The following is a 72,089-nucleotide window of genomic DNA, read 5'->3' as shown; positions in this document are numbered from 1 at the left end:
ACACATATCCCTTACCGTCAAGTAACAATCACTGTGGGGGTAAGAACAACCTACCCATCATAGTTCAGGAGATACGACATCGTAAACACTGAGATGCGAGAAAATGTGCCTCATTGAGCTTGACGTTTTAATTTGTTACCTCCTTCCTATTAATTGCATTCGCAACACTGTTGCTGACGTTATCGCCACGTTTCGCCGAATGTGTCTACAAAATTAAATGTCTGAGTGACATATAGATCAAGAGATACAACGTTGTTAACAGTTAGATACTGGAAAACCATCGCGTCATGCATGACGTTTAAATTTATTACTTCGTTGCTACTACCACTATTCGCTACGTATTTCGCAGACAGTATCCACATATGCTGCTGAATGTACCTGCACGAATATACCGGTATACTAAAAATAGTTGTAGAAATATGACGTCATAGACGGTGATAAACGTCCAGAAATGCTTCATCATGCATGTAGTTTTAATACAATTATTCTTTACTGGTAAGACACTCATATAGTCGAGTCAACTTAAAGAAATCCGTGACACCTGGCAGCGCCTTTGACAGCTTTCAACTGCGAAGTGCAAACGGCTGTAGGCGAAAACAATAGCCGTCTATAGAGCTATGTAGAGGCGTTACCATAGAGACGTTTACAAATTTGTGTTGTGGGTACGAGAGGCTGGGGCGACCAACGTACGGAAACGTTACAGTAACGTCTCACAGCGAGTTTGCTGCAGGAGTACATATAAGGTTTCTAACAGAAAATTTGGAAAAATGAATACCAAGCCAATGCAGCGTTTTTCAGATAACATGATTTCAATTTACTCGTTTTGCTGCCCTAATTATCCTTGTTTCTGCGAAAATACCTTCGAGCATGACTGCAGACCTTTATATGCGAAAAACAAAGCAATCATTACAGAACTTTAATATTTCGATGCGATTAATAACTATCTCCGTCTCGTGAAGCAACTCCATGCAGTTGAGAGTAGTTGAAGAAAAGATCGCAGAAAAGGTAATGGATACGTCGAAGATGACTTGGAAAACTGGATGACGGTCTCTAAAAAATGTAAACATTTTAAACACCGTAAGCTATCACTTTTATTCCTTCAATGCACCATGAATATGAGCTACATTACTAGTTAGTAATCAGTATCAGATGTCTGATACTGGCGTGTTATGTGGGGAGAGACACACGGATTTTTTTTTTTAAATTGAAACGTATATCACCATATGGTATATTTAATAATGGCCTGAGGCAAAAAGTGGACAATAATGTAATTTATATGCATGGTGCATTAAGGAAATAAAAAATCTCACGCTGGTTAAAATGGTTCCATCATTTAGACGGTACACTGAGGCTATGGACTCATACATAAAGAAATTAATGGATGGCATAAAAAAAGATTCGCCGACCGGGGTGGCCGAGCGGTTCCAGGCGCTACAGTGTGGAGTCGCATGACCGCTACGGTCGCAGGTTCGTATCCTGCCTCGGGCATGGATGTGTGTGATGTCCTTAGGTTAGTTAGGTTTAAGTAGTTCTAAGTTCTAGGGGACTGATGACCTAGGAAGTTCAGTCCCATAGTGCTCAGAGCCAAAAAACAGATTAAGGAAGAGAAACTGGACAAGGGATACTAAAGCACGTCCGGTATATATCGACCATAAAAACGAAAAAATGCTCAAATGGCTCTGAGCATTATGGGCCCGAGGCAGGATTCGAACCTGCGACCGTAGCGCCTACAACCGCTCGGCCACCCCGGCCAGCCCGTAAAAACAGGGTGACTATATGACCGAAGATGAAGCGTTCAGTTCCTTTGCTGCATTAATGTCAGTCAGGCAATGTATGATTTATTTTTGTTTTTTCTTTGTCTCTTATTTCTGCAGAGACTGGCAAATTTCAAACCCAGTAGTGCGTTTGAGCTGGACGGCCTTTGCAGTCACTTTGGGCAGTGTGGCGCCTCTGCGAGGTCGGCCGAGATCGCCTTCCGCCTGGCGACAGCCGGTGGGTGCGGCTGGAGCTGCGGCCTGGGACCGCTTTAGGGCGGAGCGCGCTTTTTACGGGCGGCGCGTAACTCGGGATTTGTCCGAATTTGCATGTTATCTGCGTGTCCCAGGCGCGCCGTCTTACGGCCGGCGCTGAGCTACAGCAGTTGCTGGGAGCAAGGCGGCGGCTGGAACAAGCCCTGACCCCTCACTGTGCGTCTGTACGACCACTTGACACCTCTCCTCCTGAGCGTGCCCACCACCTAGGTTCTTTTGGCAATAAACCTTTTACTCCAGTCACAACTAGCGTAAATATTTCTTCGGGTATATCAGTTCCGGTTGGGTAATAATTTTCTAAAGCCAGTTGAATGATGGCTGACCTAAAGCTGCGTCGTAATACGTCGATCGTGACATGTTTACGATGCTTGCGTCAGTGTTAAGAAACGAACTATCATGGCGAGATTGGTATAGCCATGCAAATAACTACGCGAGTTGTGACTGTAATAAACCTTACTCTCAAGTATGAGTCATGTTTAGAAAGTAAATGTACAGGGTGGGCGGGAAGTCCTCGTGTGATCTGGTATCGAGTAGTAATTGATTTGATTTGTTTTAGCACAAGGACTTACGTATTAAGTGTCCAATATGTCGTTATCTTTCGCATTTCCAGACGTCTTCATGTCCTTCTTGGCAGATTTTTGAGTATGTTTGTTGTTATAGTACGAACAGCATTGCGCAGTTCTTCGTTTTTATCTTAAAAAATTGCAATTTTTTGTTTTGTTTTTAATCGTCAGTCTCATGACTGGTTTGATGGATCCCGCCACGAATTCTCCTCCTGTGACAACCTCTATATCTCAGAATAGAACTTAATACTCTCTCTCTCTCTCTCTCTCTCTCTCTCTCTCTCTCTCTCTGTGTGTGTGTGTGTGTGTGTGTGTGTGTGTGTGTGTGTGTGTTTGTATGTGCGTGCTTTTTATGAAAGGTACCGGTCTATTATGTTTGTAATCGTGCATGAAAATATTTATAGGTCGTTACATCGTGTATATTTCCCAAACTCGTAGTAGCATCTAAAATATGCACCAACAATAATGAGCGTTGCTACATAAGCAAACAATTCTGACTAAGGGTGGTAGGTTGTGCTCTAATAATTTATATATATTGTCAACACACACGACTAGGTCGAAAGTACGCTGGTTTATTTAAAACTATTGTAGTTAATGCCCGATAAATAAATATTGTTGCAGAGCGAGACGCTGTGTAATCACCTACGTAGCTGCCTACTATTCTCTATATTACGTAAATCCTTTGTTAAACACTGACCTTTTATACTGTTAATTATGATGTGAATAATTCAGGGTGTTTCAATAAGGACTTCATAACTTTGAAAATTCATATAAGTTAATTCAACTACGTACAGAGGTGACTGTAGTATCAACTTGTAGGGAAATACATCATATTTCTCTCGCGTAGTTTGCTAGTGCCGAATGGCACCGTAAGGAGCTCTAGCGGGAGTTACGTTAAATATGGTTGCCTTCACTTTTTATTTATATTTTATTTATTTATTGTTCCCTGGGACCAAATTAAGGAGAAGTCTCCATGGTCATGGAACGAGTCTATACATGAAATTATAACACGATATTAGAAACAGATAAAATGAAATATAAAAAAAAAACATTCAGGTGAGAAGTCGTAAGTTTAAATAAAGAAAATCAACAATGTAACACTGGAATTTGCTTAAATTTTTAGCTCTTACAGGAACTCCTCGACAGAATAGAATGAGTGAGCCATGAGGAAACTCTTCAGTTTAGACTTAAAAGAGTTTGGGCTACTGCTAAAATTTTTGAGTTCTTGTGGTAGCTTATTGAAAATGGATGCAGCAGAGTACTGCACTCCTTTCTGCACAAGAGTCAAGGAAGTGCATTCCACATGCAGATTGGATTTCTGCCTAGTATTAACTGAGTGAAAGCTGCTAACTCTTGGGAATAGACTAATATTGCTAACAACAAACGACATTAAAGAAAATATGTACTGTGAGGGCAATGTCAGAATTGCCAGACTATTGAATAGGGGTCGGCAAGAGGTTCTCGAACTTACACCACCTATGGTTCGAACAGCCAATTTTTGAGCCAAAAATACCCTTTTTGAATCAGAAGAGTTACCCCAAAAAATAATACCATACGACATAAACGTATGAAAATATGCGAAGTAGACTACTTTTCGTGTTGAAGTGTCACTTATTTCAGATACTGTTCTAATGGTAAATAAAGCAGCATTTAGTTGCTGAACAAGAGCCTGGACATGGGCTTTCCACAACAGCTTACTATCTATCCGAACGCCTAGGAACTTGAACTGTTCCGTCTCACTTATAATATGCCCATTCTGTCTGATCAAAATATCGGTTCTTGTTGAATTGTGAGTTAGAAACTGTAAAAACTGAGTCTTACTGTGATTTAGCATCAAATTATTTTCCACAGACCACGAACTTATTTCATGAACTACATTATTTGGTAGTGTTTCAATATTACACACAAGATCCTTCACTACCAAGCTGGTGTCATCAGCAAACAGAAATATTTTTGAATCACCTGTAATACTAGAAGGCATATCATTTGTACAAATAAGAAACAGCAGTGGCCCCAGCAGCGACCCTTGGGGAACGCCCCACTTAACAGTGCCCCATTGGGACTGAACATCACTACCACTCTCAATACTGCTTTCTGTTCTTAAAGTAAGAGGCAAACCAATAGCAAGCTACTCCCCTTACTCCATAATGGTCCAACTTCTGCAGTAATATTTTGTGGTCAACACAGTCAAAGCCTTCGTTAAATCAAAGTAAACACCTAGCGTTCGCTATCTTTTATTTAATCCGTCCAAAACCTCACAGAGAAAAGAGAATATAGCATTTTCAGTTGTTAAACCATTTCTAAAATAAAACTGAACATTTGACAGCAAATTATGTGAATTTAAATGCTCCAGTAACCTTGTATAAACAACCTTCTCGATAACTTTAGCAAACACCGATGGCATAGAAATAAGTCTATAATTGTCAATATTATCCCTGTCTCCCTTTTTATAAAGTGGCTTCACTACCGAGAACTTTAATCGGTCAGGAAACCGACCACTCCTAAAGGAAAAGTTACAGATATGGCTAAGTACTGGGCTAACATACATAGAACAATACTTCAGTATTCTGCTAGATACCCCGTCATATCCATGACAGTTCTTGGTCTTTAGTGATTTAATTATTAACTCAATCTCCCTCTTGTCAGTCTCATGGAGGAGCATTTCAGGTAACAGTCTTGGAACACTTTTTTCTAAGAGCGCTATATGATTCCCTGTTGGGACTAGGTTTCTATTTAGTTCACCTGCTACATTCAGAAAGTGATTATCAAATACTGTACATATATGCGACTTATCAGTAACACGGACATTCCCACTACGCACTGATTCTATATGCTCGACCTGTCTCTGCAGACCAGCCACTTCCTTTACGACTGACCATCTGGTTTTAATTTTATGCTGAGACTTAGCTATTCTATCTGCATACCACAAACTTTTTGATTTCCTAATAACATTTTTAAGCACCTTACAATACTGTTTGTGATGGGCTGCTGCATTTAGATTCTGACTGTTTCTAACGTTCTGATATAATTGCCACTTTGATCTACAAGATATTCTTATCCCTCTAGTCGGCCACCCAGGCTGCCTGTTTGTGCTAGTACCCTGTTTTGAACGTTCTAACGGAGAGCAACTTTCAAAGAGCACGAGAGAAGTCTTGAGAAAAGCATTATAATTATCATCTACTGTATCAGCGCTATAAACATCTTGCCACTCTTGTTCCTTGATAAGGTTTACAAAGGTCTCTACAGCAAATGGATCAGCTTTCCTAAACAGCTGATGACTATATTTAACACGTGTTGCAGCACAAAAATCTTTTAGAGTTAAAATTTGTGCATCATGATCTGAAAGGCCATTCACCTTTTTGCTAACAGAATGCCCTTCTAGTAATGAGGAATGAACAAAAATGTTGTCTATGGTTGTTCTACTGTTCCCTTGCACTCTCGTTGGAAAGAATACGGTTTGGATAAGATTATATGAATTAGGGAGGTCTACCAGCATCCTCTTCCTTGCACAATCGCTTATTCAATTAATATTGAAGTCACCACATACAACTAACTTTTTGTATTTCCTATAAAGTGAACCAAGAAACTCCTCTAGTTTTAGCAAAAATGTTGTGAAATCGGAGTCTGGGGATCTATAAATAACAACAGTTAGAAGTTTAGCTTCATTAAATTTAACCACACCTGCACAACATTCAAACACCTTTTCGGTGCAGTACTTTGAAACATCAATTGAGTCAAATGGGATGCCGTTTTTCACATACATGGCTACTCCCCCACACTGCAAAGAGCTCCTCGAAAAGCTGCCAGCCAACCTGTATCCTGGTAAAGGAAGCCTCTGAATTATCTCCTTATTTAAGAAGTGTTCAGATATACCAATAATTTTAGAGTCAACATCTATAAGCAATTCACTAACTTTATCTCTAATACCTTGTATATTTTGATGAAATATACTAATTCCCTCATTACTCGGATACCTAAGCTTTGTCAAAAGTGGTTCCTTTGTTAGAGAGACTTCCCTTAAGTAGGAATACCTATCAGCTGACTTCAATCTAAAAAAGGTGCAGCTCTAACACCCACTACTGCAGGAATTTTCCCATAAGTGATCCCACCAACCCCACCTATGCTGTCACCTATAAGCTTTGCTAACCTCCCCTTCCCATACCTGTTGAGGTGCAGGCCATGTCTAGTGAAACTCGTCCTGCTGATAGACTCCACCGACACCACTGAAATGTGACCCATGCTTTCTGTCATCAGCGCACCCCCAAGTCTCATGTTATTACGCCTGACGGCTGTATTAAGATGAGGCCGATCGTGATGCTGAAACAGTTCCACGAAATGCACATTCGTGTTGCCAGTCTGAGTGGCTATCTTTTCCAGGTCACCATCTACGTCATACTCCCCATCCCTATCAATACTATTACCAGCCCCACCCACAATCACTACCTGATCCTCTTTAGTAAAATCCCTACATAACCCCCCCCCCCCCATGTTAACAGTCACCTGAGCCAATCCTGCATTAGGCTTCACTTTGCTGGTGACCTGGTACTCACTTCCCAGCACTTCCTGCACCTCTGCCATGAGAACTACCTAACAGCAGAACCTTCTTTTTCCTCTTCGACTTTGCAACTGTTCTAGCTACCGTAACTACCGAGGTCTGCTGCATACTTCCTACATCTACAGCTACTAGAGATTCCTCTCCACTAGACTCTGACAGTTCGTCATATCTATTGTAAACACCAATAGTAAGACTATCTGATAATCTTCTTCTCCTAGCAGATCTCTTTCCAACAGCCAGCTCCCATTTCCCAACCCCCTTCTCCCTCCTCATCCTATCTAGCTCCTCCTGTGCGTTTTTCAACTGCACCTGAAGGGCACAGATCTTACGCTCCTGCTCCTCTATGAACTTACTCTTGCTACATAACCTGCAGTTCCAGGAGAGGATCTCACCAGAATGCCCACTGGCTTCCCCACTGCATTCCCCCCAGTGAAAATACTTCGAACAAGTCTCACACCGCAATCCACTACTCATGAACCTACGCCAAAGCCCACACTTCACACTTGTGGGAAAATTTTACTTTTTCTAAGTTCCGCTACTACAATAAGAAGATGTTAAAAACCTGACTACAATAATCACAAACTTACTCTACAAGGGAAGTAACTACTATTATTAACAGTATTAATAAACAACAAATGTGTATATAACAAAAGACTAATACAAAAAGAGAATCAAACATCTAATGACACAGTAACGAAGCTGAAAACAGTTCCCAAAAAATTCTTCTGAAATTATTTCACCAGAAAACACAAAAAACACCGGTTGAAGACTACTGAAGTTCCTAAATAAACCACTATACACAAACAATTAATTAGTACTTAGCTTTCGAGGCGCCGCTACAGCTGCAACTGGTCAGCGCGGAATGTAAACACAGGTAAGAGGTTACGTTGCTCGAGGTTAAGCTGGACCTGAGCATGCTAGCTGCGTGTTCTGGTTTGAAGAGTCGAAGTCGGTGACAACAGTTCAGCGTAATTTCCGTACCAAGTACGCTAAAGAGCCTCCTAGTAGGCTTAAAATTTATGAGTGGCATATATGTTTTGTAGAAACAGGGGGCTCGGTAAGACATGGGAGATCATCAGGTCGTCCAAGCAAATCTGACGACGTCGTTGAGCGAGGGAGACAACGTTTTGTCAACAGCCCTACGAAATCTCCCTGGCATGCATCTCCCGAACTGCAAATCCCACATTCGAGTGTTGAGAAACCATTACCATTTGAAATCGTACGGATTGACGATCGTAGAAGCAATAAAAGATACTGATAAAATTGCTGGCAAAAACTTCCATGCGGATATGTTAAATCGATTGCATGACGATGAACAAGTCTTGGACAAAATAGTTTTTTCTGACGAGTCGTCTTTTCACTTAGGTTAACACACATAATTGTAGGATTTTGCGCAGTGAAAACCCACATCAAATATTCGAATAAGTTCGCGATGGCCCTAAATTATATGTTTTTTGTGCATTGACCATGAACAATGTTTACGGCCCCTTTTTTTCCCGTAAGAGAACCATCAACGGGATACTGTACCTGGATATGTTAGAACAATTCTTGATACCGCAGATAGACGAAGATGACCAAGAACGGAATGTTTACTTCGTGCAAGAAGGTGCACCACCTCACCACCTGGCTGAGGTCCAGGATTTTATTGGTGACCGCTTTCAAGGTCAATGGGTTGGCTGTGATGCGCCAATTGCATGGCCCCCACATTCCCCAGACCTAACACCACTGGATTTTTTTTTAATGGCGATTCATCAAGGTTGTCGTGTTTGTACCTCCCGTGCCAGCTTCTCTACTTCAACTTAGAGCAAGAATTTACGTCACTGCTGAGAAAATTACACCTGCAATGCTGTGACTTCCGATGGGATGTGTGCGGAATAACTAACGGAAGCGACGTACAACATCTTTAGTTTCAGGTAAAAAAACTTGATTTGCTTCCCAACGAAATAACACTCCTTTTGCTTTGAATACATCTTTTTAGTGTTTTTACGGACTCACAATATAGTTGCCCATTTACGGTCTTCCCCTGAGGTAGAAATTAGATCAAAATGATTCCTTTTCGGTACGTAACCACAGAGGCCATTATTTTCTTGCTCGAAATTGCGATTTCCAATGTTTTGGCAAATGGAGAATTGGTGTGTTTCTACTGCGACGACAGTCTTTTACCGTCAGACGTGCAATGAGACACCCATGTTTAATCTTGTTCCAACAGAGCTCATAAAATCCTCATTTTCCAGTACAAGTCGTTCAAGAAACACACGGACGCTACTGATCCGAAGCTGCTCTGTCAGCTCTGTCATCTGTTTTAGGACCCATCTTCTACATCTACATCTACATACATATCCCGCAATGCACCATACGGTGCGTGGCGCAGGGTACCTCGTACACAACTAGCATCTTCTCTCCCTGTTCACTCCCAAACAGAAATACGGAAAAATGACTGCGTATAAGCCTCTGTACGAGCCCTAATCTCTCTTATCTTATCTTTGTGGACTTTCCGCGAAATGTAAGTTGGCGGCAGTAAAATTGTACTGCAGTCAGCCTCAAATGTTGGTTCTCTAAATCTCCTCAGTATCGATTCACGAAAAGAACACCTCCTTTCCTCTAGAGATTCCCACCCGAGTTCCTGAAGCATTTTCGTAACACTCGCGTGATGATCAAACCTACCAGTAACAAATCTAGCAGCCCGCCTCTGAATTGTGTCTATGTCCTCCCTCAATCCGACCTGATAGGGATCCCAAACGCTCGATCAGCACTCAAGAATAGGTCTTATTAGTGTCTTATAAGCGGTCTCCTTTACAGATGAACCACATCTCCCCAAAATTCTACCAATGAACTGAAGGCGACTATCCGCCTTCCCCACAACTGCCATTACATGCTTCTCCCACTTCATATCGCTCTGCAATGTTACGCCCAAATATTTAATCGACGTGACAGTCTCAAGCGCTACACCACTAACGGAGCATTCAAACATCACGGGATTCTTTTACCTATTTATCTGCATTAACTTACATTTATCTATATTTAGAGTTAGCTGCCATTCTTTACACCAATCACAAATCCTGTCCAAGTCATTTTGTATCCTCCTACAGTCACTCAACGACGACACCTTCCCGTACACCACAGCATCATCAGCAAACAGCCGCACATTGCTATCCACCCTATTCAAAAGATCATTTAAGTATATGGAAAACAACAGCGGACCTATCACACTTCCCTGGGGCACTCCAGATGATACCCTCTTGCCCACAGTTTCCGGTATCTCAGAGTTTCTGTGAGTGTCTCGTATAAGAGAATTCCTGAGAGTTGTGGAAATATAGCAGAAATTTCATCTGCTGTCAACTGACGATCTTCACGAAGAGTTTCCTAGATATTTTACACTAACTCGTGGCTCAAAACGGAAGGTCTCCTCTATTCGTCATGAATATTTGTTCTAGTTCCACTGAACTTCCTACGCCACTTCAACACACTCGTTCTCTTGATAACGCCTTCACCGTAAAACTTTTTATTCACGAAATAAACTGGGTAGGTATTTTTCCTTCGGCTAGAAGGAAACGGATCGAAGCACGTGGCTCGCGCTTGACGGCATTTCTTAGCGACATGTTTCACGCAACTGGGCAGCTTGCGTTCCTGCGATGCTCGCTCTGGCCAGCGGATCTCCCTCTACCACCGCCAACCCTCAAGAAACAAAAAACGACAGTCCGTTCAAAATGGCTCTGAGCACTATGGGACTCAACTGCTGAGGTCATTAGTCCCCTAGAACTTAGAACTAGTTAAACCTAACTAACCTAAGGACATCACAAACATCCATGCCCGAGGCAGGATTCGAACCTGCGACCGTAGCGGCCTTGCGGTTCCAGACTGCAGCGCCTTTAACCGCACGGCCACTTCGGCCGGCGACAGTCCGTTAGCGTTACAGTAGTGACACTTTCTGAACATGCTTCGTAAGTAAAACGTTGGAGCTTCCGGCTTAAAATTGTGAAAGTTGTGTATGTGTGTGTGCGTTTTTGTAAAAAGTGAACTAAAATGAATAGTTAATTAAAGCAGTAAACTACACTGCACAAAATAAGTGTCGTTTCCTCAAAACATACTAATTGTCTCTGATTGCACCACGTAAGTTTGAAATGTAGCTCAAAGATACCTGCAACCTTCCTGCAGTGGCGCAAAAGCTATGTGTCCTGCGAGATGGACTCAGGCTCAGCGATGCTTCAAACAGCTAGGTGTCGACATACGAGAAGAATAGGCCAGAGTAAAGAGGTTCGTGGGAAGTGTTAAGGTGGGTTAAATGTGATACATTGGCACCAGATTTCACCACAATTCTGCCCAACGCCATCGGGGACGTGTCACTCGATGGGAAGGTTGTTACACTACAATTTACCCCTTACTTTGATGCCTCTGCGACGGTAGTCAGAACCGCAACACTCACAGTCAAAATCACGCCGGTTTCTTCTAGGTGGCCACCATTTTCGACAAACCGCCGATCCGAATAAAGACGAACAAGCATTACAGGTTGACATAAAATGCTTAAATGCAACCATCCGTTTTCCTGGGGCCTTGATTGACACACATTTCGCCATCGAAAACGGTAGATGACAGTGCGATGAGCAACACGACGACTTTCTTGACAATCTTTGACACTGAGACACTCCCTGATGTTTCAACCTTTCTCTAAGCACATCAAGAGCCAGCAACCAAACTGATAGTGACCGCACCACTTCGAAGTGCAGCGCAACCGCAGTTGTTGCTCCCGTGTATAGTCTGGTACACCATGTGTGTGAAATATTATGGGACTTAGCTGCTAAGATCATCAGTCCCTAAGCTTACACACTACTTAACCTAAATTATCCAAAGGACAAACACACCCATGCCCGAGGGAGGACTCGAACCTCCGCCGGGATCAGCAGCACAGTCCATGACTGCAGCGCCTCTAACCGCTCGGCTAATCCCGCGCGGCTAGGCTGGTGCACCATGAGCCGTTCAAAACCATTCGGCAACGTCGGGACCTGATCCGTAGCAGTAAAGGGTGTTTTTGCAACATTTTCAACAAACGTAAATTCGAAACCATTACTTTTAAGCATGCAATCGTACTTCTGAGTATAGTCGGATCCTCCAGTCGCTTGCCGACCTACATTTCTCAGTACATTATTTTTTCCAAGTAACGAATCAAAAGTCTAAGAATGCACAAAGGCTACAAAATAGTGAACGTCAGTAAAGAATTCATCAAATTTTCATTGCGTCAGATAAATACTTCACAAAATAAACATTTCATACGTGATCGAGATTGAACATACATTTTGCCAGACACATATCTTCTTTCCCTGTTTGCTCTGAAAGTGATTAAATGAACGCGTTTATTTTCTAACCGTACATCGATCGGGACTAATTTACCTTCACTTTGCCTGTATTCCCTTTGGTCAGAACTTGTCTTCAGCTCTGGGACTGATGTGCCTGCATGCATATCAATCCTTCAGTCCCTGAGAAATATTTCACATGAGCTACATAAATAAAACCATTCCAGCCAGCTCACAGTATAGTTCATAACCACTTTTTTAATCTTCTTCCCAGCCCATAAGCAGATGTAGCCCTGCGGTTTCGTTCACACCTTCCATATTGCAACTACAGCCCGTTACAGGATAAGGGCACTGAAGTTTCTTTTTAACGCTATTCCCCTGGTTTTTGGACATAGAAATTATTTCTGTCCCATGGTAGTTGGAAGCCAGATCCACTGTTTTGTAGTATTTTCACTAAAGTACCCAATCCCACAGCATAACATTCTATAATCAAAATCACCTTTCTCCACTTCCTTAGAAGGTGAAAGTTTAGATGGGGAACTTTCCCTGTTAATCCTCATTGTGCTAGAAGTCCAAGTATTTTCTGTTTTAAGCCTTCGAAGGAAGAGCAAAGTAAGTAAAGAAGATATCAAAAACCAGTCTCCCGTATTTGCCACAAAACTTCTTCGGCAAACCGAAAACTACCCTTCCTCATAACGCATAACTTACTAATTCTCTCTCCAGAGCTTGATTTCTCCCTTGACAAACTGCAGTGGGCCGGCCGCTGCGACCGAGCTGTTCTAGGCGCTTCAGTTCGGAACCGCGCTGCTGCTACGGTCGCAGGTTCGAATCCTGCCTCGGGCATGGATGTGTGTGATGTCCTTAGGTTAGTTAAGTTTAAGTAGTTCTAAGTTCTGGGGGACTGATGACCTCAGATGTTAAGTCCCATAGTGCTCAGAGCAATTTTTACATTCATTTGAACCATTTTTGAAACAACAGTGGCAAGCATAAAGCATTTCTGGTGTGTAATCTTCCAGTTTGGAACCGCGTCTTAAAGTCTTCATTGGATTGTGATACTCCACTGACTGTTTCCCACTGAAGAAAATGAGTAAGTCGTATACGTTTCCTCCAAGTTCTGTCAATTTCTGTGCCAGGCACCTTTCTACTTTGGCAGGGTATGAGTAAGCAACCATTTATTTATTGCTTATCGCATTTCCATATAGTTTTAGTAAACCGATTTGGAGCTCTACTGGTGCACATTTTATCAAACTTTTACCAAAATTTCCATAAGAATCTAAAGCTTTTTCTAAAATTGAGTAACAACCTTAAGCTGCAGGATTATTATTGGCGTCGGTTGCGAAACTGTTTTTCGTTTACATCCTCTTCTACTTCCAGTACATCACAGTCATCTGCAAAATCTTCTACAGGAGCTAAGTACGTTTCGCGTTCTCGACGTACGAAAAGTGGTTCATTTCTGAGAAACAACATTTACAGTAACAAGAAACGTGCTAACACTAAATAAAATGAGCGTGACCTTTCCGCAACTGGATCTACGCAATTGGATCGACAAAGTTACCGAAACACAACAAAAAATCTATTAAATTGCGCTGTTGCAGCAGTAGACGTGTAGCAGTGGACCCTCGAGATATTATGAGTTGCCGCTACAGTCATTGCTCTGAAGCTAGAGCCGCCATGTCAGTAAGACCCAGACATAAGCAAACCGATGCTTGAGTTGCTTCTCGTTCTTAATTTCTGACGTATCGACTCAACACTTGTTTTTAATAAAACACAGTATCAGGAAAGAATTTTAGACGTTTTTCTAAAGGCATATTTGATACACTAATACGACGCATTCGGCCTCTTTAATGCAAATTTCTTTTCGTTACGCTTTTCGAATAAAAAAGGAGCGAAGTATGTGAGATGAAAAGGCTGCTTTCGCAATCAAACATTTTCCTTAATACGGAATAACGAATCCATCTACATCGTTTTCCCGAAAATGCTGACAACATATTTCGCTGCTTCTGGACGAATGCAGTAACTCCTTCTCATAGCGTCCCACCAGAGCACTTTTCGATTTGTACTGATAGGAAACCTAAAGCCAAAGCACAGAACTAGAACAACTTCAGTAAAATTAACTAGCGGAACTTTAATTCACATAAATAAAGGAAAATATCGACTGAACGCGACCACTTACGAATGAAACGTAATTTCTTCACACTATAATCAGAACGACCAGTACACTTGTAAATTATGCAAGCTTGCATTTTTGTTGAAACACTTCCACCGTAGGCAATGTTGGGCCCTACTAACACGGCGGACTTCGGCTTGAAATTTGCAACGTCAGGCCCAGTTCTCTTATACTTCCATGCAGTAGACGAAAAATGCATGCTCCGCCAGACGGTACTGCAAAGTAACACACCCTTTGCGCTTTATTTCGTGAATAATAACTACAGATTTAACCACGCAAGTGCGACGCAACTTTTATCACAACTACTTCAGTAGACACAAAAATTGCTAACAAAATTAATTAGATCTCTCCAAAGTCAACTTTCAGTCACCAATGACTATCGAAATAGCAAAAAGAACTACAACGCAGTGAAGTGCTAAAAATTCGAGATAAACACGCATTTAAACGTACCACCACTCCAGAGTGTGTGTAATATGTGTGCTAACGGAATAAACAACGATCGAAAAGGGTGGTTATTAGAAGTACCAACAGGCCAAAAAGGGTCAAGGTGATCTGGACGTCATAGCCTGTAGATTTAACTAGTATTTTGTAATAGCTCAAAAACTTTAGCAGTCATTGGAATGAAACTTCAACAAATAATTAATATATTGTCACCTCTACGTGAAAAAATTTGAAAACCGTGGAATACATAGTGCAGTGAACATTGATTTTTATCTCACATACTGAATTACACGTTATATTTGTTTTAGACTCTGTACGTCCACACTGTTCAAAATAAAAGCCCGAAAAAATTTATTCCTTTTGTTATTAAATGGTTTTAACAGTAAATCAGTAATATTTACCAATCTGTTGTTTCATGTATTTTTAAACATGTTTCTTAGAAGTCAATTTTTAAGGGCGTATAAGCCGCTTGAGCTTAAAATATTTTATACACTGTTGCATAATGTTCTTCACTGTGTAGGTTAGCACTATATTACTATTATTCATGCATTTTTTTACTTTGAATATTGGATGAGATAATGATACCCAAGTATGTAAAAACGTTGATTACGGGAAAGATTTACATATCATTTTTTCCTCAATGATTACATGTTAATAAATTCGAACTACGTATTCTTGCTTCTGACAGTCCGTTTCATCTTCTTTAGTTCTCTTTCTTTTCTTTGTTGTCCAGGCCTCCTTTGTCACGCTTTCAGCATCTTTTCCATCGTCAACGACATGTTGCCTGTCCACTCGTAGCAAATCACTTTTCATATTGTCCCCAGTTTTCATGCTCAGTCTGCTCCTGTTACTCCATCATTAAAGCAACTATGGCCGTCCATTGTACCAATCTGTAAAGCTGGCATTCCAACAAAAACAGGTTTTGGCAAGTTTTCCCCAATTTAACAATAGAAGCTTTCATTCGGTTTGTGTATTTTGCCATGTTAACATTTTTCAGTAGTTGATAATATGGAAGGTCTCTATGTACTGGCTATAGTTCTAGCATAACACTTTCTGGCATGGGGTTTGCCTGTAACGACACGTGGTAGGAAAAGTTTTGTGTTGGGCAGTAGGATGATAGGTGGGCATTCATGGGCAACATACGTTTTAAAACGGCATTTAAACGCGAAAATGATGAGGTACCATATATAAAAAGTGCATATATTCAGAATCAGGAAGAATCACAGAATATTATTGAATTATTTTAAAAAATAACTTTTTGAGCTCTAGTGACGTCCAGGAGCCCTAAGCAAAAATGTAATTTGTCGTCTTTCTTATACCGGAACGTCTCATTCTCAAGGTCTTTGGTGGCGAATATCGATAAATGGCCCAAGGCACGCGCCTGGAATCCGTCTCCGTCCCGCGTCCCTGTTTCTCGTATCCCCGGCGCTGCGTGAATATTTCATACTTTTCTGCCGCCATAATTCACATGCTACGCCAGACTAATGTAGTCTTTACATTAGACGTCCCGTGGCAGGCGCACGTGATCCTCTGTTATTTATGGACACAACTCCCGAAGTCGTTTACCGAGGACTATGCTTAGGTGACGGGCGTCGGTTGCAAAGTGTATTCGAGAGCCAGGAGCGAAGCCGGTACCTTGCTAGATACGGTTCTCGTTTAGATGGTCTCTTTGGAAAGTTAGTACAGTGTGCATGCCACGCCCTCCCTTACCGTACCATAGAGAATTAGATCCGGGTTGAGATATAAGATGCCTCGCCTGTTTAGCACTTCACTTGATTCCATATACAAGGGTTGGAAAAATATCTCAACACCGCGAGAAATGTATGCTTGAACATAAACGCAGATGCTTGCCAAGCTTCCAGGTTGCACTTTACCACGTACGGCATTTGTGTAATCTCCTCAATAGATTACAGGTGTCTGTATGGTCAGAGCAGTGTTCTGAGTAGTTGTGAGTGCATTATGTCGTAGCTAAGTGAATTCTAGCACGTGCAGATTGTTGGTGCTCATATGGTGGTTGCTTCCGTAACCAAGGGAGCCACCTTGTTGGAGATTGGAGATCTAAATTCCATAGAAAGAAAAGTACCATCCAAACAGACTTTGAAGGCCCAACCGCACCGACCGGCCGCCATGTCATCCTTGGCCCTTAGGGAAAGGAAGGGGGAAAGTGGAGAAACATCATCCGCTCAGTTACAGCACGGTCGAAAATGTGTTTTCATTGATTATGACAGATGCCGCTGAAGAGGATCGTGACGAAAAATAAGAGGACAAGAAGTGTAAAACTTACTGAAGAACTGACTTTCCCACTCACGAACCCCGTCGACATCAAAATAATACGAAGGGAATTCCATAAGCAGGGCATTAGAGGGAGAGATGGACTTCCAAAACCACTTATCAATGATGAAAACGCCCTTAACAGGAAAACGTATTGCTGAAGCCATAAAACGTGGTCTGTGAAATAATAGAAGAAAGTCGCTTCGTCGGATGAGCCTTGCTTCACCCCTTCCCAACTTATTTTGCCGTGTTTACAGCTCAAGAGTGAAATATTGCGAGTGTTGAGTGATGATCTTCAGAGCTATATCGGAGTATAGAATAGGCCCAATGGGTACTTTGCAAGATGGGATTACTGCCAAGGTTTATGAGCTCATTTCGGCTGATCAGGTCAATTCCATGGTTCAATGTTTGTTCCCAAATCGTGACAAAGGGCCGCTGTTCACACAGCTTGCATCGTTCAAGACTGGTTTTGTGAGCACGAGGATGAACTGTCGCATCTGTCTTGGCCACCACAATCACCAGATTTCAATAGTATGCAACCTCAGTAGTCCACTGTGGAGAGAAGGGCGTATGATTGCTCTCCACTTTCATTATAACTACCTGAACTCGACTTTATTTTGCAGAAAGAATAGTATAATGTTCCATTGAAAACCATACTGAGACGAAATATTTAAACTTGTATTGTTTATACAGCTGCGACCTTAAAGGCATTATGAGAACTAACGGGGAGCAATCTGTAGTTCATTTCTGTTGTTGTCGCCTCGTGACTATGTGGCTTTTATTTATACCACGTATGTGTTTTAGGGTTGATCTCTATCCTGAGCTGAATGATGCGACTGAGTGATGTCTGGGTTAATCTCAAGCAGATCACCTTCTGTCAAAGTCTGGTTACTAACCACTGTATTTCTTTCAGCTCTTTGGAGTATGATTTAATATTGTTAGTGCTTTCAAAGTTCACATATGCACTGGACGTTTTCTTAACACGTCTACCGGATAACAGAAAATTGTTGTGAATCTTGTACATTCTGTTAATACTGATTCTCTCATTTTTTATTTTGTGCAGAATTTTCTTTAAATTTCTAAAATAATTACTCGAAGTGTCATTTTGGTTGCGTGACTCATTAAACTCTTTATGGTAGCTCTTACGACGGAGCCGACCACTGAACCTGATCGGTTCTAGGCGCTTTAGTCCGGAACCGCGCTGCTGCTTCGGTCGCAGGTTCGAATCCTGCCTCGGGGATGGATGTGTGTTATGTCCTTAGGTTAGTTAGATTTAAGTAGTTCTAAGTCTAGAGGACTGATGACCTCAGATGTTAAATCCTATAGTATTTCGACCATGTTGAACGATTTTTTCTTACGACGCATATTTTGGAAGACAGCAAAAGTAATTGTGTGTTGACTGAAATAGTATGTATCTCCGTTGTTCAGTTGTTCTGTGTTGTAAATATTGTTCGAATGCTGCTCAGCTGGAGAAACGTTGCAGCAAATCTTTCTCCTTTCTGCGTTATTGAGTTCAGCGCCTTATCTCTCCTAACTCTATGCTCCCTACGTCTCAGAGAAACATGAAATTCTGAACAGAACTACGTTTCGAAAGGAAGTTTTAAATTAACATCTCTAGTGAAAGCAAAACTAAAAAATAAAACTCGAGAACATGATTAGAAGTTCAGAAATAACAAAACTCTGATCGAACGAAAAATTACAGGGAGTGGAAGTTAAATCGTAGTTATTTACGTTGCCTCTAGGAGGCATAAAAAGGGGAAAAAATACATCAGAAGCTCGACATTCAACTGTCTTCGAAAATCTAAATGGAACTACCGTTTTAAAACACGTTCCAGTAGAATGATAAATAAATGATCAGTGGATCCTTGCTATAATATCGTTTACGGAAAGCCTCTCACACTGCTAGTTGGATTAGGAGGTCAGTAGGCACGAGACTTTTTTCTGAACACCATCCCTGCGGCTGCCGATCTGCCAATACGAGCGGCTGTTTTCGGATCCGCGTTTGCGCGAATTACGGTTTGTTTGCGTGCGACCGGATCAGCCGCCGCGAGCTCCGCGTCTGTTTCACGGGCTGCCGCCACGCGTTACGCCTGACCTCTGGCGGGTCTAGTTACTATTTATCTTAACTTAACCCGGCGGTGTTATGGGGCCACGAATGCACGCCGCAGCTCCAGGAGAATAATCACTGCACACTGTCTATATGTAAATCCGGGTTGTGTCGGTATCGACTTGTTTAACGAGTAATGCACGCTGCTGTCGCAGACACGCAGGTAATACGTTATTAACACTGCAAAGGCGATGAGTTAGCTAATGGAAGTTACTTGCTAAAAGCATTCTGTCGAGTGTGCCTCTTCTCGATTTAAAATTACTTCGTGTCTCCCTCGATACAAGCCGCCTGATATTAAATTTCATTTTCTCTGGTTTTCACTAAATACCTGTGTGTGACTTTCACATTCAGATTCATTCCTCCTAAGCTTCAGCCTATTCTTCATCGTTACCGAATTGTGATCTTAGTCTGTATCTGCTCCTGGGTGCGCCTTACAATCAAATATCTGATTTGAGAATCTCTGCCTGGCGATGATGTAATCTAACTGTAATCTTCCTGTTTCTCCCGGCCCTTTCCACGTATAAATCCTCTTCCTATGATTCTTGAATAGAGTACTCGCTTTTACCATCTGAAATTTATTACAGGACTCAGTTGGTCTTTCTCCTCTCTCATTCCTACTACCAAGCCCATATTATCCCATAACCCTTTCCCCTACTACTTAACCTACAACCGCACTCCAATTCCCCATGGCTATTAGATTTTCATCTCCGTTTACCTACTGAACTACCTGTTCAGAATCTTCATATACTTTATCTATTCAACTTCCGCTTGTGACGTCAGAATGTATACCTGAGCTACTGTTGTCCGTATTGGTTTGATGTCGATTCTGATGAAAACAACTAAATCACTGAACTGGTCGCAGTAACTCACTCCCTGTCCTACATTTCTATTCATAACGAATTCTGTACACGTTATACCATTTTCTGCTGCTGTTGATATCACACTATACTCATCCCACCAGAAATGCTTTTCTTCTTTCCATTTCACTTCACTGACGTCCACTACATCTATATTTCATTATACTATTATAAATCTGGTGGGAATGGCGATTCAGACCTGTGGTGAACGTAAATAATTCTTGTACCAGCTTCAGCAGTGGGATTCACTGATGACATCACTGCCCTGAATGAAAGTGAAGAATTACATGCTTTACTGAATGGAATGAGATACGGACTGAGAATAAATCGGAGGAAGACCGAAGTAGTACGAAGTAGCAGAAATGAGAACAGTGAGACACTTATCATCAGAAGTGATGGTTACGAAGTAGATGAAGTTAAGGATGTCTACTACCTAGGCAAAAAAAAAATAACCAGCGATGGACGGAATAAGGAGGACATCGAAATCGGACTAGCACTGCCGAAAAGGGCATTCCCTGCCAAGAGAAGTCTACTAGTATAAAACGCAGGCCTCAACTTGAGGAAGAGATTCGTGAGAATGTACAGGGTGTTTCAAAAATGACCGGTATATTTGAAACGGCAATAAAAACTAAACGAGCAGCAATAGAAACACACCGTTTGTTGCAATATGCTTGGGACAACAGCACATTTTCAGGCAGACAAACTTTCGAAATTACAGTAGTTACAATTTTCAACAACAGATGGCGCTGCGGTCTGGGAAACTCTATAGTACTATATTTTCCACATATCCACCCTGCGTAGCAATAATATGGCGTAGTCTCTGAATGAAATTACCCGAAACCTTTGACAACGTGTCTGGCGGAATGGCTTCACATTCAGATGAGATGTACTGCTTCAGCTGTTCAATTGTTTCTGGATTCTGGTGGTACACCTGGCCTTTCAAGTGTCCTCACAGAAAGAAGTCACAGGGGTTCATGTCTGGCGAATAGGGAGGCCAATCCACGCCGCCTCCTGTATGTTTCGGATAGCCCAAAGCAATCACACGATCATCGAAATATTCATTCAGGAAATTAAAGACGTCGGCCGTGCGATGTGGCCGGGCACCATCTTGCATAAACCACGAGGTGTTCGCAGTGTCGTCTAAGGCAGTTTGTACCGCCACAAATTCACGAAGAATGTCCAGATAGCGTGATGCAGTAATCGTTTCGGATCTGAAAAATGTGCCAATGATTCCTTTGGAAGAAATGGCGGCCCAGACCAGTACTTTTTGAGGATGCAGGGACGATGGGACTGCAACATGGGGCTTTTCGGTTCTCCATATGCGCCAGTTCTGTTTATTGACGAAGCCGTCCAGGTAAAAATAAGCTTCGTCAGTAAACCAAATACTGCCCACCTGCATATCGCCGTCATCAATCCTGTGCACTATATCGTTAGCGAATGTCTCTCGTGCAGCAATGGTAGCGGCGCTGAGCGGTTGCCGCGTTTGAATTTTGTATGGATAGAGGTGTAAAGTCTAGCGCATGAGACGATACGTGGACGTTGGCGTCATTTGGACCGCAGCTGCAACATGGCGAACGGAAACCCGAGGCCGCTGTTGGATCACCTGCTGCACTAGCTGCGCGTTGCCCTCTGTGGTTGCCGTACGTGGTCGCCCTACCTTTCCAGCACGTTCATCCGTCACGTTCCCAGTCCGTTGAAATTTTTCAAACAGATCCTTTATTGTATCGCTTTTCGGTCCTTTGGTTACATTAAACCTCCGTTGAAAACTTCGTCTTGTTGCAACAACACTGTGTTCTAGGCGGTGGAATTCCAACACCAGAAAAATCCTCTGTTCTAAGGAATAAACCATGTTGTCTACAGCACATTTGCACGTTGTGAACAGCACACGCTTACAGCAGAAAGACGACGTACAGAATGGCGCACCCACAGACTGCGTTGTCTTCTATATCGTTCACATCACTTGCAGCGCTATCTGTTGTTGAAAATTGTAACTACTGTAATTTCGAAAGTTTGTCCGCCTGAAAATGTACTGTTGTCCCAAGCATATTGCAACAAACGGTGTATTTCTATCGCTGCTCGTTTAGTTTTTATTGCCGTTTCAAATATACCGGTCATTTTTAAAACACCCTGTATGTTTGGGGCACAGCATTGTCTGATAGTGAAATATGGACTGTGGGAAAACCTGAGCAGAAGAGAATCGAAGCATTTCAGGTGTGGTGGTACAGACGAATGTTAAAAATTATGTGGAGTGATAACATAACGAATGAGGAGGTTCTGCACACAATCGGTGAGGATAGAAATATATGGAAAACACTAACAAGGGAAGGGAGAGGTTGATAGGCCATCTGCTAAGACATCAGAGAATGAGTCCCATGGCACTAGAGAGAGCTGTAGAGGGCAAAAACTGTAAAGGACGACAGAGATTGGAACACGTGCAGCAAATAATTGAGGACGTAGCTTGCAAGTGCCACTATAGGATGAAGAGGCTGGCACAGGACAGGAATTCGTGGCGGACCACATCAAAACATTGAGAAGACTGATGGTTCAAAAAACAGCTTCTCAATTCAGGTTGAATCTTTCTTTAACTTCCTTCGTCAGCTCAAAAATGTGTCTGAAATCTTATGGGACTTAACTGCTAAGGTCATCAGTCCCTAAGCTTACACACTACTTAACCTAAATTATCCTGAGGACAAACACACACACACATGCCCGAGGGAGGACTCGAACCTCCACCGGGACCAGCCGCACAGTCCATGACTGCAGCGCCCGAGACCGCTCGGCTAATCCCACGCGGCCCTTCGTCAGCGATTGGTCTACCGTTTTGGTATTGCAGTGAAGTTGTGGACTTTAATTGGATTTTATTTTTATTTGGATTTAATTTTTATTGAAAGTATGTCAGTTATTAGATGTGAATTACAGTAATTGAAAGCAAGGGCACAATAGGTCATGTAAGTTAACTGAAATCATCCTTTATCTTTCGGCCTTTTCCAGGTATACTTCCACATCTTTTGGTGCTTAAATAGAGTATTCGCTATTGCCATCTTAAAGTTATCGCAGAATTCTCTTGATCTTCCTCATTTCTCATTGCTGCTGCCAAGCCCATATTTTCCTGTTTGAGGTGTATAATTTACCTGTTTGATGCTTTTAAACACATCACTAATTATCTTAAGTACGTTTAATTTAATAATTAAGTGTACTCAACGCACCAGCGTGTGCCTTATGTAGCGCTGTTTGTGTAAAATACACCGTGAAATTTTTTTGCTGAGTGTTGGCCATGTCGCTTACGACTCCGCCATCCCTGCGTCCTCATAGTTTACGAAACATAGTAAATCCGTCTAATATGCTTGTTTGGTTCCCAAGCAGGTTAGAAGTTTACATAAAAGCTCTTGTCTCATATCTATCTTTTTAGAGAGCCACAGTAAATTTTCTGGCCTGTATCTCTGCTGCTCAATTAGATACGGATCTGAGTGACTCCTTCAATAAGATGAGTGAGGTCTCACATCATTCACTTCCAAAGCACCATCATTTGCTGATCGAAAATAAACATAAACACAATTTTTATTGATAGATATTAACAAAGAGAATAAAACATTAAGCTCAGTTAAGTGTGGAACGATAATTAGTTTGCTGCAACAGACGTGGACAGACAATGGAAACACGGAGGAGGAGGTGATTTTATGGATATGCCACTTCCCGTTGCGATGCTGCACTAAAAAATGTGAAAATATTTTAGCCGCCAAATTCAGCTTCAAGTTGGCAAACACTCGATCAGGAAATTACTCAAAATTTCTAAGTGTGTTACTGGCTGAAATTGTTGACATAGTTCGTTTCGAATTGACAGTGTTCAATCTGGACATGAACTTGAAAAATCTGTTAGTAGTTCTGTGGATTTCAATTCAGCTGAACCAGAGGGCAAGTACAGAAACTGATGAACCTGTTTGTATGTTGTTGACGGTTTCATGTGAAATATTTTACTCATGTACAAAGAAAAAATGAGTTCCTTAAATCTGTTAATGTGAACGTGTTAAAAAGCTACGTAAAATGGGAGAAATCACGCAGACGTACACTAGCTTGTCTCTTATACTGCTCATGCTCTCTCTTTTTTTTTAATTTTTCCTTAGCTAATCCCAGTTTGATTTAATACCCTGTTAAATTCCCAAAATATCAATTCATTACACATTCAATATTTATCTAATACATATAGGTTGTTTACGACAGTTTCCAGTTGACTGAATGAGGACTCACTTCAGCAGGCTCGCTGGTTGGGTAACTTGGTGTACCATTCACCCCAAGCTATGTAGATAGGTCAGAGCGTGCCGAACTGTTCTCTTTTTTAATCCAATCCGCATCCCTGAGCTGTCTCTCATTTTATAGGGAAGGAAAGGCTACGGTCATAGCAAGAGAAATCTTTTTCGGTGTTTTGCTCATTTACGGCAGAAAATTAATTTGCACTGCCATTTCTCTCACGAAATAACGGGAAACAAATGCAAGTGGCTTCCTTCGGTTGTGTAAATTAACTGTGCTTCAAAGCGCAAACTAGCTCTGCAGAAAGCGAAGATTTTTTGAGAAAATGTATGAAACCTACATGAGAACCAACAAACCGTATACCGAAATGAGAGCTTTTTATTTACTGTGGTGTCACTACAAAAACAAGCTCTCGTATCACCAGGGTGTTATAAGGGAAAGGAGAAAGTATTAATTCAACATTTAGACGACATTTTTAACACACTTCTATGAATATCATTACCGCTGAAGAAGCTGAGATGTTTAAGATCAATTGACTGCTCAAAGCATGGGAAGGGTTCAATGGATAGAACTGACCATCAGTTATATGAGAAATAGAGAACCGCTTCTGAGCGAACAAAGACAGTCAGGAAAAGGAGGGAGCGAAGCGGGTATGAGATACGGTAAACTGATGATTCTCAGCTACGCATTTTCTACTCACATATACATTTGTAAATGAAAGATAAATTATTTGCTCATTCAACGCTTATACTTTTCACATTTATTGGTAAGTAGAAGTGAACTACCTGAGTACGGCGAGGGTGCTCTGTTTTCTACATGCATGGAGTGTTCACAATCTTCGATAAAGAACTTCCTGAAATCAAAACACTAATCCAAAAATAACTACACATCGCGGGAATCAAATTGGTGAATGCACTTCTCCATTAGAGACAACTACCGCTACACCACTTTCTCTGGACCTTACTTCAATCCCTTTCTGTCCCTTTCTGTCCCTTTACCCCATCCTAAACTTCACAGATTTTTTTCCCCATCATAGGCGTGCTGTCCTAAAGGTCTCAAATAAGGTATCTGAGACACGAAAAAGTTCTACCCTCAACCGGAAAATTAATGTTTAGTGTTCTTAAGAACAAAAACAAATTATTCGTTCTTGCTAACTAAAATGTAGATCATTCTTCAGAATAAATTTTGAAAATAAAATCGTTCATACTAATCAAAACAAACAAAAAATCTTTCTGCGACGTTAATGCGTTCTTTGTGACTCCCTAAATGACGTTAACACTTAATTACTCATAGAATTCCACTTGGCATCGACCATTAAGTGATATATACAAACTGTAGCGTCGGTACCTAGTGTTAAGTGCCCTCTAATTTATGCTCCACAGACTAAATACCGTATCACTTAACAAACTTAACTACAATAAGGAGCGGGACATAATTATTTAGACAGCAATAAATAAAGGATACCAAGAGTCCCTAGAAACAAAACTGATCAAGAAAATCCAGAAAAACACAGAAATAAAAAATAAAAATACCATACAGATCCAAATCCTTGACACCCACTGTAAACACACACACACCAACACCACCCTACGTAGTAAGGGCACAATACAGAAATTCAACAAAGAACATCGTTGACACTCACATGTGGAAATAAATTGATACACAAAACAAGAAATATCCACAAGAAACAAAAAAAAATTAAAAGGTTAAGTAACAGCTCCATACGGACACGTCCAAAAAAGGGAAGATTAAACCCTCATACACAAAAAATGTGGCATTTACCAAATCCAGTGCAACAGCAGTGATGCTCAATATTTAGGTCAGACAGGCAAAACTTTTGAAAAAAGGTAGGAGGAACACAAAAGTGCACGTAAATATGCCACCAGCCATTTGACATTTGCAAAATATCTCCAGCAAGAAAATCACCACCCTAACATAATAGAAAATGAAATGAAAAAAGTCAATTTAGAAACAAGAAGTATCTTCTAAAGCTATAAGACAATTTCCAAATTCGAAAAGCAGTAATAGAAAATAAAAAAGTAATAAATGATCTGACACACACCAAGAAAAATATATTATTTACTGCTGCAAAAAAATAGCCAAACTTGACACCACGAAGTAATATCACAAACTACGCAATATCGCCACCTTAGATCAGACATTACTGTACCATAGCAAAGGAGTAATCTACATACAAAGTAGTAGGACACGTTAGAGCCCTTCACATACACACACACACACACACACACACACACACACACACACACACACACACACACACACACACATGCGCACAGGCTCCTTCACGCTAGTCTGAAGTACGAACACCCACCCACTCAGAGCAATAGCAGACGCTCCAACCACTGCAAAACAAATAGAAGACGAATGCATACTACAATAGCAAAACGGAACACACAAAATGGCGATATGACCGTGGTTATACACAACACAATATTTTGAATTTACATTGACGAAAAGACGTTAGTACAGTATTGTACCAGGTATCGACCTATGCTGAAGTAACCATATCAGTGTGTGGTGTGGTCTCCATAGACAGCAATGTACAAACTGACCCTGTCATCCAGTCGATCATACAGATAGTGAATACTGTCCTGAGATAAGTTATGCCACACCTGAATGAGATTTTCACTCTGCAGCGGAGTGTGCGCTGATATGACACTTCCTGGCAGATTAAAACTGTGTGACGGACCGAAATATGAACTCGGGACCTTTGCCTTTTGCGGGCAAGTGCTCTACCGACTGAGCTACCCAAGCGCGATTCAAGCCCCGTCCCCACATCTTTACGTCTGCCAGTATCTCGTCTCCTACCTCCCAAACTTTACAGAAGCTCTCCTGCGAACCTTGCAGAACTAGCACTCCTGAAAGAAAGGATATTGGGGATACTTAGCCACAGCCTGGAAGATGTTTCCAGAATGAGATTTTCACTCTGCAGCGGAGTGTGCGCTGATGCGAAAGTTCGTGGCAGATTAAAACTGTGTGCCGGACCGAGACTCGAACTCAGCACTTTTGCCTTTCGCGGGCAAGTATTCTACCAACTGAGCGGCCCAAGCACGACTCACTCCCCGTCCTAACAGCTTTACTTCTGCAGTACCTCATCTCCTACCTTCCTAAGCCATGTCTCCGCAATATCCTTTCTTGTGCTGGTTCTGTAAGGTTCGCAGGACAGCTTCTGTAAAGTTTGGAAGCTAGGAGACGAGGTACTGGAAGAAGTAAAGCTGTGAGGACGGGGCGTGAGTCGTGCTTGGGTAGCTCTGTTGGTAGAGCACTTGCCCACGAAAGGCAAAGGTCCCGAGTTCTATTCTCGGTCCGGCAAACAGATTGAATCTGCCAGGAAGTTTTATGCCACACCTGATCGATGTCTTCACGTAGTTCTGTAACAGTTTTTGGCTGACGAGTCGCACGAGTCACTTCTCGTCCCATCACATCCCACATGTTCTCGACTGCAGACAAGTCCGGAGATCATACTGGCCAGAGAAGTTGCTGACTGTCTTGCAAAGCATATTGAGTTTCATGGGCAGTGCGTAAGCAAGCAGCACCCCGCAGAAATGCCGGCCTCTATGACCGAGCGGTTCTAGGCGCTTTAGTCCGGAACCGCGCTGCTGCTACGGTCGCAGGTTCGAATCCTGCCTCGGGCATGGATGTGTGTGATGACCTTAGGTTATTTAGGGTTAATTAGTTCTAAGTTCTAGGCGACTGATGACCTCAGAAATTAAGTCGCATAGTGCTCAGAGGCATTTGAACCAGTTTTGAACCCCACAGGAACAACACATCACCTTTCTGTGGCAAGAAAGGCAAAAGAATGGGTCTAACGGCACTATGCACTTTCCGAGCGCTGGTTAGCGTCCCCTCCATAAATACCAAAGGTAAACGAGCAGTAGGTTATGAAACCCCAGGTCATAAATAATGGGGTGGGGCCAGTGTGTCCTAGACGAATGCACTTTGTGAGACAGCTCTCGTTCACACAAACGACAACCACTTGCATGCAGACAGAATCCGATTTCATCGCTGCAGACAATGGAGAGACATGCCACATCTTGAAAGTGATCCTCCGATGGCACCAGTCGAGCCGTGTAGCATGAGTAGAAGATGGGCTAGAAGTGTGTGTGTGTGTGTGTCCAAAGCCAACTGATAATAACTGGTACGCTAAAGTTCGTGTTGACACGTCTCGGTTCACAAGCCCTCTACCACCGTTGTCGTTACAATTAGACGGCCCTGGCGCCCATCTGTGCTGCGTGGATGTCCGGAAACTCTTCTACGGATGTGAGGATGTGCACTTGAGCACTGATACCAGCATCGTTGCACAAATGACGCAGCCATCCAACTTGTGTAGCAATTCTCCAAGAAGTCCATCCTACCTCTCGGAAGGCCACACTTTCACTCCCTTGCTCAGTTGATTCTAGGATTCATGTGAGCGTCGTTGTGTCATGGTTGCTTGCTTACTTCACTCGTTTCAATCACACTGAGCTTTTCGGCTCTGAGCATTCCCTATTAACAGGTAGACACTGATGGCACTCTGGTAGCTGTGACACTGCGCTGTCTATTGGCGGACGACCCCAGCTGGAATCTGGAATCTGTCTTCATTGTAACATAATAGACGTCGTCTTTCCCGGTGTATTAATTTTTACCGGCAGTGTGTTTAGGGTTAGCGAATTTGCAAACATCCAACATATGTAAGTGGGGGAATAGTGAGCTGTGTCGGCTGGTTTCCCGAGCTATTATATCGTTGCTTACAGGCGCGACCTGTTTTCATGTCACGCCACCAGGTGGCGCTTCAGGCTTCTTGCAGTTGGCTCTTCCCTTACAAGATGTTGGAGACAGGTTGTTGACCGACGGTGGGGCAGTGAGAGGTGTGCGTGAATGGTGAATGTGCTGTCGGCGGTCGCTCGTCTTAAGTGAGTAGCTATTTGCATGTGGCCGTGTTGGTGTGGAGTGTTGGGCTCAATGCTTTTGCGCCTGATTGACTCTCTGGATTTGCGATTGACTGTCTTCTGATGTTGGCGTTACGATCACTTTGAATTTCCCTGGTAATCACCAGTCCTATCTTATGCTTGGCACCTGTCCTCCGGTGATGGACTTCCTACCGTTCGGTTGGTTTGCCCGCTGTTCTCCGTCACTCCCTACTCAAGTTACTAATTAGACCTCCCCTTCTCTGCGTGAACTCCCCTTATGCATGATACACTGAAGCGCCAAAGAAAATGTTATAGGCATGCGCATTCAAATAGAGAGACATTTAAACAGGTAAAACACGGCGATGCGGTCAGCAACAAGTGTCTGACGTGGTTTTACATCGGTTACTGCTGCTACAAAGCTATCAAGATTTAAGTGAGTCTGAACGTGGTGTTATAGTCGGCGCACGAGCAATGGGACACAGCATCTCCGAGGTAGCGATAAACTGAGGATTTCCCCATATGACTATTTCTCAAGTGTACCATGAATATCACGAACTGATAAATCTCCGACATTGCCACGACCAGAAAAAGTTCCTGCAAGAATGGGACCAACGACGATTGAAAGGAATCGTTCAACGTGTCAGAAGTGCAACCTTTCCACAAATATCTGCAGATTTCAGTGCTGGGCCATCAACAAGTGTCAGCGTGCGAATCATTCATCGAAAGATCATCCATATGGGCTTTCGGAGGTCCAAGCCCACTCGTGTACCCTTGATGACTGCACTATAAAAAGCTGTACGCCTTGCCTGCGCCCGTCAAAACCGACGTACGACTGTTGATGATTCAAAACATGTCTGGGTGGACAAATCTCCTTTCAAACTGTATCGAGCTGATGCGCGTGTATTGGTAATGGAGACAATATCGTGAATCCATGGATCCTGCATGTCAGCAGGTGACTGTTGAAGCTGGTAGAAACCCTCTAATAGTGTGGGGCGTGTGCAATTAGAGTGATATGAGACCCCGGATACGTCTAGATATGACTCTGACAGGAGATACATACGTAATCATCGTGTCTGACCACCTGCATCCATTCATGTCCATTGTGCATTTCGACGAACTTGGGAAATTCCAGCAGGATAATGCGACACCCCACACGTTTATAATTGCCACAGAGTGGCTCCAGGAACACTCTTCCGAGCTTAAACACTGTCACTGGCCACCAGACTCGCCTGACATGAACATTATTGAGCATACCTGGGATGCCTTAGAACATGCTGTTCAGAAGAGTTCTCCACCTCCTCGTACTCTTATGGATCTATCGACAGCCACGCAGGATTCATCGTGTCCCCTCCAGCACTACTTCAGGCGTTAGTCGAGTCCATGCCACGTCGTGTTGAGGCACTTCCACTTGCTCGCGTGGCCCTACACGAATTAGGCAAATTTCTTCGGCTCTGCAGTAGATATATATAGCTACTAGTATGCTAATGGCAGAAAGGCGTATGGTGAGAATATTTATAAATTTCTGCACACTGTTCTGTACTGGTTGGGGGGGGGGATATTGATTGTTTATTATGCTGTAAAGCAGTTGCAGCGTTCTTCCAGAAACGGCAGCTCCCCCAACTATGAGTGCTGCTTGTTGCGCTGTTCACAGTCTCACTGTACCACTACCGCATTTCCTGTCCAGTTCTCTTATGTGTTTACAGACAAAATCACCCCAGCATTTTCTCTCCTCTACTTTTACGAGAGTAAACAAAGTAATCTCACAGAGCACTCGTTTACATAGATTTGTTTCGGTTTATTATATGAGTACTTACTGGTTGGTATGAGATTTCATGTAAAATACCTTCCTGTAAAAAATGTCTGGTAGGTGATTAATTTGTAAGTTGATTGGTAAATTTGACAGCTTGTTGCTACCTATTATTGACAGCATACTGGAAAGCCGTGAACTGAGTTGCTGTCAGTTAGTGGTGAATTAATGAATGATCAGAAAGTTACTTCATTTCTCTTATTATTAATTGTGTTACTGGTAGACGGCAGATGAAACTGTAGGGGACAAGTTGGGCAGAGGAAAAGTACGGGGACCACAAAATAAGGTATACTAGAAAAGCAATTTATTATCAAGAAATATTAAACCTCTTAGCAACAAAAAACACGCAGTGAAATATAATCCTTGAAATGAATGGAAATAATATGATAATTAAAGAATAACAAAATTGGCGGGCCAAAATGAAATTATTCAAATAATTGAAGTACACGTCGAGGAAGATAAAGTAAGTAATGAATTGTGGTAACAGTTGTTAACCGAGAACTGCAGGTCAACATCAAACAAAGCATTATTCTTAGTAACCGTGGGAACGGCTTAGGACCCAATGATACATGTCTTCCATGGTGAAGCAGAGAAAAAGTAAAGTAGTAAGTAGCTGCAATAAAAGTGGTTAATAGAGAATGGTAGGTCAAGAGAAAGAAAATAATTATTTTTGCAAATGCAGAGAAGCCTTAAGGCCCATTGATAAATATCTACCACGGTGAACTCATTTCTAGCTTTACAGTTTCACGAAAATTTTCACTCAGAAACACTCTCGGCCATGAAGACCCGTTTTCGGCAACACTGACCAACCTTAACGAGACAGAATTGATCTTCAAGAAACTTTAACAGTGTTAGCAAGAGATACTAGGTAACTGAATGCAAAAAGCTTCACTTTTCGTGAAAGCGCGTCAGGATTTACGTGACCTCCGTGACATTAGTAAAGTATTTTGAATTATCTTAGCTTAAAGTCAGAGAGCCCTACGGTGCGATGGCCGACCAAAACTTCAGGTTAAACGTATACTATGGGACATTGCTACACAACGTAGTTTAGATTTACTTAAGCGGTATTTAGAAGCAGTCAGTTGCATTAAATAATACACAGTTGAAATACGAATTACCAAAGAGGTGTCAACACATAATTCCAGAGGTTACAGGAAACCAAATAACGCCAATAGCCGACCAAATATACAGACGGAATCAACTAAGCCCGGTGGACAGAAATGCCAAATAAGCAAATCATAAGATAATTATAATGCAGGTGGCTACTTCGGAAAATAGCAAATGACAAATAATACGAAATAACTATAATCAGCTGGCCTGCTGTCATGCCAAAATACACTGACGGGAAAAGGATCCCAACACGAAAGAAATGTGCGACATAAACGAAAGTTGGTAGGCACGTTTGTACATCTGAAATGTGCTGTCTAAGTGAGGACGACATCATTATCAATATTTCACTCACAGAGAACATGGTCGTGTAACAGGGCTACGAGAAGGAGGATGTCCCTTCTGCGACACTGCAGAAATACTTCGCAGGAATGTAGCCAATGTACATGACTGCTGGCAGTGGTGGTCACGGTCGCAATATGGCCGGGCTCCAGATGACCACGTAGCACTACATATAGGGAAGACCATTGTGTTCGGCGTATCGTACTGCGTCTGCAGCAGCAGTCTGACCAGCAGTTGTCACCATGGAGACAAAACAAACTGTAACAAATCGGTTACTTCAAGAACAACTCCGAACCAGAAGCTCTGTAGCGTGCGTTCCACTGACCCCAAACCATCGCCGTTTTTTACTGCAGTGGTGTCAAGCGAGAAAGCTGGTTCTTCTTCGGTGGGACTGATCGCCACGTGTTGATCAGCTGGAGGCCAGTTGAGGGCCCGCAGTCAACCTGTCTGTTTGACAGATGCACTGGACCTGTACCTGGAGTTATGGACTAGACTGAGATCTCGTACGAAAGCTCGAGCAGTCTCGTGGTTATCCTCGAGCACCCTGACTGCAAATCTGTACCTCAAACTCGTGGTGTCCTGATGTGCTGCCATTCATTAGGAGCAATACAGAGTTTCTTTCCAGCAGGGAATTAACATACATTGAAGCTGAATGGAAGCTGGAGCTAGGCGCATGTGACATTGTATTTCGAAAACCGTTAGAGGATTTAATATTCCGAGGTCCAGGTGTCAAGAGTGTGCCGAAAATACCAAATATCACCCATTATCTCTCACCACGGAGAATGCAGTGGCCGACTGCCTTCACTTCCCGGCGAGGATGTAGTCAATTTGACCCTGCTGATCTTGTTTTGTTGGCAGTTCTTTGTTGCGCAGCTGCACATTGTCGAAGTTCTCAGTAACTGCAATTATTGAACTCCCCTCGCTAATGCGTGCAAGCACTCAGTCGGCTGCCGTATGTGGAAGGAGGTAAATGAGTGCAAACGGCAATAGTGTATTTTTGACCCTTCCACAACCGCCCAGTAGTATTTCTCTGCAATTTTTAAATTTTTTCATGGATGTTTCGTGTTTTTTGGCGTTTTTAGTCAAAATGAATAACGAAGAAAGGGAGGCTGAGATTATACCTACATGGTTGTGGGAATTATCAGACAGTGAAAACGACTTTACGACTTATGGCAGTGAAAATGAAGACTGTTTAAGTAAGCGCAGTGGCAGTAGTGGTACTGAGCCAGACGCAACTGGAGACAGGGGCGAAGAAGGTAATATACCACTAAATGAGCTACAAAATACTGCCCTCAATACTGCGTTACCAGAATTAATCGAGCGATAGAAAAATCAGGAACGCAGTTCATTTTATTTTGGCAAAGATGGATTCATGTGGTGCGAAAATCCAACTCATCAACAATTTCGGACCTATTCTGAAAATACCATCAGGCGTGAGATTAGTGGCAAGATAAGCAAGGACAGATCTTGAGTACTGGAGTCTGTTTTCGAATGAAAATATACTTAGTATTATCCTTAAATACATAAACTTGCAAATTGCAGAAAGCAAAGCAGCTTGTGAAGCAGATTGTAAATCACTATTTTATGGAGGAAATAGCCAAGAGGGACCTTGAAGGCTTATATAGGCTTGTTGTGCATTGCTGGATTTTACCGATCTGGGATGCAGAACACCGGATTTTTAGCTGACAATGCCATGGCAACGTTTCCGTTTTATTCAAACCTATATTCCTTTTGACGATAAATCCCCACGAGAAGAAAGAAAACAGCTGGAGAACTTAGCGCCAATAAATACCTGAAATATTCTTTGAAAACTGCAAGAAACCTCTGTGCAAGGAGAGTATACGACCATAGATGAAATGCTGCTTGCACGCAGAGGCAGATGCAAATTTTGACAATACATTCCATCAAAACCGGCTAAATATGGCATAAAAATATTTTCCTCGGTCGATGCAGGGAATATCTGTATCTTCAGCCTCAATATATACTAGGAAGCAGCCAGAGGGACCGTTTTCACTGAGTAATATACCATTCGATGTGGTGAATAGCGTGGTGCAAGCCATTTCAGGAAGAAACCGTAATGGGACATTTGATCATTGGTTACTAACTATGAACTAGTGTCACATCTGCTGAAAGAACACAAGCTAACTTCTCTTGCAAGGGGCAAATCCTTCCCCAATTTTGCAGAACTCGTGGTAAAGAAATCTACTCCGACACGACGGAGAACAGCGTAAGTTATAGGTTCAAACAGACTAGCAACATTGTGCAAAATAAAGGCAGAAATCAGTGTGGTACGTGCAGCGAAAATATCCGTTAGGACAGTGCGGCGAAATTTGGGCTGTGTGCAGCAGACGATCGACGCATGTGCGTTTCCCAACAGCACGAAATCGTCTGAAGCTTCTCTTCTGGGCTGTTGACCATTTGGCTGGACCCTGGACGATTGCCAGACCTGGCCTGGTCAGATGAGTGCCGATTTCAGTTGCTAAGAGGCAATAGTAGGGTTCGAGTGTGGCGCAGGCCACAGCAAGCCATGGAACTATGTTGTCAACAAGGCACTATGGAAGCTGGTGGCGGTTCCATGATGGTTGGGCTGTGCTTACATGGAACTGACTGGGTCCTCTGGTCCAACTGAACCGATAAGTGACTGAAAGGGGCTATGTTCGGCACGTCATGTTCCCAAAAACCAATGTGCCATGTCACCGGACCACAATTGTTGGCGATTCATTTGAAGAACATTCTGGACAAATTTTCCGTCACGAATCCCATCGAACGTTTATGTGGCATAATCGCGAGGTCAGTTCGTGCACAAAATTTTGCACCGGTAACACTTTCGCATTTGTGGACGGCTATAGAGGTCCGCATGCCTCACTATTTCAGCATTGGACTTCCAGCGACCTGTTGATTTCATGCCACGTCGTGCGCTGCACCATGTCGGGCAAAAGGAGGTTCGACACGTTATTAGGAGGTGTCCCATGACCGTTGTCACCTCAGTGTATAACCCACAATCTGGTACGCAACCAGTATGGTCACAAGCCCAAGTGAGGAGCTGCAGGCAATTTCGTGCCCTTAGCAAAGGCACCCACTTCGGCCTTCTGCTGATGCTAAAACCTTGTGGGAAATGGCAACCAAATGACTGTTCTCTTTGGTGTGTAGAATGTCTGATTCTCGCGATATACCATCCGACTTTCGGCAAAATTACAAAGAGAGCAAGAGCTGATAAGTGCGAGATTTATCGCACATTCAGCTTAAAAGCTCATGCATCCAAGTTGCTGGCAACAATAATATACAGAAGGATGGAAAATAAAACTGAGGGTGTGTTAGATGACGAACAGCTTAGGTTCAGAAAAGGTAAGGGCACCAGGTAGACAATTCTGACGTTACAATTCAAAACGGAAACCATACTAAAGAAAAATCAACACGTTCGTACGGTTTGCCGACCTGCAAAAAGCGTTCGACAGTGTCAAGATGTCCACGAGAACAGAGGAAAGCTGTAGGAAGTGACAGACAGTATACAGCATGTAAAAGAGCCAAGATGTTACGAATATGGTGGATAACGAAGAACTAAGTGTTTGGCTAAAAATAGTGTAAGAAAGGGATATAGTCTCTCGCCCCTACTTTTCAGTCTGTACATCGAAGAAGCAATGATAGAAATGAAAGAAACGTTCAGGAGTGGAATTAAAATTCAAGGTCAAAGGATATCAATGATACGATTCGCTGATGACATTGCTATCCTTAGTGAAACTGAAGTGTTACATGATCTGCTGAATGGAATGAACAGTCTCATGAGAGAAGAATATAGATTGAGGGTAAATCGAAGAAGGACGAAAGTAATGAGAAGTATCAGAAAAGAAAGGGACATAATGTGGAAGGACTGATGATAAAAAAGTAGATGAAATTAAGGAATTCAACTAAGAAATGACGGATGGAACAAGGAGAACATAAAAAATAGACTAGCGTTGAGAAAAAGCGCATTCCTGGCTAATAGATGTGTACTAGTGTCAAACGTAGGTCTTAATTTCAGGAAGAAATTTCTGAGAACGTACATATAACATGGAACATAGACTGTGAGAAATCTTGAACAGACCAGAATAGAAGCATTTGAGATGTGGTGCTTCAGAGAATGTTGAAAGTTACGTGGATTGATAAGGTAAGGAATAAGCAAGTTCTGCGCAGAATCAGAGAGGAAATGAATACGAGAAACACACTTACAAGAGGAGTGAACAGGATGATTGAACATCTCTTAAGACGTCAGGGAATAATCCGTGGCACTAGAGAGATAGAGAGAGGGAGCTATAGAGGGCAAGAACTGCAGAGGAAGGCAGAGACTGGAATACACCCAGCAAATAAATGAAGAAGTAGGTTGCAAGTGCTCCTCTGAGATGAAAATGTTGGCACAGAAGAGAAAGTCGTGGCGGTCTGCATCAAACCAGACAGAAAAATTAACATTAAAAAAAAAAGTTGAGACTTTCCCGAGCAGACTCTCTTCTTCCTTCAACGACGGAGCTGATTTTTAAAATTCCAACCAGCATTAGCATTCCTTAGGCCAGGCCGTCGCCTGCCTCAAAGATTCGGCCCTACTGACGGCTCACGTGTCTTTAGTAAACCTGGACCTCGATTTCCGACATTACTGCCAGCAAGTCACTACTTATCGCTAGTAAACCAGTGCCAAAAGTGAATAGAGCGACATACTTTACCGCTGCATTCACATCTGCCACTGCTTACGAAATCACTCTTTTGCAGATGTTTTCTCGTATCATAGCAATGGGCTACAGAGACACATGTGGTAGATACATTCGATACTACATTGTCGAGAATGCATAAATATTTTCTATTTAGGAAATGCTGGAACTTGTGTAGTGGGCTGCGGTGAGTGGAGCAACTTAACGCACATCCACAGCATGCAATGGGACTGATCGCCTAGAAAGATGACCTACTTATGTTGCAGAGGGAAGCAAATTAAGCATATGAGTCTCTCCAGATGATGTGAGAGCTGAGGAAGGGGTGACGCCTTTGATCGTCCACCGACGCTGTGAAAGACAGTCTAGCAATTGATAATGGACACAATGAACTCGATATTGTCGAACGCATATTGAAAGTATGTTACAATTGGAGCAAGTTTATTAGTGTGTCATCCAACTGACAGCTTCAGCTAATGGGCTTTGTTATATGTTAGCTCTCTTAAAGACTGAAAATGAATACTTACTTGAAATACATACATACAATACCGAGAGTTACGGAACCTGTATAGTAAATTGGAATAGAGATCAACATAAATATCATTTCAGCCCTTCTTTATTGTACCAAAATATAGCGAGAACTGCAGAGGTGGTGGTCCAGATTGCTGTACACACCGGTACTTCTAATACCCAGGAGCAAGTCCTCTTGCATTGATGCATGCCTGTATTCGTCGTGGCATACTATCCACAAGTTCATCACGGCACTGTTGGTCCAGATTTTCCCTCTCCTCAACGGCGATTCGGCGTAGATATTTCAGAGAGGTTCGTGGGCCACGTCGTCCATAAACAGCACTTTTCAATCCATCCCAGGCATGTTCGATAGACATGCCTGAAGAACATGCTGGCCACAATAGTCGAGCGATGTCGTGATCCTGAAGGAATTCATACACAAGATGTGCACGGTGGGGATGCGAATTGTTGTCCATGAAGACGAATGACTCGCCAGTATGGTTCCATTATCGGACGGAGGATGTCATTCACGTATCGTACAGCAGCCGTTACGGCGCCTTCAAAGACCACCAGCGGCGTACGTCGGCCCCTCATAATGCCAACCCAGAGCAGCAGGGAGCCTCCACCCTCCTGCACACGCTGGAGAGTGTGTCTAAGACGTTCAGCCTGAACTGGTTGCCTCCAAACATGTCTCCCACTATTGGTTGAAGGCATATGCGACACTCATAGGTGAAGAGAACGTGATGCCAATCCTGAGCGGTCTATCCGGCGTGTTGTTGGGCCCATATGTACCGCGCTGCATGGTTTCGTGTTTGTAAAGATGTACCTCGCCATGGACGTCGGGAGTGAAGTTGCGCATCATGCAGCCTATTGCACACAGTTTGAGCAGTAACACGATGTCCTGTGGCTGCACTAAAAGCATTATTCAACATGGTGGCCTTGCTATCAGGTTTCGACAGAGCCATAATCCATAGGTAGCGGTCATCCTCTGCAGTAGTAGCCCTTGGGCGGCCTGAGCGCGGCATGTCATTCACGCTTCCTGCGTTTCTGTATCTCCTCCATATCCGAAGAACACGCTTTGGTTCACTCCGAGACGCTTGGACACTTCCCTTGTCCAGAACCCTTCCCTGCACAAAGTAAGAATGCGGAAGCAATGGAACCGCGGTACTGGCCGTCTAGGCATGGTTGAACTACAGACAACTGGAGCCGTGTACCCTCTTTTTGGTGGAATGACTGGAACTGATCGGCTGTCGGATACCCTCCGTCTAATAGGCACTGCTCATGGATGGTTGTTTACATCTTTAGACGGGTTTAGTGACATCTCGGAACAGTCAAAATGAAGCAGTTTACGGTACGCGATATCAACGTCATTATAATATCTAAGAAGAAATTGAAAGTTTTACGGCCTCTCCGTCATCATACCATGTTTCAGTACAATAAAACTCACAATTTAACCCATTTTCATTGAAAATTCTAATCATATATTATCAGCACCTTTCCGCAGATAAGCGGTGATTATAAACGCGAAATTACAGGGTGGCGCACGAAATGTGATGCCATTTTGTTTTTGAATATAAACTTTATTGTCAATACAATCTGAAAGGAACATATACTACAATGAAAAGCCGTCCATGGAGATTTGTTCTAACTCAGCACATGCTCAATATGTCCACCATTTCGTTTCCAAACTTCCTTCAAACGAAAGCTGAAGTTAAGTGATTACCCTATGGCACATGTCTTCCGTAATTTCACTGCAAGCCTGAAGAATAAATCTTTTGAGCTACATTAAATCACGTGGACGATTCGTGAAAATAATCACATGGATTGAGGTCTGGACTAATGGGGCGCCAATTTTGTCCGTCTTTGAGGCTACCTGGAAACCTGACTGAAATGATCCGCATGTCGAAATGCTCGTGTAGAAACTCCAACACAGTGTTTGCAGTATGTGGTCTTGCTCCATCTTGCATGAACCACTGCGTGTTGAAGGGCAAGGCAGTAGCAAGAAGCTGTGGAATGAAGCTATTGCGAAGCATGCTCAAATAACGTGCGCTGTTCACAGTTTCTTCAAACAAAAAGGGTCCAATAAGTCCGTGACTGGAAACTGCTGCCCACGCTGTAATCCTGGGAGCATATTGTTGTCGTTCATGAAGCACTTGTGGGTTTTCAGTGGCCCAAAAGCGTACATTTTGTTTGTTAACCAAACCGTCTAAATGAATATGCACCTCGTCTGAAAACCAAACGTTGTTGAGAGTTTCTTCCCTATCCTCCGCCCACTGAGCAAACAGTAGTCTCTGCTGCTTTTGTTCTTCAGTGAGCTTCTGTGCACAGGTCATCTTGTATGGGTACATATGCAAGTCACTTTTAAGAAGGCGCTGAACGGAGCGTCTGGAAATTCCTAGTTGCACTGCTGCCTTTCTACACGATTTCCCGGGACTTCTCCGGCGAACAAACAGGCTTAGGCCGAGGTCGCTTCGCTTCCAATACTGTTCCTTCCTGTACAAATTTATCGTACAACCTGTGGATGGTCTTCTTGCAAGGGACCCATCGTATGTTAAACTGTTGTCAAAAACGACTCTGAGTAAAAACAAGGCTTTTCGTTTCATGAAAAAGTAACACAATTTCCGATCTTTGCTGTGTCGTCAGACTTCCATTGTCATCCATTGCTGCTTACTAATCTCCGAGCGGCAGTATCGTGAATTACACGTCATTTCGTAAGTTATTTGTTTTTACAAGCTCTGCTGGTACTGGTGTAGAGATCCCAGCGGGATATCTAATGTGCGTCGTAAATTGTGAAAGAAACAATTGGTAACACATTTCGTGCGCCACCCTGTATTTGGTCTCTTTCAAATTTGACTGTGAATTATTAACACAAGAGTAACGGGGTCATTCTATATTTTAAGTTTTCTCCGTTTCATTGTGTTACTTTTCTGTTAGCGTCAACCTCTATTTTGTGTCTGTATTTGGCATATCCAGCAGTATATTATGTTACACATACATACGAATTATTATTTCTAAAACTGAAGAGAATACGCGGGAACTCCTCTGCCGAAGAAACTGCCACTGTTGAATCAGATGTTTGGATTGCGTTGCTATTGACTGTCAGTAGCAGCGAGCGATAAACTCAATTTTGAGAACTTCAGAGCTTGTATCTTGCTAGAGGGTTCACACTCTTCAGTTTATTCGGCGATGTCACAGCAGCGATCTTTTGTATTTTGATGTGACTTTGGAAGCCAGTACACCAATTTGATACTCAACTGTCTTGTGGTTAATGGGAGACCGTTACTATGAACATATTATACCTCTTCGGATCAAAGTAACTGCTCATATTTTGTGAAAGTGGCATATGTTTCGTGTTATTTAACTTAGAGAGTGCATTTCAGGGGCGAATTACAAGTATTTTGGGGTTTAGTTTTAGGCAGTCGAAGGTTTCATAAATCACAGGGCTACGTATATATATATATATATATATATATATATATATATATATATATATATATATATATATAATTTTAAAGATGGATCTGACTTTCTACAGTAATTAATTTCGTGTGGTATAACTTTATGAAAAAGGGAAGATTCCGAATATATGTAAGCGTAGACAGTTAGCAATGTTATAAGAATGTTCAGTTCTAAAAACCTACAAATTTTGAATGAATCGGCCGTCAACTTACCGTTAGGAGCTTCCGAGCATTCAGCTTTAGATTTCAGTTAGCAACAAATAATGCTTTGCGTCTCTAGTAGCCGGCCGATGTGGCCGTGCGGTTCTAGGCGCTTCAGTCTGGAACCGCGTGACCGCTAAAGTCGCAGGTTCGAATCCTGCCTCGGGCATGGACGTGTGTGATGTCCTTAGGTTACTTAGGTTTAAGTAGTTCTAAGTTCTAGGGGACTGATGACCACAGATATTAAGTCCCATAGTGCTCAGAGCCATTTGAACCCATTCGTCTCTAGTAGATGGCTCGTCCTACAAATTGCGAAGACTCCTTATGCCACTTATTGTTTTGATGTACGCAATGCTGCAGACTTTCATTTAACAGCGTTTGTATGGAAACTGTATTATAATTGAAACTTCCGGGCAGATTAGAACTGTGTGTCCAACCGAGACTCGAACTCGGGACCTTTGCCTTTCGCGGGCAAGTGCTCTACCATCTGAGCTACCGAAGCACGACTCACGCACGGTACTCACAGCTTTACTTCTGCCAGGAAGTTTCATATCAGCGCACACTCCGCTGCAGAGTGAAAATCTCATTCTGGAAACATCCCCCAGGCTGTGGCTAAGCCATGTCTCCGCAGTATCCTTTCTTTCAGGACTGCTAGTTCTGCAAGTTTCGCCGAAGAGCTTCTGTAAAGTTTGGAAGGTAGTAGACGAGATACTGCCAGAAGTAAAGCTGTGAGTACCGGCCGTGAGTCGTGCTTCGGTAGCTCAGATGGTAGAGCACTTGCCAGCGAAAGGCAAAGGTCCCGAGTTCGAGTCTCGGTCGGACACACAGTTTTAATCTGCCAGGAAGTTTCACATCAGCGCACACTCCGCTGCAGAGTGAAAATCTCATTCTGTATTATAATTGTATAGTATGATACCGTTACAATGTTGAAAACTTTCAGGAATGCTATAGATGATACCGTAACGACGTTGAAAACTATCGGGGATGCTGGAGATGAGCAAGTATATCAATTTGAGTTAAGGTACCGTGGTCCAGAAAAGATCTAGACAAAAGCTGCAAGCCAAAATCTTTCTGAAACTTCTGACAGTGTATCTCTCCTGCTGCACGTTCCTTGTTTTCCATGTTTCTGAAGAAGCTAGTGTGGACCAAAACAAGACAAAATTACCTGGTAAACATGACCTCTAAAATAAATACCTTAAGAGATATGAGCACGTCTTCGGTAGAAGATGTAAGACTGCTGATAGCTCTTATGGTATGAACTTTAGAGCCCATCTTTCTGGACTTTGTTGTCTTATTTTGGTCCGTACTACCTTCTCTCAACATATGGAAAGCAAAGACTTTCAGTAAAAGTGGTCCACTGTCAGATATCACAACTGTTTTCGGCCATACTTTTCCACTCGGTCTTTTCCGAGCCATTATCCTTGAATGGTCGTAACTATATCACAGAACCAACATGCGCATCTCCTTCTAAATTCAGAATGTCTAGTGCTTAATTTAAAATTAAACTCCTGATAGTTGAGGTAAAATTGGCCCTTTTGCTTCATTTGTCAGGAAAACATCCAGAAAATAATTTCGAGTGGCAGAGATTCTCAGAAAAATTTAATGTGATTCGTCTGATCTTCACCATTACAACACTTTAGACTGGGTAACTTTTAATTTCATGCTGACTGTGGTTTTCGCATATTTAAAGTGTTATTGATTATTAACTTTTGAATACCATTAAACTGCTATAGCGTCATTATACTGTTTTCGTATCGTCAGGTAAAGAAAAGAATCTTTTCTTGCGTTTTCTTGATTTTGTAGCAACATTCAAGACAATAAGATTATTTTTTATGAATTTTCTGTTTATGTGCTACAATTTTGGATGTTGGTGGTCCACGAAGACCACCTAAATTTTGCGTAACGAAACATTCATTTTGTCAGAATGCCGTTCTGATTGTGTTGCCAGTTTTACGAGTATTTTGCGTACTTACTCGATACAAACAGAAACGCTACGGAAATATACCAAAACGTCTTTATATTTCGTCACATGTTTCTTTTATGGCATCCTCCGTCCGCTTAATATTAATGGATAATTACTGAAGTGGTCAAGAATCAGGTCAAATCTTAGCACCGTGTGGTCTGTTATTTGATCACCTTTGCGATAAAAATGTAAAGTAATATAAGGAACAGAATTTTATTACCGTCTGCGAGATTCCTATTACTCGCTTCATGTTTTGTGGAGTTATCGGGAAATTAAACATGTAGGTAATCGGGAGGAGAATAATCTACGCGGAGGCGTCCAGGACGTCCACCTTTAAAAGTTAATGAGCTTCTTTTTTCTTGACATCTTTTATGGAGCGGACTTCTAAACCAGTTCCTTTCATCTGGGCTCTCTGCGCTCGCCCTCAACCACGACATAAAATTTCAGTCCCACAGTGGGCCTACCTCGTTACCTGCCGGTCTGCTAAAAGCCTCTCGTGTTAAGCGCCCAGTTTTGTCACCCGTCGGGTGGGAGAGCTGGTGCCGAGTTTACGATCGATCCGCTGTTTTAACCTAGATTGTAATTATCTTAACTAATAAAGTACGCATGGTTTCTCGTCAGTCTTGTCGACGATGTTAATAGTGCAGTCAATGGAATACTGGTCAAGCAATGAATCGTGTGAGTAGAGACTGACTGTGCACACAATGAAGGATTGAAAATCGAGGTACAAGGCCGGCACATGAACACAGTATCTAATCAAATATTTATTAAAAACGACGCAAATTGCTGTTACATCTAATCAGTGTCCGATTTAGATTCAAAAGTTGTCTCAAGTTACCAGAGGTGATGGTAAGTACCTTCTAAATTAGCTTTGCTGGATAGTAGTCCGAAATCCATTATTCGGTATAAGGCACTGCAGTCGCGGACTGTGCAGCTGGTCCCGGCGGAGGTTCGAGTCTGTAACGCCGGAAATGCATATCCTCCTATTTCCATCTATTGCACTGCAAATTTTTTTCCTTATTTTGTCACCTGAAGATATGACATTTCTGTCTCTTTATATATTGTAATTGTTTTACTCTTTGTATATATATATATATATATATATATATATATATATATATATATATATATATATATATATATGTTGGCTTGTTGCTAGGTCGTGTGGAGAACCAAAGTGTTTAGGATCTTTGGTAGTGTTAACTCTGTCGCCTGGAACGCGGGCAGAGGGAGAGTCTGGCTGGGGTGGTGCAGTGGAGCAGGTGTGTCGTGAAGCTCCCGCGACTTGCCGCGCTTTCTGGGTTTGGCAGCATGTAATTGCGCTCGACTTGCGATGATAGTTTCTGACATGGTGTCGCGGACGGGAAGCATTAGCTGGCGCACATCAAAAGCCCGTTTCGTCTGGTAACCATGTCGAGAAGAAGGTGCGCCAACATCCAGCTTCTGCAACAGCGCCGGCCGACAATGAGTGACTGTCGCCACTTCCTCGATCGACGGTTTCAAACCTTCAATCAACCAACAAGGAAGACTGGAAGCACGTAAAGTTTTAGAACTGTATGGCAGGCCTCAGCTTTTCAAACTTTTAAAATTGTTGCATCACAAAATTACAGCAACTTAGCATGAACGTTTGTTGCTCATTGTCCCAATTGCATTACCAAGCAGGGACCCTTCCTTTTCCGGAATGAACCCGAGTGTCGTTGAAATTCAAACACCAGCATCATTCGATTTCACTGCTTTAATTACAAAGTTCAGTTAAGGTATTCATAGCTGGCTACAATATTTAGATTACACAAACACAAATTAAGAGTGCGAGTTTTGTTACCGTATTTTAGCTTACTGTGACTGCAGCTCAGCTTGGTACGTACTAAATTTTACTATGGTTAATTGTTCAGAATCATTTGATTCAAGTTCAAAGTTAAATCTCTTATTTCTAAATTGCGTAGATTCAAGAGGCTTTTGAAATGATTGTTGAGGTAGGCCAAGACTAACCGTATTTTACTGAATTTCGATGTGCTTCAGAAAGAAAGCTCACTGTTAACTTCAGTCACTAAATTAACTTTCGATTCTCCGGCTTTATTAATTCTTTTGCTAAATTAAGTCAGAGTGTAGCGAAATTTATTACTTCTGACAAACTTTCAGTTTTCACACTACACGTGTCAACCTTCAGTTGCCACGCTTGTAGTGCTAATTATATGTATAATAACCTTTCTTTTTCAGTTACTATAGTAATTGTCCTTAGGACTGGCGACTGTAATTTTCCCCAAATCTGAAATATCTAATTACCGCTAGTTAATTGTTAACGTAACGGCCGCACATTTACTTTCTTTATTAACTTAACCCCTTTTCAAAATTAATTTCCACCAGTTTCATTTGCACTTTTCCTTTCGTTTAGATGTAACCCTTTCCTCCCTCTTTACCGACAGATTAACTTTGGTGACGATTGCTTTTCCCAAATTTCCATTAGGTACACGCGGTTTAATTTTTCACTGTCATTAAGGTCGATAAGTGAGGGAGAGGTTACAAGAGGTCCCTCGAGCATGGGTGTGCGTGTTTGTCCTTAGGGTAATTTAGGTCAAGTAGTGTGTAAGTTTAGGGACTGATGACCTTAGCAGTTAAGTCCCATAAGATTTCACACACATTTGAACATTTTTTTTGAACAAATCCAGTATGAGTTTGATTTATAGCGGAAAACGGTTGCAACTATTACAGTTTCAATACATATTTATGCATAATAAATACGGTCTCTCAGATATATTAACTGATTACACAGTAAGCACCAAATATTGTACTTAGGATCAGGCTTGTCTTAAATGGACTGTTGTAGTAACAAATGGTAACGTTTGACCGTAATTTTGCCCTACCCGAAGCTCATCAACGCATTTCGAGGGACTATGCCCTCACCATCAGGTTGCAAATCTTAGCTCATCTCGCTGAAATGTCATAGGACCGTTGCTATTCACAATATACATAAATGACCTGGTGGATGACATCGGAAGTTCACTGAGGCTTTTTGCAGATGATGCTGTGGTGTATCGAGAGGTTGTAACAATGGAAAATTGTACTGAAATGCCGGAGGATCTGCAGCGAATTGACGCATGGTGCAGGGAATGGCAATTGAATCCCAATGTAGACACGTGTAATGTGCTGCGAATACACAGAAAGATAGATCCTTTATCATTTAGCTACAAAATAGCAGGTCAGCAACTGGAAGCAGTTAATACCATAAATTATCTGGGAGTACGCATTAGGAGTGATTTAAAATGGAATGATGATATAATGTTGATCGTCGCTAAAGCAGATGCCAGACTGAGATTCATTGGAAGAATCCTAAGGAAATGCAATCCGAAAACAAAGGAAGTAGGTTACAGTACGCTTGTTCGCCCACTGCTTGAATACTGCTCAGCAGTGTGGGATCCGTACCAGATAGGGTTGATAGAAGATATAGAGAAGATCCAACGGAGAGCAGCGCGCTTCGTTACAGAATCATTTAGTAATCGCGAAAGCGTTACAGAAATGATAGATAATCTCCAGTGGAAGACTCTGCAGGAGAGACGCTCAGTAGCTCGGTACGGGCTTTTCTCAAAGTTTCGAGAACATACCTTCACCGAAGAGTCAAGCAGTATATTGCTCCCTCCTACGTATATCTCGCGAAGAGACCATGAGGATAAAATCAGAGAGATTAGAGCCCACACAGAGGCATACCGACAATCCTTGTTTCCACGAACAATACGAGACTGGAATAGAAGGGAGAACCGATAGAGGTACTCAAGGTACCCTCCGCCACACACCGCCAGGTGGCTTGCGGAGTATGGATATAGATGTAGATGTAGAATGCTAGAAAATTTACCAATGTAATTGTGGCATTCATAAAAAAAATTAAATAAAAACACGTTGGACTACGAAAGCCTGTCTTACATTAAAAATCGATGACGTGTCACTGGCCGTCCCGTTTCACACTGCACCAGACCATATCCTACTGATCGGCTGTCGGCTAGAAGAGACTCAAGTTGGCGCTTGAAATCAGTCTATACAAAAACGAACAACTGCTACAACATTTTATTGTGCCTTGAACCACTCCTCTTCTTTGCAACAATAAGGACTACATAAGCACTGACAATATATTTGGTTGCCTTTAACACTCTCTGTACCAGGCCTATTTTATGCACCCGTCCCTAGAAACCGGGCAATTTTACCAATATTAAAAAAATTACTGCATCAAATCTACTGTTTGGATTGTGGCAAATTTGGTACCATCTTGAAGCTGCACATTTCTACTTTAATTCTGAGTGAAAGAAACTACTTTACAATGCACAGCTTTAAGGTACAGTTATAGAAATCACTTAGATGTTTTAAGAATTTAGAAAAAGTCATACGAATAAGGGAATACAATTGTGATTTATTTTTAACCAAAATTGTGGCACTACATTACATGTTTCTGATAGTATACAGTATTACATATAAATTTCACACAGAATCATATTGTTTTTTAGTGTGGAAAATTTTAAAGCAAGGTTCCAGGCAGAGTGCAACGCCACACTGTTCACATTCGTATCGTGTCTCTTTGCGAGAAGCCTTGCCACTCTGTTTCTTGCTCCTGGAACTGCACACGTGACACACACGAGCAGCATACTTCTTAGTAGTTGCAGGTATGTGCTGCAAAAAATGTCTCTTTGTTAGCCGACCTACAGTTCCTTCATTTCTTGGAATGAATTCAAGTGTGTCGTCTTCAACAAGCTGAACTGCAAGCACTGTTATAAAGTCTGTTATTGTAATTTTCTTCCTGTGCACTGCATTGTACAGCCAAAATGCATTTGATACTCCCATAAGCAGCAAATGGAAATATAATTTTCGCCACCATTTCACAGTTCTGTGCTGGAACGGATTGTACTGCAGGCGTTGGTCTCCAATATCCACTCCAATTTTATTGAGGTTGTAATCAAGTACCTGAAGTGGTTTCAATACTACAGACCCATTTCTCTTAGTATGCGTACCAAATGTTGCTTGATGCCTTGTAGACAATGTATACACATCTCTCTTATCTTTCCACTTCATTGCCAATACATTATCTTTACGCCGAAAAGACATTTCGCCCTTTTTCAGCTTAGCAGATACTAAATCTTTAGGCAATCCTTTCCTGGATTTGTTCACAGTACCAACAGCTCCAGTGCCTTTCTCTGCCAGTTGCTGAAATAGCTCTGGACTGGAATAAAATCGATCTAAATACACAGTGTGGCCTTTGTTCAGCAAGCTGCTGTCAGACAACAATCGCAAAATAACCGCAGACGAAGAATTGTCAACAATATGCTTACCAGCATAAACTTCAAAATTTACAACATAGCCACTACTGGCTTCAGCAACAGCATATACTTTCAGTCCATACTTATGAGGCTTATTTTGCATGTAAACACGGAAACTCACACGACCTCGAAATGGGCAAATTCCTTCATCAATTGTCACTTTTTCTGAGGGACGATATGCCTGGATACATCGCTCCTTCAAATTATTATAATATGGCAAAACTTTGTAAAGTGGATGAAATCCATCTTCGCCTGGTTTTTTCTGATTTGAATTGTCAACAAGATGCAAGCATGACAGTATCTGAGTGAAACGCAAACGGCTCATGACATGGGGACAAAAGTTACAACTAAGAACAGGATTAGTGCTCCAATGGTCCGCAATTTTGGGCTTTTTCGAAACACACATGTGGAAAATAATACCCAAGAAACGCCTCATCTCACTTATAGTCACTGGCTTCCACGAACTCAAAACTGAATGGGGCTTCAGATTATTTCCTCTTCTTTTCTTCTGTATTGTCTGTGATGCATACAAATTTGTCTGTCTCTTGAGTTCATTTACGTCACTGTCAGTAAGGAACACTTTACTGCAATCCAGTACAGAACTCGACTCATCAATATCCACTAGTATCTGCCTGGGTGTCGTGTTGACAGGCAGAGGTCGGTAGGTGTCAACTGCAGTCCACTCACTGTCTTTCGGATACGGCACAGCTGCTGGATTTGAAGCAACACCTTCAACATCATTCTCGTCTTCATCTGAAGACAAACTGTCATCAATCTCGTCTTCTAAAAAGAATATCACATTATGTGTAACTACATACATCGTTTACACATGTTCAACAGATATGTGCGTACTGCACAATTACGTGGAAAATTCGGAAATACGTACCTTCAAACACACCATTGCATTCAGAATCGTCTGAATCACTCTCTACATTATCCAGAGTGTCGCTATGATTGATCAAATCCGCAATTTCTGCGTCTGATAAACCGCGCCGAAACATGATGACAAACAACTGAATGATATACAGACTGAGAACGCAAAGATAAGTTTTAACATGAATTACAGCGCTGCCGTGACATCTATGGACGCATTTTGTTAATAAACATCTGAAAAACGTATAGCGCTGGCCAAACCCGTAGAAATAACGTTGCAGTGTTTTGAATGAAATTAAATGTAGCGGCCCGTAAATTTTACGGGCTTGGTGATTTTCGCGCGATCCCAGGCCCGTAAATTTTACGGGCTTGGCGCTTAGAGTGTTAATTCTCCAAATTCACATACTATCCCAATTTCTTGGCGTTGTCTCTAGATTGGTCGAAGACCGTTCGTAACATGGTCGCTGATTACCATGTTGTCCAGTTCAAGTTGTGTGCGGCTGCTAAGTGTTCTGATGGCCTTAGCCGTGCTTGTAAATGATTTATTTTGGCTCGACAAAGCTCTTATCGGGCATTTTTAACTACGTTTAGTGTAGATGTTGACTGTTAAAAGCTGTTGCAATATTTCAACCCAGTTCTTCGTTGACTATATCCGTGCAGTGGGTGTAACTCATTTCTTCGATTCTTTTTACGTTCCGTATTTGCGGCTACTTCCCGTCGTATGTCAAGAGGAACGTTGCCTTGAATGCAGGACAATTTATCAACAGGCGTTGGTTTCAGATGTACAGTAATTACCCTTGCAGTTTTATTAATGGCTACGTCTACTACTTTCGTGCGGCGGATTTAAAACACACTGGGCAGGCAGGTTCTCCAGCCGAGTAACGTGGGCTCCCAGAAGACGTACATGAAATGATGCAAATTACGAGTCCACACGCCGTCACTAACTTTCGTGCTGGGCTTCGTGCATGTTGATTAATTTTCTTGTGATCTTTCTCTCTCTCTCTCTCTCTCTCATATTAACTCTGTGTCTTTTACTTGTTTTTCCCCTTATTTACTTTACTTTCCCCTGTTATTTTTTGTGGACCATAAATCATACTCACGTGCAGTGAATTGAATGACGGCGTGCAGCAAATCTGAGATTTCTTAGAATTAATCGCATTGTAATCTAAGAATAACAATTTAATCGGAATTGACACCTTGTACGCACCGTTTATAGACTGGACTTGCTGTAGTTATATGGCGGGCAGAACTAATGTCAACGAAAAGAAAGCAAAAAAAAATTGTAATAAATATTTGATAAATGAATAACCACTGATTGTAATTCCTCTTGCTCTCTGATTTTGACTCTTTCTCTTTTACTGACGTTTTCCCTTTTCGCTCATAGTTTTAAGTAGTTTATTTTAACCATTTATTTGTTGTATAGTGTAAAACATAATATCGTGCAGTGACGTGAATGGTGACCGATTGCAAACCAGAAATTTCTTTGAATGAATCACACTGCAGTTCAACATTCAAAATTTAATCGCCATTGACATTTTGTATACACTGTGTGTGTACAAGACTCGTGTAGTTGTGCGGCTGGCAGGATTAATGTCAATAAAAAAGTAAAAAAATTCTACTAAATACTTTGCTAAATAGATAACCACTGATTATACTTCCTACACCGACGTGTCTAAAATTATCGAATCGGTATAATATTAAAAATGGTGATCGTCACATCTACTCGCTCACCTCTTATTCGAATAAAATCAATCACGTCGTAAATGGGCTGCTAACGATTTGTTATAAATTATTCACTAACATGTCTTTCATATCTGAGGCGGATAGGTATAATGAAGTCCTCATGTTTCCATCTCTCAGTATATAATAATAGCACACTGCGCATACCACAACTGATGCATTCCACGACTCCCGCTGAATGCATGACGGCGGCGTTGCTGTTTTATTAAAATTTACTGGCCGATATCGGTTTACTCCACTTTGCTGTATCTCGCTGCGCCCTCCAGTTACACGCGCATTATTGCGTTTAAGAGAAACAGATATGAACTACGTTCTTTCATTTTCTCTCTTGTGGTTTCAACAGTTATGAGCACGTACGTTTCTGAATATACTTGCGACAGAGAGTAACACTTTCGAGAGGGATGTAGGGGTGAGGAGAGATACGCATTGCATTAACATTTCACTTCACTTAAAATTCAGGTTCATGTGAGTCTCAAATTGTTTAGAGAACCATTATGGAAAAAATACGGGGAACTTCATTACCAAGTATAACTGCAAAGACATGTTATTGAACGAAAAAATAAGTCGCAAGATATCAGAATTCCGTTACATGATCCGTTTAGTTAGTTGACCATTTAATTAGGTTTTTTCGTCTGTTTGCTGACTTCTTTTTGCGGTACGCCGCGACTTTTCCTTTAATGTGCTACTATTTTCCATCTATTCTGAATGGTAGGAGAACTTCCTCGTTTCTTACTTTATCAGTCTACTGAAATTTTTGAATGCTTTCGATTCCCTTCTCTTTTGATTTGCTCGCACTCCATGATCCTCTCCCATATAATTTTTTATACGCCACACGTGCATATTTTTAAATTTCTTGCTCCGATTAAGGCCTGCGGTAGATTCCAGTAATCTACTTTTAGCAAAAATGTCCTTTTAGCTGTGCATATCTGCTTATTGTGCACTCCTTTCTTCGTACGCTATGTTTTGTTTTGATTCCAAGGAAGTAGACTTCTTTCACACTGTCCCGTAGTGGTTCATTACCATTTTTATGTTAAGTATACCCCTAAACTACTTTAATCTACTCCTAGTAACTTTCGTCTTCCTTTGAATCATATTGTGCTCATTGGACTATTTAAATCATTGTGTAGGATTTGCAATTCTTTCTAATTTTCATTGACTATAATATCAAAATCAGTGAATTTTATCACTGAGAATATGGGTAGGAACCACTTTCGCTGTATGGCAACCGCCACGGGTTAATATATATATATATATATATATATATATATATATATATATATACATAGAGAGAGAGAGAGAGAGAGAGAGAGAGAGAGAGAGAGAAGAATATGAGAATATGAGTAGGAACCACTTTCGCTGTATGGCAACCGCAGCGGGTTAATATATATATATATATAGAGAGAGAGAGAGAGAGAGAGAGGGACTTCTCGTCCCATTCAGCCTCAAGGTCAACACAGCGCACGATCCTGCTTGTTCGTGCGGTCGCCAGTGTGTTAAGCAACTGCTTGCACAGAATGTTGATATTTATATGGTTAAGTTATTTATTAAAAGACTGGAGTACAAACACATAAAAGTACTGAATCCAGTGTCCGAAAATTGTTAGGTAAGTAGTTTCCCAAACAATCAACAGTTTTGAAAGTGTTAGAGTTCAATGAATTTAATGAACAGTGTTAAAATTTTGCAATATGTGTAACTTGGTACAAAAACATAATACGAAAATCTGCTGTAAAATCATTTTCAGTCATTAGCGAGTTTTTAAACGAAACGTAAATTTTGGTCTAGAATTCGGTAGAACATAATATCCATTGACTGTTCCGTCCGTCCGTGGCACAATACTTTGTGCGTTATGACTGCAAACACACACGACACTAACGTAAAATTCTGCAACATTTCCTATTTATTTCAGAAACCGATTTTCAGTTGTTACATCACCGTTAGCAATGAAGATAGCAAAGATTTCTGTAACAGCAAACATTTGAAACTATTGCATCAGTACTTTCGTTTCCAAAAATGGCAAATCTTAACGTTAGATTTAGCAATAAAACAAGAGGAATTATTTAAGTGAAAATGCGATGTAAGCTTGTTAAACTAAGATACAATAGGTCTTCGATATTCTTACATCGCATTTTCACTGAAATAATTCTTCCCGTTTTATTCCTAAATGTAACATCAACATTTGTCATCTTTGGAAATGGAAATACTCTGCTGACACACTAGTTTCATATCTTTCACCTTACGAAATGGCACTGCATCATTTACCTTTGTACCTAATGGTAGCGTAACAGCCGAAAATTGGTTGGTGTGATAAGTAACAAATATTGTGGAATATTTTATCTGTGACGTGTGTGTGTCCGTCTAGAGAATGATTTCGATGTATCAGAGTTCAAAAGGATTGAAGTAATTTGAAAGGATACAACGACGACAGGAATGACGATTCGGGGAATAAAGACCACTTAAGACTCCACTTATAATGTCGTACCAACTATATTTATCAAGATGTACAAATGAAACTAAGATTAAATAATCCTTAAAGATGGATCTACGGCAGTTCAATGCCAGCTGGAGAGTTATTGGTAATTTAGTATGCCGAGAGGACGCTTCTAGAGCACAGAGGCAGGTAGGCTGACAGAAAGTTTCATGATCCACTGTTCACTGTCATTTAGCCAAAAGGGAGTGTCGCCTTCTTAAAGCAAGTTATTAGCAGAGCTTCACGATAGGCGTAGACTATGGTTAGCAGAAACTGTAAACACGAGCCTTGGTAGGCTACGTATAGACACCTGTGAAAGATTACGAGAAACTTTAAGACTGCAGTTTATTCCAAACATTTAAAATTAAACTCCTGTGCGCACTGAAAGTAGTTAAATGTCTCATCCATTTTGGTCTTGTACGATTTTTTATACCGTCTGTACTCTAAATCCGTGTGCCGAGTGCAGTAAAACTTTCCTAGTTTAATCTGTCTTTTGAATTATCCGAACGAAGTGTCCCAGAAACGAAATTTATAAATAATGGAACTTTCAGGAAATTAAGATTCTGAATTGTTCTAAGTGCTGAATAAAGCATTAAATTTATGTAATATTTGAACAAGCTGTGCATACGAAACTTCGTCGTCACTTACTGCATTGTACAAAACTGAAGAGGTACACAGAAGTAGCAAGAGAGGCCGCCACCACACATGCGCCTCCTTAATTGTATTTTACGTTTTTGATGGGTGACTGTGAATATGACCATAAAATTTCAGTCTTCTTTTTTCCTCGCTGCCGCAAGATTAGACAGTTTCTCGGCTGTTCTTTGGGTAAATAAAAAATGTAAATGTGGTATGATTAGGGCCTCCCGTCGAGTAGACTCTTCGCAAGGTGCAAGTCTCCCGATTTGACACCACTTTGGCGACTTGCGCGTCGATGGTTGTAGTCTGTATCCATTTCCTGTTCTCTGGAGGCCAAATGTCTTTCTGAGAAGTTTACATTCTTCTTTTTGGATATCTTCCAGAGCACTAGCGTACAAGCTTTCAGGCTTGATAACTGTGTCTAGTGCCTGATTGCTGTGTGTATGGACATCATTTTTGGTTGTAAATTCTAGCGTTCGCCCTCGTACGTTTTTGCATCCGATTGTTATATACCATTCTCTCTCTCCATGTAGATTGAAGGTTTTCGAATAAGTATCTGAAGTGTGAAACTGTCTCGATGTGCAAGTATTTTGTGATCAGTTTCTGGGTGGGATACTTTGAGCAGATTTACTTGACCTTTTTGGGATGGTATTTGGAGGGCAACTCTTCAGCGCATTCGATAAGAGTTTTTTATCTGTTTCATTGCTGTCAGCTCGTCGTCTGCTACTCCTGGCAGATCATCTGCGGAAGCTATAAGAGAAATGTGGATGTAATTTTTAGGTATCCTAAGTCGCATTAGTTTCCAGTAGTTATGGTTTTTAGGTTCTTTCTCCCACTCTCCGATAACTTTGTCCAACCTATTTATAGAGGATAGGTAACAAATTGTCGCTCTGCTAAAATCTGTTCCCGTTAACAAATGGTTCTAACACGTGATCCATGAATTGTATGTTGTATTTTGTTTTGGCGGGTGTTCGTTTGATATATAGAGTTTTTAGGACGAGTCCGTGTTCCTCGAGCATAAAAAAAAGAGATTCCCGATCGACTGAATCATACGCCTTCTTAATAATAACAAAGGAGCATATCACCAGGCTATTTCTCAGCGCTTGTATTTTAATGTCAGTTTTAAACTGAATATTTGCACTACGCAATAAGAGAGATCCATCAGATCTCTCTCTCTCTCTCTCTCTCTCTCTCTCTCTCTCTCTCTCTCTTTCTCTCTCTCTCTCTCTCTGCCTGGCGTAATAACTGGTTGTGTTCATATTCATATCATGTCTCCAGCAGGAACATATCGTCATCTGGACACAATATTTCGGCGGTCCACCTTGCCCGAGAGAGAGTGTGACAGCCTACTCACCTGAAGATGGTGGTCAGGTGAACCGCCGAAATATTGTGTCCAGATGAAGAGATGCTTCGGCTGGAGAGCCGATATGAATATATATTTCCTTGTACATGTTTCCTTTGTGTGCCGTTAACCTCTCGGAATATCGGAAGCAAGTGGTCGTTTCTGTCTTGTATTACATTACCAGTAAAGGGGAATTCGTATCATTTCCATGCCTTTGTCCCGTCATCTACGTGTTGTGCATGACTGGAAGGAGTGAATCAAGTTTTTGTGAGAGTAGCCAGCTGTACTTCTGCTGCTGCAAATTTGTCTGCTGCTCCAGTTTTGCCAGTAGCTGTAGGGAAACAGAAAGGGCAACAGAGCAGTTATAGTAACAGGTAAAAAGTTAAGTTTGCAGGTAAAGACGTTCGTGTCGTTGGGGAAGCGGAAGCGATTAGAGATTTGTGCGGAAGAGATTACTGTTCTGTGGAAGCTTGGTGAGTATCGACTAATCTGTGAGCAGCCCATGGATCGTAGCATTTGAATTACTCACTGTGTGAATTTAAGTCATTTTTTATTTGAGTTTTATGATAATCAGGGATAATCATGCTAATTATCATGGGAATTTAGTGTGCGGATTTAAAACCATTCTCGAGTGCCTTTTTTTTTTTTTTTGTACTAACATTTTGTGTACGAGTGAGAACAAAATGACTTTGGATTCCCAGACCGATAGTATTGTAGTTTCGATCTCAATATGTAGGCGGTACATTTATTAAACGAAATAACGAGAGATGTGACACTGAATTTTAGACCGTTCATGAATTTTTTGGAACTTGGAAGTCAGTGGCTTTGTGCATCTACACTGCCACTTGATCAGTATTAGAATCTAAGCACATTATTTGTTAACCTATGATAAATGTGTGCACCTCTAGTGCGCGACAGCCATATGAAATGTATTCTTATCTTCTAAAGAATTTTTCTGTTGTAAAATCGATGATTTTTCATTGTGGGCATGTCGGTTTCTCAACTACCTGTTAGCAGATTAAAGTGTATTACATCAGTAAACTGTTCTCAGTCTGTAATGTAGGATATGTATTTGCTTATCCAAATTATTCTTGTGGTTCAAGAATTGATCAGTTTTGAGCAATTTAGCATCTAGTGGAAGTAAACCACATTTATTTCGTCCTCTATAAAATTTTACGACAATGCTCAAGCCTTCAGCCTTCGTGGATTGTTTTTAGGCATTACTGCACTTTGTAAATTTAGTCGAATATGTATCAGAGACTTTTCTTTGTATGTATATAGCGACGTGCTACCACATATTGATCAGTCTGCATTCCATTTCACTTCTGTAGCCAAGATACGCTCTGTTGAGTAGTACCTTTGCGACGTGCTACCACATATTGATCAGTCTGTATTCCATTTCACTTCTGTAGCCAAGATACACTCTGTTGATTAGTACCTTAACTGGTTTTTATGGTAGTTTTAATTACAACAATACGTTTATTCCTGTGTTTTTTGGCATGAGGTAGTGTACGAGTGCTAGTTTGGTTTCCCTAATGCATGTTCCTCTTGGTTATCCGAATCACGCCACACCGCTGTTTCATTGTGGTGTACTGATGTATTACACTGAACCTCGGGTTCAGGCAGGGGACCACAACGCTCTATTATTGTTGTGAATGCCATTTTGCCTCTCCTTCGTACAAGTTCAAGCAAATTGTTTAATAAAGCTTTCGAGCCATATCTCGAAATATGAATTACTTCGCGATTTCTACATTGCAATTCTACTCCCCATCCCTAGTGTATTTGTGGGAGAGTTGAAATCCTATTCACTCTACTGATTTAACATGTTAAGTATAAAGGAGTGCATTATTTTTGAATAATTATAGGATTCAAGCAGTGAGTGGGCCTACAGTTAGATGTTAAAGGAAGAAGCTGTCTCTAAACAGAAGGAACTACTTTAATAAGCACTAAATTAACAATAAAAGACACATTTCACCATTTTTGTCCAACGCCGAAGCCAGCTTCATATTCGTCAGTTTTGTGATCGAGTTCCTCCTGTACTCTTTGGCACTGTTATTTATTCGAACACATTCTGTGCCCTTCTTTATATCCTATTGTAAGGAGTCGAATTGCAAAAGTGAACTTCATAAACGAAGAACTTATCCCACGCTCTTTCAAGCAGAGGAACTGGCACGTGATTTTAAGCTGTAATGGTCGTTAGTGCACCCTCCATATTTTCCGTCAGCCCGACGTTTCAAAGAGCCGCACATTACGCAGCCATACAGGGACCGGCAGCATAAGGCGGTCCATATGTCTGACGTGCTCACTCCGCCGAGTGCGACTCCCGCTGCCTTGTAAGGCGTGATCAGTCGTTAGCGATGCAAGGCGCGCCGCGGGGCTCGAACCCGCGCCTCCTTCTGCGGGAAGCCAAATACGGAGTGCTTCGCGTCTTGGAACGTCACACACCTGCGGCCGCAGCCGGCAACCGACAAAGCGGGCCGTAACGACGCGAATCAAACGACTGACCGTGCGGCTCGTAAAGGCGAAACAGACCTAGCCCGGCGCAGACCGCCTCTGGATTTAGTAAATGTCCGCTTACTCTCTGGCAACTTTCTTTTTTCCTGCACAGCACCTCGTTGTATCGTTCTAGCCTCCAGATGTGCCGTTGTCTGGGCTTGCAATGAAGACTTTTCTGTGGGAACATAAGCGCACCAGACAAAAAGAAATTAATTACTCCTCGGAGAGGTCACGCTAATGCCTTGTAAAGCGGAGTAACATAGTCTTTTTTTCTTCTTTTTATAGGCTTTCGGAACGTTTCCGTACAGCCAAGCCATCTCAACGCTGGCAATTTTATACTACAATTTGTTTTTAACAGTTCAGAGTATACATTGGTGTTCTGGTACTGAGTTACATACACTTAATTGCATAGGCTTAACAAAAGACATATTCCGACGTAAAACAAATTTTCACACCTACAGTAAACGGAATCGAGTAAACAAGACGAAAATGTCACACAGGATACATAGAGGTTGTATGCTATAAAAATACTACTCGTAACACAATAAGATGTGATAAATTGCTGTTGACAAACATTTGGGATACTTCCAATTCCATCCATATTAATGACTGTATATCTAAATTAATGAGAAAATGTTGTTTTGCATGTCTTTTAGGAATTATTTTAAAAGCTGTGGTAAGAGGATTAAATATTTCCGCAGGTCAATAAGTACAAATTATACAGAACTTGAGAACAGTATACAAGTACCAGATTTGGGTATTACAGCCAGACGAATAGATATTCTAGTACTTAGACACATACAGTACTTATAGACAGAACGTAGTGACATATTAGTATTCAGACACATGCGTATAGGTGCTGAATAGTGTCTATATTTATAGGCTGAACGTTCCATATCCTGCTGAGTAGCACGTGGAAAGGTTGTCAGTGGAATTGTGGTTTGGTCTTCGCCTGGCATTCTGAATACCAAGAGCATCTTATTGCAGTACGCGGAGCTACAGCAGGGTATTGTCACTGTTGCCCAACTCGTACAGTATTTTATACGTTGCATATTGTTTTATGATAACAAGATTTGGAACCCACTTGGGAACTATGACCGACAGCCCGAAAGTTACTTCCAAGTAAATTTTTGCGACATATATTCAGAGAACCTTGTAGAAATATATGTTTTTGATCTTCTTCATGTCCGCAAACACATAGAGTTGGCATTTAGGCTGAGGCGACAGAGGTGTTTGTTGAACTTGTAACGATCTAACTGCTCCGTTCTATAAATGTCCTATAGCACTCCATGTTTTTGTCCTGTACCATGGTACCCCTGGGAAAGTGTGATGGATTTGTGCCTAGTGACTGGCTATCGTTTTACACGTCCTCGATCAGTCCTCTTACCAATTGAAGAACAACTGCTTTTTGAGCATGGGAATCATACCTGTACCATGGTCAAGGGATAGTGTCTTTGATTAGTAATCAAAACATCCTTGGTTCCGGGTTCGAAGCTCGCCACCGCTTGGATCTTGATTAAGAAACAGCATTGGCGGCCTGGCATTGGAGCCTATTGAAAAATTACCAGCCAACACCCCAAACACAGTAAACAATAATTCTGAACCCCCATGCCTCATAGAAATCAGAGAAATCATTAAATACCTTAAGAACAATAAAGCACCAGGGGAAGACACGATAATTGCAGAAATGTGGAAAAGTGTGGATAATACAACTCAAGAAAAACTACTGGGAATAATCAATGAGATTTGGTGAACGGAACGTATACCGGAAGAATGGAAAACTGCATTAATCCACCACATCTTCAAGAAAGGGGATAAAACCGATGCAAATAACTACAGAGGGATACCTTTACTTCCGGTAACGTATAAAATTCTATCTAAGGCCCTACAAAACAGATTGGAGAAACAACTTGATCAAGAAATTGGTGAATACCAAGCAGGCTTTAGGAACGGAAGATCTTGTGTGAAGAAAATTTTAAACTTGAAGTTAATTATTAAATATAGACGATTAAGAGGAAAAGACATCTTTATCACGTTTGTTGACTTCAAGAAGGCGTACGACTCCGTTGGCAGAACAACCTTGGTTAACATCCTTAGGGAGTTTGGAGCAGACAAGAAAACAGTCGCAATCGTCCAAGAAACACTTACGGATAAATATGCAAAAGTAAAGTTCCGTGGTGAGGTATCCAGACCATTCAAAATCAGAACAGGATTAAGACAAGGAGATGGGTTGTCACCTACCCTATTCAACTGTGTGTTAGAAAAAGTTATTAGAGAGTGGAGGAAGAAAACGGATGAAGAAGGAATACAAAAAATCAGATTAGGAAGAATAAAGGAAGGATTAGAAGTAGATTGCCTCGCTTTTGCTGATGACATAGCGATTCTGGCAGGAAGTTTGGAAGAAGCAGTCAAACAGATCAATATTCTGAATGAAACAGCAGAAAAAGCAGGACTGAAAATCTCCTTTGAAAAGACAGAGTACCTAACCAATGTAAAAGAGGCACCGAACAATATGATTACAAAGTATGGCCAGATAAAGAAGGTTTCTAATTTCAAATATTTAGGTGAAATCATCCAGCCCAATGCTTCAGATAAAGAAGGAAATAAAACAAGAACAAGAAAAATGGAAATGGCATTCCAGCTAACAAAGAATATGTACAACAAGAAGTAAGTATCAATTAACGCAAAAATAAGGCACTACAACACTGTGATTAATCCAGAGTGTCTGTATGCATCTGAATGTTTAGCAATGAACACTAACAAGGAAATGGAAGCTATAGCAAAAAAGGAGCGAAAAATCATTAGAAGAGTACTTGGGCCGAGGTTTGAGAATGGGACGTGGAAGCTTAGAAGTAATAGAGAAGTGTATGACAAAATTGAGAAAGTGGGAGATACTATGAGGAAGAGAAGAGTAAGCTTTTACGCCCATTTGAAAAGAATGAATGATGAAAGGCTGACAAAGAAAATATTCATGTTTTTTGACAAGAACCCCAGAACCCAAATTACCTGGTTAAAAGAAGTCAAAGCAGACTTAGAGGAGATGGGTATAGGAGAAGATGATATAACCAACAGAGACTTAATGAGAGACAAAATTCAACATTTTGAAGGATTTGAAGTGAAGAAGAGAAGAACTGGAGGAACAGTGTGGACAGAAGACCGAAGGGAGCAGCACAGAGAGAGGATGAAGACATATTGGCAGAAGAGAAAAGAGGAGGAGCGCAATAGGAGAAATGTACATTGAAAAATAGTTGTTTAACGCGGTCCCTAGACGGCCAAAATCGGAATAAAAAAAATTGGCGGCCGAAGACTTCCGCCATATGAAGTGACCCTAATTTTTCTAACGGCCTTGTCAGAGACGGCGGAGTAGGGGATAGATGTTTAGGGGTGGGAAGCTCCCCCTAAAGGCGAAAGAATCAGCAGTGATCATCGAATAGAGGATGCAGAAGGCAATGGAAACCACTTGATTAAAGACACATAACATGCTTCCCAGGTGTTGACAGATGTGAAAATTACATCAATCAGTTTAATAAGCCACAGCTGCAAAATACTAACACAAATTCTTTACAGACGAATGGAAAAACTAGTAGAAGCCGACCTCGGGGAAGATCAGTTTGGATTCCGTAGAAATACTGGAACACGTGAGGCAATATGGACGTTAGAACTTATCTTAGAAGAAAGATTAAGGAAAGGCAAACCTACGTTCCCAGCATTTGTAGACTTAGAGAAAGCTTTTGACAATGTTGGCTGGAATACTCTCTTTCAAATTCTAAAGGTGGCAGGGGTAAAATACAGGGAGCGAAAGGCTATTTACAATTTGTACAGAAACCAGATGGCAGTTATAAGAGTCGAAGGGTATGAAAGGGAATCAGTGGTTGGGAAAGGAGTAAGACAGGGTTGTAGCCTCTCCCCGATGTTATTCAATCTGTATATTGAGCAAGCAGTGAAGGAAACAAAAGAAAAATTCGGAGTAGGTATCAAAATCCATGGAGAAGAAATAAAAACTTTGAGGTTCGCCGATGACATTGTAATTCTGTCAGAGACAGCAAAGGACTTGGAAGAGCAGTTGAACGGAATGGATGGTGTCTTGAAGGGAGGATATAAGGTGAACATCAACAAAAGCAAAACGAGGATAATGGAATGTAGTCGAATTAAGTCAGGTGATGTTGAGGGTATTAGATTAGGAAATGAGACACTTAAAGTAGTAAAGGAGTTTTGCTATTTGGGGAGCGAAATAACTGATGATGGTCGAAGTAGAGAGGATATAAAATGTAGACTGGCAATGGCAAGGAAAGCGTTTCTGAAGAAGAGAAATTTGTTAACATCGAGTATAGATTTAAGTGTCAGGAAGTCGTTTCTGAAAGTATTTGTATGGAGTGTAGCCATGTATGGAAGCGAAACATGGACGGTAAATAGTTTGGACAAGAAGAGAATAGAAGCTTTTGAAATGTGGTGCTACAGAAGAATGCTGAAGATTAGATGGGTAGATCACGTAACTAATGAGGAAGTATTGAATAGGATTGGGGAGAAGAGAAGTTTGTGGCACAACTTGACCAGAAGAAGGGATCGGTTGGTAGGACATGTTCTGAGGCATCAAGGGATCACCAATTTAGTATTGGAGGGCAGCGTGGACGGTAAAAATCGTAGGGGGAGACCAAGAGATGAATACACTAAGCAGATTCAGAAGGATGTAGGTTGCAGTAGGTACTGGGAGATGAAGAAGCTTGCACAGGATAGAGTAGCATGGAGAGCTGCATCAAACCAGTCTCAGGACTGAAGACCACAACAACAACAACATGCTTCCGCAGGCCATGTGGCCTGTAACTGAAGAAGTGTCATGATGATCTCTCCACTGGCAAAATATTACGGAGTAGTCTCACATTCGGATCTCCGGGAGAGGACTGCCAATGTGGAGGTGGCCATAAGGAAAAGATTCAATAACCAACGAAAGGATGAAGTCCTATGAGTCGGGGCATATAATGTCAGAAGCTTGAATGTGGTAGGGAAACTAGAAAATCTGAAACGGGAAATAAAAAGGCATGTAAGGGTGTGACGTGAAATGGAAAAACGACAAGGATTTGTGGTCAGATGAGTAGAAGGCAACATCAACAGTAGCAGAAAATGGTACAAGAGGAGTAGGATACGTTATGAATAGGAAGGTACAGCGGAGAGTGTGTTATTGTGAACAGTTCAGTGACAGGATTATTCTTATCAGAATCGACAGCCAACCAACACCGACATCGATAGTTCAGGTATACATGCCAACGTCGAAGCTTACGATGAAGAGATGGAAAACCATATGAGGATATTGAGATGGTAGTGCAGAACGTAAATAGAGATGAAATCTAATTGTCATGTGGGACTGGAATTTATTTGTAGGCAAAGGAGTAGAAGAAACGTTACATGGAAATATGGACTTGGGACAAGAAATGAGAGTTCAGAAAGACTAACAGAGTTCTGTAATAAATCGCAGCTAGTAATAGCAAATACTCTGTTCAAGATTAACAAGAGGAGGAGGTATACCTGGAAAAGGCTGTGCGATACGTGAAGATTTCAGTTAGATTACATAATGGATACTGTATGGTAAGGCGTACCCAGAGCTGTTATAGACTCAGATCACAATTTAAAAGTGACGAAGAGTAGGCTGAAGTTTAAGAGATAAGTCCAGAACACCAATACGCGAACAAGTGGGATACAGAAGTACTGAGGAATGACGAGATACGGTTAAAGTTCTCTAACGCTGTAGATACATCAATAGATACAGCAATAAGGAAGAACTCTGTAGGCAGTACATTGAAGAGAAATGGATACCTCTCAAAGGGCAATCATAGGAGTTGGAAAGAAAAACATAGGTGCAAAGAGGATAACTGCAAGGAAATCATGGGTAACACAAGGAAACTTCAGTTAATCGATGAAAGAAGAAAGTATAACAATGTTCAACCAAATTCAGGAATACAGAAATACAAGTCGTTATGGAATGAAATAAATAGGAACTGCAGGGAAGCTAAGACAACATGGCTGCTTGAAAAATGTGAATAAATGGAAAAAGAAATGATTGTCGGAAGGACTGATTCAGTATGAGCAAAAGTCAGAACAACTATCGGCGAAATTAAAAGAAGGGTGGTAGCATTAAGAGTGCAACAGGAATTCCACTGTTAAATGCAGAAGAGAGAGCCAATAGATGGAAAGAGTAAATTGAGGGCCTCTGTGAGGGAGAAGAGTTTTGTGATGTGATAGAAGAAGAAAAAAGAGTCGATTTAGAAGAGGGGTGGATCCAGCAGTAGAATCAGAATTTAAGAGAGCTTTGGCGGACTTCAGATCAAACATGGCAGAGGTGATAGATAACATTCAATCAGAATAAATTTCTAAAATCATTGGGGGAAGTGGCAACAAAGCGACTATTCTTGTTAGTGTATGGGATATATGAGTCTGACGGTATACCACCTGACTTTCGGATAAATATTACAAATAATTCCGAAGACAGCAAAAGCTGAAAAGTGCGAGAATTATAGCACAATCAGCTTAACAACTCATACATCCTAGTTTCTAACAACAATAATATACAGAAGAATGGAAAAGAAAATTGAGAATGTGCTGAATGACGATCAGTTAGGCTTTACGAATGGTAAGGGTATGAGAGAGGCACTCCAGACGTTGCAGTTGATAATGGAAGCAAGACTAAGGAGAAATCAAGATATGTTCATACGATAGATCGACCTGGAAAAAGGCTTCAACAATGTCAAATGGTACAAGATATTCGAAATTCTTAGAAAAATACGGGTAAACTGTAGGGAGAGATGGGTAATATACAAGATGTACAACAGCTAAGTCGGAATAATGAGAGTGCACGACCAAGAACGAAATTCTCGGATTGAAAAAGGTGTAAGGCAGGGATGCAGCCTTTCGCCCTTATTATTCAATCTGTACATCGAAGAAGCAACGATCGAAATAAAAGAAAGATTCAGGAGTGGAACTAAAATTCAAGATGAAAGTATGTCAGTGATACGATTCACAATCTGAGTGAAAGTGATGAAGAATTAGATGATCTGCTGAAAAGAATTAACAGTCTAATGAGTACCGAATGTGGACTCAGAGTAAATCGAACAAAAAAGTTATGAGACGTAGCAGAAATAAGAATAGCGGGAAACTTGACACCAGAACTGACGGTCATGGAGTAGATGAAGTTAAGGATTCTACAACCTTGGCAGCATAATAACCATGTTGGACGGTGCAAGCAGGACATCAAAAGCAGACTACCACTGACAGAAAGGGCATTCTTAGCCAAGAAAAGTCTGCTGGTATCAAACATAGGCGATAATTTGAGGAAGAAATTCCTGAGAATGTACCTTTGGAGCACAGCGTTGTAAGGTAGTGAAACATGGACGATGGGAAAACTGGAACAGAATAGAAACGAAGAATCTGAGATTTGATGCTACAGACGAATGTTATAGTGTAATGGTACGTTGACATTTAGCACGTACGGAATTGATGTTCATCTTGAATTTTAACTTTAGGCTTGATTGCTTTCTGTTTTTACATTGAATTCACTACATCCAGAGATTTATGGCGCTATGTGTTAGTATAAGGAATGAGGAGGTTGCGCGCAGAATCGGAGAGGAAAGTATATCTGTTAAGACATCAGGGAATGACTTCCATGGTACTAGAGGGAGTTGTAGAGAGTAAGAACTGTAGGGGAAGACAGAGATTGGAATACCTCCAGCAGTGAGGATGTAGATTGCAAGTGGTGTTGAGATACTTGCTTTGGTAAAAGGTCTTCTTGTTCGTTTCCAGGTGTTCAATCCATTACATAGAAAATGAAATTTACTACGTGCATTCTACGTGTCTATGACTTTATGACGTATCGGTCTTTGCCGTTGACGGTCTTCTTTTATCTACTGACTCGGTGGAACTATCCTTGACCGTGTTCTTGGACTGCATGTGTACCAGGAGTGCTCAGTTGCTTTCAGGTCTTCGAATGAAACGGTAGTGTAACGGTAGGTTGGCATTTAGCAGATTTGGAATTGATGTTCATCTTGAGCTTTTACTTTAGGCTTGACTGTTTTGTGTTTTTAGATTGAATTCACATCAGAGATTTGTGGCTCTATATTATCTTTTCGTTTATTTGGGGAGAAGAATGTGGTTGGTAATCTATCCTGTATGGTAGATACTGGTTTGACGAAATAGGTAGGGAAGTATGTAGTAGTTTTGCACCAATGTGGCCTCACTGTGGTGTAAGGTTAGGTTGAGGTATCGTGCTTATTTCATTGTTGTATACGTCCTCACACATATAGGGTCCCTTCATGAAATGTCACTCCATGTAATCTTTTATAGAATGGTTACTGTATGTTTACTGACTCAGTTCCCTGTCTATTTTATTACAAGATGTGTGACGTAGTAGTTACTGAAAGGTCGTGCATCTTCTTTTCATGGTGATGACTCCATCTAGATGTGATATGTGCTAATATTGTCGTTTTAACTCCTGTTAAATGGATTAGGACGACAGCTGAGGGGTTAATGTTAGTTCTTATTGATCTTCTTTCAAGTTTTTCAGTATCAACGGTGTCAGCGTAGTCTGATGATTACAATTTTCATGGGTCGATTTGAGCAATAGTGGAGCACTTTTTGTGTTTCTATATTGGGTAATTGGATCAATACATTTAGGATCAGTTAGAAATATTGGCTTTCCCGTGTGGAAGTACTCTTGACTTAACCCGAATAGGTTTTTACATTGCATTTTACAATTATTGCTCAATATAGGACGTACTTTTTAAGTACAGAACAGTTTGTCATTCACATTATAGCCTTTGTCAGTATAGTGCTCCTATCATTAGTCCAGCGGGACAGTTTTGTACAAGTGCTTGTTATAGAAGAGATCGATCTGACCTGTAATAGGGCGCGGTGGTTTTATAGTTGTGCATACCTAGCTTACTGTCACTGTTTAGGCTTCCATCTTTTCTTTGACGATGCATATTTGGAGATACTATGCATTAGGAGAGTTCTTTGAGCGAGACGTGTAGTTTGTTAGTGTCGTATTGTATTCCCATTGCGCGGTGTGTGTCGTAACTATATCACCATCTCAATTTAGCTAGAATCACCCATGATTGATCTCGCACGTCAATGTCTAGTCGTGCGTCATTTCTCGGACTTATGATAATAAATTTCATATTATTGCTTTGGGGGTTTCTTTGGATGATAGCTGTTACTTTTGTTCACCAATATTTACATAACTCCATACTAATTTAAGCCTTTATATGTTTGACCATTATGTTTTAGGCAAAATAAATTTTTTTCACCTATAATTTTGTTGTCTAAGAATCTTAGTATGAATGTACTTGTTCAACCTTATTGAAACGCACTGATTTGTTTGGCTGAGGCAAAAAACATGTCATCTTCATGTGTGCTCGTAGATTTTGGTTGTTCCTGCAACTCTTTGTAATCCGCTTTACAGCAGTCTACTCTCTTGGTAGGCAGCATGTTTTTATTAGTGACCATGTTTCCGGTTTCCTGTTATCTTTTACACTACTGTTATACTTGGGACAATGAAGTGTTTTACTGCTTCCTTATGGTGGGAAATGGTGTTATTATTGTCAGTTACCTACTTTTAGCCAACTGTATTTCTAGATCCAAATTACACATTCTCCATTTCACTTGTGTGAATTCGGTACGTCTTGACTGCATCTTATGTGTATTATTAGGACGCGGAGAGTTTATCAGCTTCTCAGCGTTGTCATTGTTTCTCCATACAGCTTAGAAGGAATTTTATGATGTCCTTACTAGAGACTTCCATTGGTGTTCATGGAGTTTGATGATGTCATTCACTTTGTGGGCTTCAACTTCGATGATATGGTGGTCTTCGCACACTCACCTAATTTTTATTTTTTTCCGTATCCACGTTACCTAGCGCGACACAGCTTGCTTTGTCTTATTATTTAGATGGATTCCTCATCTATAGAAAGGTCTTTAGGATATAGCCCTACACTCTCATGGAAATAATATGACATTGTCGGCTGAGAACTTGGAGGGCTCCCCTTGGTTAAGTAGGATTTGAGGTCCTTGTCGGTTTGTTTCACTGTGGTGATGTATCTTTTTATTTCAAATTTCTGTATAACGTAGGGCCGCAAGATATTTGTGCATACTCTTAGCGTGCGCTTTGTATGTTGTTTTTCTCTTAATATGTCGACTGCCGTTGGGTTTTGCGTCATATTGTTTGTTGACGCTGTGACAAATAATTATACCCTCACCTGTGATAGTACTTTATTGTTATTAGTAGTATTATTATTGGTGTTTTTCCCTTAAAGAGCGCAGTTGTACTAAACTACGTGGCCAATTGCGTTTGCTGCCTTCCTTGCTGCCCAAACCTCCCTCATTCGCTCGCTGTGTTTCTGTTTCCGGTTCTCTGCCCATGCTTCTAGTCAGCTTCGTGTCTTCGGCTTCATCTTGATTGCCTTATTGGTAGCCCACATTTCTTTCATCATCCGGCTGTGATCTTGCTTGCGTTGTTCGGTCCATTTTACGCCTGTTCGTTTGTCACAGTGTACCTCATGTAGTTTACTTTTCTTAATTATGTTTCTGAAGTTTATTTTGTCGTTTATTGTGTCTGCTATGATGTTGAGTTGATTCAGGTCTTTTTTTTTATCTCGGCCACCCATTTGTTGTTTCTAGTGGTTACCAAGTCAAAGATCAGTATGGTGTGATGGCATTCTGCATAGGTGTACATCGAATTGTAGTCTGCATTTTCTAACCTTTTCTGTGATTGTCTCCGTATGTTTGTGTTGTTCCTCTGTAGGTTTCTTGATCCATATTCCGTTGTTGTTAGTTGCGCCAACTATTTTCCTATGTATTTTCCCGTTCTACATTTTGTGGTCTGATATGTGTATGCCCTAGGATTATTGTGGTCTCTGCTGCATATAGTGCCTCGGGGAGCACCACCGTGTCGAAGTGGCGTAATTTGGCTTTTTGTGAGATACACTTCTTTTCGTAATGATTCAACACTAGTTTGTATGCCTTGTCCAGTTTAGTTTTTCTTTCTTCGTTTGAGTCTCTGTTATTTCCGCTTATTTGTAGTGTTTCACCGAGGTATTAGAAGTTTGCCGTTTCGTAAATCGTGCAGTACTTTGTGTTCAGAGATGTGAGTTTCTTTGTGCTCATAGATTGTGTCTTTTCGTAAGAGATCTGTAGTCCAGTTTTGGAAGCGATTTCCTGTAGTTTCCTCACTCCATAAATATTTTGAAAGAGGACAAAAACTTTGTGAGTGACACGTATGTGGAAATGTGTGCTAAGGACGTGAGGCCATTTAGCAGTATATATGTTTTCTAAATTTAGGACAAAAATTGACTGAAAGAGAGAAAACATATGGCACAGTGGATATTAAAAAACTCATGGTCTTGGTATGCAACGGAAGGCATAGAAAGCTTAGAATGAAAGAAAAGCTTCATCTTTAAGACATGTACTTTGTAGCTTAACATAATATGAAAATGAACTTCGTGTGCATTTGGGTAATTTATAATGAAATGTTTTGGCCACTTATAATGAATTCAGTGAAACTTTAATAGACATCATGTAAAAGTAATTAAAATTTTATAACTGGTCATATTTCGCTGTAGCACACTATGATTATAGAAACTAGATTGCATAAAGTATACAACCAAAACCTTTTTTTAGTTGGCATTGTTGTGTAATAGACATTTTCAGGTTCTTCCTTGAGAAGGATCTCGACTTTCCAGAAAACATGCTCGTATTAGATGTGACCTGCTGATGGTTACAACTGAGAACAGCCAGCGGGTGAAGTTGCAGAGAAAACCGTTCACGTCGAAATAAATAAATAAGGCCGGGTTCAAAGGGCTCTGACCACTATGGGACTTAACATCTGAGGTCATCAGTCCCCTAGACTTAGAACTATTTAAACCTAACTAACCTGAGGACATCACACACACCCATGCCCGAGGAAGGATTCGAACCTGCGGCCGTAGCAGCAGCGCGGTTCCGGACTGAAGCGCCTAGAACAGCTCGGCCAAAAAAGGAAAAGAAAATACAAATAAGGTGCACCATATCTCGCCTACAAGGACCCAAAATTAATACATATTTCATTGATTCTCGTCTTGTGATAATTGGGAAAATTTTTTATCAACTTCTGAACCCTACTCATAAACTTACGATAAAGCGTACAGAATAAACTACTATGTAGCGTTGTACAGCGGGAAAACGGGCAGGGAATTAAGATTCTTTCAGGTAACTTGGGTTGGGCTTAGCTTGGCTCGAGTAACTATAAAGCAGCCTGCCCGCTGTGCTCATAACGTGCGGCAGCTTGCCTGCCTGGCTTAGAGGCAGGTCATTGTAGCGGGGCTCAAAACCATATCAACCATAACCACTAAAAATAAACGCAAAATATATTTACTTAAAACAGCAAATAAAATTTCCCTTGATGCCTTCCTAAGAGAGGGTCACCATTAATTCCAAGCTAATTATGTAAGTGTAGACCAGATATGCCTCAAATTCAAAGATATAGTATCGACAGCAATAGATAGATTCATACCACATAAGTTACTAAGAGACGGGACTGATCCACCATGGTACATAAAACACGTCAGAACACTGTTGCAGAAGCAACAAAAAACGCATGCCAAATTCATAAGAACCCAAAATCCCCAAGACTGGAAAAGTTTCACATAAGTTCGAAATTCAGTGCGGACGTCAGTGCGAGATGCTGTTAATAGTTTCCACAACGAAATATTGTCTCAAAATATGGTAGAAAACCCGAAGAGATACTGGTCCTAAGTAAAGTATACCATTGGCAAACAACAGTCAATACCGTCACTACACGAGAGCGGTGGGTAAGTTACCGATGATGGTGCCACTAAAGCGAAGTTACTAAATATAGTTTTCCGTAATTCCTTCACAAAGAGGATGAAGTAAATATTCCAGGATTCGAAACCGGAACTGCTGTTAGCATGAGTGACATAAAAGTAAATAGGTTAGGTGTTGCGAAACACCACACATAAGAAAGGCAAATCTTATGGTCCAGGTGGTATAGCAATCAGGTTCCGCTCAGAGTATGCAGACACAATAGCGCCTTTCTTAGCAATCATATGCAACCGCTCACATCACGAAGGTCTGTTCCTAAAGACAGGAAAGTAGCACAGGTCACACCAGTATTCAAGAAAGGAAATAGGAGTAACCCATTGAATTACAGACCCATACCACTGACCAAAATTTGCAGTAGGCTTTTCGAGCATATACTGTACTCGAACATCATGAATCACCTTGAAGAAAATGACTTACAGATACATAACCAACACGGATTCAGAAAATATCCTTCTTGTGCAACACAGCTAGCTCCTTGTTCCTATGAAGTAATGAGTGCTGTCGACAAGGGGTCTCAGATCGATTCCATATTCCTAGATTTCCAGAAGGCTTTTGATACCGTTCCTCACAAGCGAATATTAATCAAATTGTGTACATATAGAGTATCGTCTCAGTTGTGTGACTGGATTCGTAATTTCCTCTCAGAGAGGTCACAGTTCGTAATGATAGACGGTAAATCATCGATTAGAACAGAAGTGATATCTAATGATCCTCAAGGTAGCGTCATAGGCCCTCTGCTGCTCCTGATTTATGTAAATGATGTAGATGATAATCTGAGCAGCCCCCTTAGACTGCTTGCAGATGACGCTATAATTTATCGTCTAGTGAAATCGTCAGACGATGAATTCTAATTACAAAATGATCTAGAGACAATTTCTGTATGGT

At 41.3% G+C, this 72,089-nt stretch overlaps 1 protein-coding gene across 1 annotated transcript; it reads right to left on the bottom strand.

Annotated features, from left to right (window-relative positions):
- Positions 1-33,491: 33,491 nt before the first annotated feature.
- LOC126092809 (piggyBac transposable element-derived protein 4-like) lies at positions 33,492-49,793 on the bottom strand. Its single transcript, XM_049908538.1, has 3 exons — positions 49,679-49,793; positions 48,805-49,575; positions 33,492-33,589 (listed from the first exon to the last, which is right to left on the bottom strand). The coding sequence occupies exons 1-3, from the start codon at positions 49,791-49,793 to the stop codon at positions 33,492-33,494; spliced, it is 984 nt and encodes a 327-aa protein (XP_049764495.1).
- Positions 49,794-72,089: the final 22,296 nt, after the last annotated feature.

The sequence above is a fragment of the Schistocerca cancellata genome, chromosome 7 (assembly GCF_023864275.1).
Source record: "Schistocerca cancellata isolate TAMUIC-IGC-003103 chromosome 7, iqSchCanc2.1, whole genome shotgun sequence".
NCBI classification, from domain to species: domain Eukaryota; kingdom Metazoa; phylum Arthropoda; class Insecta; order Orthoptera; family Acrididae; genus Schistocerca; species Schistocerca cancellata.
The sequence above is the reverse complement of the archived record's forward strand: the minus strand, read 5'-3'. Positions and strand labels throughout refer to the sequence as shown.

Coding starts and splice junctions, on each gene's coding strand:
- LOC126092809 (XM_049908538.1), bottom strand. CDS start 49,793: ATGTTTCGGCGCGGTTTATCAGACGCAGAAATTGCGGATTTGATCAAT. Junction 49,576..49,678: donor ATGCAATGGTGTGTTTGAAG/GTACGTATTTCC, acceptor TATTCTTTTTAG/AAGACGAGATTGATGACAGT. Junction 33,590..48,804: donor AAATTTTGAAGTTTATGCTG/GTAAGCATATTG, acceptor CAATAATTGCAG/TTACTGAGAACTTCGACAAT.